This window comes from Acipenser ruthenus, chromosome 1, assembly GCF_902713425.1.
Source record: "Acipenser ruthenus chromosome 1, fAciRut3.2 maternal haplotype, whole genome shotgun sequence".
In the NCBI taxonomy this organism is placed as follows: domain Eukaryota; kingdom Metazoa; phylum Chordata; class Actinopteri; order Acipenseriformes; family Acipenseridae; genus Acipenser; species Acipenser ruthenus.
In genome coordinates this window covers 65,974,266-66,046,354 of record NC_081189.1, presented here as the reverse complement: position 1 = coordinate 66,046,354, position 72,089 = coordinate 65,974,266, and the positions used below count along the sequence as shown (strand labels likewise).

The 72,089-nt window shown below is 40.9% G+C and overlaps 1 protein-coding gene across 1 annotated transcript; it reads right to left on the bottom strand.

Moving 5' to 3' along the window:
- Nucleotides 1-41,244: 41,244 nt before the first annotated feature.
- LOC117420874 (15-hydroxyprostaglandin dehydrogenase [NAD(+)]-like) lies at nt 41,245-55,843 on the bottom strand. Its single transcript, XM_034034590.3, has 7 exons — nt 55,552-55,843; nt 55,122-55,245; nt 52,080-52,186; nt 51,329-51,425; nt 44,016-44,092; nt 42,899-43,062; nt 41,245-41,570 (listed from the first exon to the last, which is right to left on the bottom strand). The coding sequence occupies exons 1-7, from the start codon at nt 55,642-55,644 to the stop codon at nt 41,447-41,449; spliced, it is 786 nt and encodes a 261-aa protein (XP_033890481.1). The 5' UTR covers nt 55,645-55,843; the 3' UTR covers nt 41,245-41,446.
- Between the last annotated feature and the right edge of the window lie 16,246 nt (nt 55,844-72,089).

Genomic DNA, 72,089 nt, shown 5'->3' with positions numbered 1-72,089 from the left:
CGCTTCCTTTTGTTTGGCCTCTCAGTCACGCCTGGCGAGGCCAAACAGGCTGTCTTTAGAGTCTGGATGAAGGGCTACCCTTAGCCTTGGATTCCCTAAGGTTTCCTCCTACCAGCGAGCAGGGCTTTTTTTTTTCTTTACCTGAGTGCCGAGCGGTTCCTATTTAGTTTCTGTAGGGTGCGTGGCAGGCCGGAGAGGTTGGGTTCTCCATCAGTGCATTCCATGCGTGGGGGCGGGCCCATGTTTCGGCTGCTTACTTTTCACTCATCCTTTTCCTATTTTTGGGGATAGGTGGCACTGCGCCACTGCAGTTGTTGCATTAACCATTCATCATCATCTTTTTTCTAGTCATGGTTTGGCGGGGGGAGGTGGCCTTACGAGCCACTTTCTATCTGCGGCACTAGACTAGTCGGCCAACAAGTTGCTAGTCGGCCAACATTGTGGATAGTTGTCAGCACCCACGGACAAGGTCTCCGGCCAAATTCATTATTCGTCATTAATTTGTCTGTTCAATTGCAATTTAAATCATCCACATTGCAGATTCTCCATACTGAATGCTTCAGAAAGGTAAGCGCAATAGCCATCTTTACATTATTGTTTTTTCTCTGGGTGTATAAAGTGCCAGGACACTTGTGTATGGGGTACTATTCTGGGGAAAGGAGAATCCACTTTGATTTGCCACAAGTTAAGGTTGCATCTTTCTGTAGATAGTACATGAGAACACGAGAGCATAAGAAAATGTACAAATGACAGGAGACCACTTGGCCAGTTCCAAGTAACTGATTCTGTCTCAACAACATGACTAGGTAACCCATTCCATACCCCTACCACTGTTATTAGCCCTGAGATCAATCAGTCTAACTTTTAATAATCTGTATGTTGAATAGTGTGCAAGATTAAACCTGCCATTTCTGCTACAGGTGATTGGGAAATGCAGTACGTTTCAGGCTCCCTCTTGTGGTTTTTAGTTGACAACACATATAAAGCAGTCAGTGTTCTAAAGCTGCAGTTTTATTTATTTATTTATTTATTTATTTATTTATTTATTTTTGATGGTTTATCTGCAGATATGGCGGAAGGGGATGCATCTAAATGCAAACTAAACGAGGTTTCAATTGGTAAGTTATTATTATTATTATTATTATTATTATTATTATTATTATTATTATTAGCAGTTAAGCATATCTAGTAGAATATAATTTAATAATGGCTACTATTTTTTTACAGTATTTAAATGTACAGTCTGGTATTACAAAAAAGTTTACATTTATAGAAGCCTTATGTAAGTGACATTCACCCCTGGCCACAGCTGCAAAGTCAAAATTAGAGATATTAGAGGTATATAACCTAACTTTATGGACATACAGACAGACAGCTCCTTAAATCTCAAAATTGTACTGTAAAGAGTAGATGACAGCTTTCAGGTTACAGGTTCCATCATTTTAAATAACTCAAAGGTGTCATTTTTTATGCGCTTCTTAAATGTTGTCTAGTTCAGTTTTTTTGCTACATGATGGCTTTAGCAATTAATTGTTTAATGCATTCAGTAATGCATAAAAATAAGCACTGAACAAAAAACAAAACTATCCTCTGCACTTTCAACTGATAATTTTTTTTTTGTTGCTTAAACTATAAATCAATTTGTTTGTCCCTACAAATATAGCATAATGGAATAGAGCAGAAATTATAATTATTATTAGTAGTAGTCGTAGTAGTAGTAGTGTATGTGTGTGTGTGTGTGTGTGTGTGTGTGTGTGTATATATATATATATATATATATATATATATATATATATATATATATATATATATATATATATATATTGTTTTTTAAATACAGGGGCAAGATCTGAGACACCAGAGAGTCTTCATCATAACTCGTCTGCATATAGCTCAGCCCTATCCACAGACATCTCCTAACGCCACAAACTAATTAATTATCTTGTTTGGACAGAAGTTTCAAAGGTGAGTATAACTGGCAGCAGCTTAGCTACATTCCTCCGTGAGGTCAAGGGAACAAGCTGACATTACACTCAGTGATCTACACTGCTGGGAACTATTTAACAGCATGCTTAACAACTGTGTTCGCTACATAGATAACGGTTGGCTTCAGTTGACTTTTTGCTATTTATTTGTTGTTTTTTTCTATTAAATTATCTTTGTCTATATATATATATATATATATATATATATATATATATATATCATTTACAATTTACAACCATACAATAAGTACACTATTCTGTCCACTTCCCATACCATAGTTCAACCTACTGACAGAACTACAGTTAACAAGGTTAATAGTAGGTACTGGAACTTTAGATATTGGTACTTACATTGTGTTTATTCTTGTCTTTCTTTTGTAGTAGCCGGCAGTAAAATAAAAAGCACAAATTATTTACCAGAAAAATATATGTATATATAGTTAGATAATCATCCATGTTTGTTTATCTGCTGACAAGTGTAAAGAAGATCCTTCTTAGATCCATAATCAGCATTCTTGCTTTATGACTAATATGCAGTATTTTGGAATAAGGTTAGGATGGTTGGATGTACATAGTTAAATATTGTATAAAATATTATTGTCTAACATAAATAAACCCAATTTTTAAAGCTCATCCTTTGTTGTATGAGTTAAATATTTGTTTTCTTAATCTTAAACATGTATTACTGTCATTTGTTAGAAATTAAAATGATTGTGATTTACACTTTCATCAAAACAAACAACACATACATTTTCCAAGAAGAAATTCTAAGAAATGAAAGCGAAAAATACCCCTAGAGTCTGCGAGAGCAGGGTCGGAAGATGATTCAACGTTGGAGAACACGGTTAATGACTTAGGAACGGAAACAAATATGAGTATGGAGAGTACTTCACAAAAGACTAGTTCAAGATCTGCAGTTAGCAAAGACATGGTACTCCAGGTTTGTGTCTGCGGCTGGAGCAAGGCGGCAACGGTCAGGGGTTTGAAGATTCATCAAGGGAGATTGAACGCTTAGTTAGAGAAAAGAGACAGCTGAGGAAGCAATGGAGAAGAGCAGAACAAAGTCAGAAGGAAGGACTTAATCTGTTACAAAGGGTCATAAAAGACAAGCTTGCAACATTGCGCAGAGCTGAGCGCCTACGGAAACTCTACAAAAAGGAGCGTGCGAGAACTAACTTTTATAAAGACCCATTCAAATTTGTTAAGAAGTTATTCACCAGTGAGAAGAATGACACACTAAAATCATCTAAGTTTGAGCTGGAGAGATATTTGGAGGAAACACATACAGATTAAAAAAGGCAGGTGCGTATGTCAATTCCTTCAGATATCCCACCTATCAATCCACCAGAATACCAAATGGAAGACTGTGCATCTAAGTGGAAAGCTGTGAAAAAAGCAAGGGCTTCATCATCTCCAGGGCCTAATGGAGTTCCGTACAGAGTGTACAAGAGTGCTTCAGGAGTTCTACAAATCCTGTGGAAATTGATGAAAGTGGCATGGGAAAAACAGGTTGTACCAAGAGCATGGCGCCGAGCAGGTGGAGTCTTTATACCTAAAGAAAAAGATTCTACAAGCATCATTCAGTTTCGCCCTATTTCCCTATTAAACGTAGAAGGCAAGATTTTCTTCAGCATTATTGCTCAGAGATTGTCAACTAACTTATTAAATAACTGCTTCATTGACACTTCAGTACAAAAAGCAGGCATTCCAATTAACAAATTTAGTGAAAGCCTACTTTGGAGATTTGCAATTTAGTTTTTCAACTTCAGAATTCAGCACTACATGGCAATGCCTAGAAGTTGGAATAATGGCAGGATGCACCATTTCTCCACTGGCTTTTACCATGGCAATGGAAGTAATCATTATGGGATCAAAATGGGTAGTGGGAGGAGAGCACTTGGTTTCTGGAATGTGACTACCACCAATTTGAGCATACATGGATGACATGACAACCATGACTACAACAGTAGCCTGCACTAATCGGTTATTGGGTAAATTAACCAATGACATTGAATGGGCACGAATGCAATTCAAGTCCACTAAATCAAGGAGCATCTCTATAATTAAAGGTAAAGTAGTAGATAAAATGTTCTACATTAATGGTGAGGCAATACCAACAGTGTCTGAGAAGCCAGTGAAAAGTCTTGAGAGATGGTACGACGGGGCTCTAAAAGACACAGTACAGACGTGCTCAAATTTGTTGGTACCCCTCCACAAAAAACGAAGAATGCACAGTTTTCTCTGAAATAACTTGAAACTGACAAAAGTAATTGGCATCCACCATTGCTTATTCCATATTTAATAGAAATCAGACTTTGCTTTTGATTTTTTATTCAACATAATATTGTAAATAATAAAACAAATGAAAATGGCATGAACAAAAATGATGGGACCCCTAACCTAATATTTTGTTGCACAACCTTTAGAGGCAATCACTGCAATCAAACGTTTTCTGTAGCTCTCAATGAGACTTCTGCACCTGTTAACAGGTAGTTTGGCCCACTCTTCCTGAGCAAACTGCTCCAGCTGTCTCAGGTTTGATGGGTGCCTTCTCCAGACTGCAAGTTTCAGCTCTTTCCATAGATGTTCGATAGGATTCAGATCAGGACTCATAGAAGGCCACTTCAGAATAGTCCAATGTTTTGTTCTTATCCATTCTTGGGTGCTTTTAGCTGTGTGTTTTGGGTCATTATCCTGTTGGAGGACCCATGACCTGCGACTGAGACAGTACTTTCTGACACTGGGCAGTCCGTTTCGCTCCAGAATGCCTTGATAGTCTTGAGATTTCATTGTGCCCTGCACAGATTCAAGGCACCCTTGGAGTTCAGCTTGTATCTCTTTGGCAGTTATCCTTGGTTCTTTTTCTACCATTCGCACTGTCCTTCTCTTCAATCTGGGGTCGATTTTCCTCTTGCGGCCGCGCCCAGGGAGGTTGCCTACAGTTCCATGGACCTTAAACGTCTTAATAATATTTGCAACTGTTGTCACAGGAACATCAAGCTGCTTGGAGATGGTCTTGTAGCCTTTACCTTTACCATGCTTGTCTATTATTTTCTTTCTGATCTCCTCAGACAACTCTCTCCTTTGCTTTCTCTAGTCCATGTGCAGTGTGGTGCACACAATGATACCAAAAAGCACAGTGACTACTTTTCTCCATTTAAATAGGCTGAATGACTGATTACAAGATTGGAGACATGTGTGTTACTAATTAAAGAAACTAATTAGTTTGAAATATCACTATAATCCAATTATTTATTATCTTTTCTACTGGGTACCAACAAATGTGTCCAGGCCATTTTAGAATATCTTTGTAGAATAAGCAATAATTCATCTCTTTTCACAGCTTCTTTGCTTTATTCTATGACATACCAAAGGCATGCAAGTATACATGATAAAATAGCTTTTAATTTCTTCACTTTTCAGGAGGAATGAAGCATTATTTCAATGAGCTGTAAGGGTACCAACAAATTTGAGCACGTCTGTATGTGTGGGAGAAGTTAGACAACAAGCAGTGGAAGGGTTGAAGAGCATAGACAGCAGTGCTTTACCAGGCAAACTAAAACTCTGGTGCTTTCAGTTTGGTCTGTTATTTGTTTATTTAGCAGACACCTTTATCCAAAGCGACTTACAGAGTCTAGCGTGTGTGAACTATGCATCAGCTGTAGAGTCACTTACAATTACGTCTCACCCGAAAGACAAAGCACAAGGAGGTTAAGTGACTTGCTCAGGGTCACACAATGAGTCAGTGGCTGAGGTGGGATTTGAACCGGGGACCTCCTGGTTACAAGCCCTTTTCTTTAACCACTGGACCACACAGCCTCCTGTCTACTGCCAAGGCTGCTGTGGCCACTGACTGTGTACAAGGTTTCTTTGACAACAAGAGAAGCTGGAAGCTTTAATCTGTTCATACATCAGGAAATGGTTGGGAGTTCCAAGCTGCCACAGCAGAGTGGGATTTTATGGTAAAGAAATACTGCAGCTACCAGTCTCCGCTCTAACTGAGGAGTTTAAGTGCGCCAAGGTCCGACTGGAAATGACATTATTATTATTTATTTCTTAGCAGACGCCCTTATCCAGGGCGACTTACAATCGTAAGCAAAAACATTTCAAGCGTTACAATACAAGTAATACAATAAGAGCAAGAAATACAATAACTTTTGTTCAAGTAAAGTACAAGTTTGACAAACCACAATTCAATAATACAGCAGGTAATAGTGATAGTTACATCAAGATATGATTAAATAGTGATAGTTACATCAGGACATTAGTAGAGTCATGCGACAAACGCATAAAGATTCTGGTTGGGGATCTCAAGCACAATAAAAAGAAAGAAACGCTGATGTACAGGTAAGTAAGCTGGGCTGAGTTGAGTGGGGGACGGAGGGGGGTGATGCTGGGACGCCAGAATCACCGTCGAGCCCTCTTGAGGTGTCGTGGGCTAGTCGACGAAACACAGAGGAAGGTGCCCACTTGAAGACCCCAGAGATGTACGCTACTTAGCTCAATCCAGACGGTTGTCATGCTGATGCGCTAGGAAGGCAAAATAAGCTGATGGAGCCAGCATTACACTTTAGCCATCAACACCAGGCAGAAAGATATCTACATCATCATATGGAAGGAAACGCAAATGGATGGAGACACAGATGGATTACATTAGTTTACTGTAAAGCTACGTCTCAGTTGGTGCTTATCGTGGCTAGAGCCGAGTTCAAATCAGCATGAAGTTTTAACATCTACTCTCATGTAATGGAAATCATGAGAAAGATTAATACAAATTTAAAACCTTGCATATACATTGCAGGTCAGCTCTATAAAGACCCAAATATTACGCCCTGGCTATACATCGAATAAGATGCCTTAAAGGTTACCTGACTTTGTTTGAATCCTCTTGGTGAACTAAGCTGTTGTTAGCTGTTGATAAGTATTATGTCAAAAATATATAGCACAAAGATGAAGCACTCTATAAGTTGCTGTACAAATGTGTATACATTTCTCTATCTGCATTCCGCTTAATTTGTGCATATTTAAGGATATGGACCTGGTTTGATAGGTATATGTGTTTAAATGTAGGCCTATGTGTGTTGGTGCATATATGTGTGATGGAATTCATGTACGTATATTTAGGTATAGATAGTTCCCTTTCAAGTCGAAAATAACCATCAAGGTATGGGATATTGCCGTCAGGCAGTAGCGATTGGCTGAGCTTTTATAGCAAAGCTGCCGATAGGCCTCTGCGCGAGCTGCCACGTAAGCCCGCCCCCTTGGGAGCTTACTATACGCAGCGCGCAGAGACTCACTTCCTCTTTTGTCTTCAGCATTGGTAGCGGTAGGTATTAGAGCCCGTAGCTGATTGTACTCAATAAGCTTAAAGCTTGAGAAGCTGGTTTTTGCCCCTTCTCGGAGTTTATTTCAGTTACACTCTTCGGAGTCGTTATTATTATTTAAGGATTTTATATATTGTGTATATTTTTATATATTTTATATATTTCCTTCACGCTTTGCTTGCATCGCGTTGTCTCGTGGTCTCCCGTCTTTCCTTTATTAATTAATTTTGATTATTGTGTTGTGTTTTGGGTTGTATTAAAATATATATTTTTCTGTGTGTATTTGTGTATATTTGTGACGCACGTTGCGTTGGCCTTGGCCGCGCGCGTGTCTGCAGCCCCGGTCTTGCCTTGGCTAGACCGCGTGTGTTTGGAGCCTGCTCTGCTGTCTCCCACGTACTGCCTGCGGTGAAAAAAAAAAAAAAAAAAAAACGCGTGGTAGTTGTACTGTGCCCACATATACTGTGTCCCAGTCACATAATCACCACCAGCAGTACTGCTGCAGCAAAAAAAAAAAAAAAAAAAAAAAAAAAAAATCCCATTCACTACACAGAGGAAGACGACCACTAAGCCTCAATCCCCAGCACCAACAGGTAAGTAGTGCACAGCATCAGACACTGTACCAGCACATAGCGTCTCCGCTCTGCGGGTCAGCTGACGCTTAGGCGTCTGTGCTAGCGTTCTACGCTCGGTACTCACGCTCCGGCGTGCTGCGCTTAGGCGCTTGGTGTCGGCACTTTGCCACTTGGTGCAGCGCTTCGGCGCTTTGTGCAGCGCATCAGCGCTTGGTGCTAGCGCGTCTGCGCTTGGGGACTTCGGCGCATCGACGCTCGGTGCACGCACCTCGACGCTTCGGCGCTCGACGCTCGGTGCACGCACCTCGACGCTCGACGCTTCGGCGCTCGACGCTCGGTGCACGCACCTCGACGCTTCGGCGCTCGGCGCGTCGACGCCTCGACGCTCGGTGCACGCACCTCGACGCTCGACGCTTCAGCGCTCGACGCTCGGTGCACGCACCTCGACGCTTCGGCGCTCGACGCTCGGCGCGTGGGCGCCTCGACGCTCGGTGCACGCACCTCGAAGCTCGGTGCACGCACCTCGACGCTTCGGCGCTCGATGCTCGGCGCATCGACGCCTTGACGCTCGGTGCACGCACCTCGACGCTCGGCGCGTCGACGCTCGGTGCACGCACCTCGACGCTCGACGCTCGACGCTCGGTGCACGCACCTCGACGCTCGACGCTCGGTGCACGCACCTCGACGCTCGACGCTCGGTGCACGCACCTCGACGCTCGGCGCTTCGACGCCTTGACGCTCGGTGCACGCACGTCGACGCTCGGTGCACGCACTTCCGCGCTCGCTCGGTGCACGCACCTCGACGCTCGGCGCTTCGACGCCTTGACGCTCGGTGCACGCACCTCAACGCTCGACGCTTCGGCGCTCGACGCTTGGCGCATCGACGCCTTTACGATCAGTGCACGTCCACGCTTCGGCAACCATGTCCGGGTTCCACCGTTGCGTCACCTGCCAGGCAAAATTGCCAGCGAGCGATCCCCATGAGGACTGTGTGGCGTGTCTGGGGCCAGAGCACGCCGCATCCGCGTTGGCGGATAGGGCTTTTTGCCATCTTTGTGCTGGTTTCCAGACACGCACCCTCCGCCAAAGGGCGAAGAAAGCAGTGGGTGGGCGCTCTCCTTCCACTGGATCGTCCCACACCATTTCTGCCCCGCCGTCATCTACGGCGACGCCGCCAGGGCGGCTGCAGCTCTCCAGGAGCCCGTCCTCCCAGCTAACGGCTGGTCAGAGGTCCCCCACCAGACGCGCTCGGGAGCGCAGCCCCTCCCCTCGTAGGGTACGCCCCCGTCGGGAGTCTAGGTCGCACTCCAGATCGCCTCGACGGAGAGCACGCTCTCGTTCCCCTCGTCGGGACAGGCGATACAGAGACAGGTCGGGGGTGGCAGAGCTAACCTCCAAAATGTCTCAATTCATGGAGGTTATGATGGGGCAGCAGTCCATCCTCATGTCCCTAGCAAATGTGGTGCCTCCAGTCCCAGGACAACCGACTGGGCCCATTGCTAGTCAGCCAGTGGCCCCTCCACAACCTGCACCGGTCGTCGCTCCTCCAGTGCAGTCTCAAGGGGAGTGGGATATCGATGCGCTGTCTAGAGACGCATCTGACATCCTAGAGGGGGACAGTACAGAGGCTGAGGTAGCCTCCCAGCACTCTGAGGACGAGCTCCACGTGCTGGACACCAATGACCCTACGTGGTCTGTGGTGGACAGAGCAACCCGCCACTTGGGCGTCGAGTGGCCGATGGCGGAACCACCTCGGCGCTCCTTGTTTGAGTCGCCTTCAGCCCAGTCCAGTCAGTCCAGGATGCTTCCGGCATTCCCAGACTTTATTAAGGAGGTACAGTCCACCTGGGGGGCTCCGGCCTCTGCCCCGGCGACTTCTCGCAAGGCCTCGGCCTTTAACATGCAAGGGGCAAGTGAGGCTGGGTTGGCGTCCTTCCCACCTGTGGACGCTGCGTTCGCCGCGTTGGTGAAGACGCCAACATTATCGGGGCTGACGAAAGATCCTGCATGCCCCAATAAGCAGTGCAGGACCACTGAGGTACACCTCAAGAAGGGGTACGCTGCGGCCACAGAGGCGGTCAAGCTCTCTAATGTGGCCAGCTTGCTGACGGTCTACCAAGCGGCACTAATCAAAGACCTGCCTGAGTGCCCTTCGGCGGCCCTCAGAAGCGAGTTGGGGACCGTCAGTCAACTGCTGGTGAAGCTGGCCCAGCTCAACGCGCGGGCTCAGGGCAGGAGCATCGCGTCTCTGGTGGTGGCCAGAAGGCAGCTCTGGCTCTTGCAGGCGAGAGTGCAGGAACCTGATAAGGCCCCGTTGCTGGATGCCCCAATTACACCGGGACACACATTTGGTCCAGCGGTGGAGGAGATGCTGCAACGCTCCGCCAAGGCGCGGGAGGCGTCACAGCAAATGGCGAAAATGTGGCCAAAACCGTCGTTCCAGCCGAAGCGGCCTCAGGAACATCAGTGGCGCAGGGCACCACCGCAGCACCAGCCACGGCCAGGGGGTACTAAGACCTCTCCCTCAAGCACAGCAGCGCGCGGTCAACCTCCTTTTTCAAGACTGCAGCGTGGAGGGTGGCGCCCTAGAAGTGGTGCCAAGCCACGCCCTCGGGGCTCTGGCCAGGCCCCTCGCGAACGAGCCCAGCCCAAACAGCCCTGAGAACACCAGGCAGCTGTTAATCCTCCCCTACACTGTCTCCCAGCTCCAGTTCTGGCAACAATGCACCAACGACATCTGGGTGCACAAAACTATATCCACCGGGTACACCCTTCAGTTCCAGTTAAAACCTCCCCCCTTTCGGGGAGTGGTCGTAACTGCAGTGAAGGACTCGGTTCAGTCCTCAGCTCTGAATGTGGAAATACAAGCATTGCTCAGCAAGCGTGCCATTCAACAAGTAGACCCTGCTCTGATCGACCAGGGGTTCTATTCCAAATACTTCCTGGTGCCCAAGAAGGACGGCGGGCTCCGTCCTATTTTAGATCTGCGAGTACTGAACAAATACCTGCGGGTGTTATCGTTCAGGATGCTTACGCACAGGCACATCATCCAGTCAGTCCGACACGGCGACTGGTTCACCACCGTGGACCTGACAGATGCGTACTTTCACGTTCCCATCTGCCCGGGTCACAGGAAGTATCTGCGTTTCGCATTCCAGAGCAGGGTATACGAGTTTTGTGTCCTTCCATTCGGCCTGTCACTAGCTCCTCGAACCTTTTCGAAATGTATGGATGCCATTCTAGCTCCCTTGCGGGCTCAAGGTGTCCGACTGCTGAATTATCTGGACGACTGGCTCGTCTGCGCGCAGTCGAAGGAGCAGGTGGCACAGCACACAGTGATGGTTACAGACCATCTTCGGCGGCTAGGTCTGAAGATCAATTCAGAAAAGAGCCGCCTAGTGCCGAGCCAACAGACCGAATTCTTGGGTCTACATCTGGACTCAGTGTCCATGGAAGCGACCTTGTCGACACAAAGAGTTGCCTCAATAGAGCGGTGTCTTTCCCTATTCAGGTTGAGACAAACAGTCAGCATGGAGCTGTGTCAGCGCATGCTGGGGTTGATGGCTGCCGCCTCACAAGCCCTTCCTTTGGGCTTACTACACCAGAGACCTCTGCAGGCCTGGTTCAATGCCTTCGCGTTGCATCCGCGGAGAGACAAACACCGCAGGCTAAGGGTATCCCAAGCCTGCTGGGAAGCGCTACGCTGGTGGAGAGTTCCGTCAAACCTCCGCCAAGGCGTACGCTTGGGTCCCATTTTCAGAAGGCAGGTCATCACGACCGACGCTTCCAACCACGGTTGGGGAGCAGTCTGGAACGGGACAGGGACCCGTGGAGTGTGGTCAGGACCCTGGAGGTCAGCCCACATCAACGCTCTGGAGCTCAGAGCGGTGGACCTCGCCCTCCGGCACTTCTTGCCAGTGCTTCTAGACAAGCACGTGTTAGTGCGGTCAGACAACACCACAGTAGTGGCGTATATCAATCGCCAGGGCGGATTGCGGTCCCCCAGTCTTCACCAGATGGTAACGCGGCTGTTGCTCTGGGCTCAACCGCGTTTAGCCTCTCTGCGTGCAGTTCATCTGCCGGGCAGAGTCAATTACGCAGCGGATCTCCTGTCCAGAGGAGGTCCTCTTGCGGGCGAATGGCGTCTCCACCCTCAAGTGGTGGAGCGCATCTGGGAATGGTTCGGCACAGCGCAGGTCGATCTCTTCGCTTCGCGAGAGACCACGCACTGTCCCCTATGGTTCTCGGTGAAGGACCTCGACAGCCCCCTGGGGGTGGATGCACTGGCTCACGAATGGCCGCCAGGGCTCCTGTATGCCTTTCCACCGATTCCGATGCTCCCCGCCTTCTTGGAGAAGGTCAGGGTAGAGCGAGCGACAGTGATTCTGATCGCTCCTCGGTGGCCTCGGAGAATATGGTTCCCGAGTCTAGTGCAATTACTGCACGGTCGCCCGAGGGAGCTCCCTCTGCGAGCGGACTTGTTGTCCCAAGCTCAAGGAGAGCTTTGGCATCCGAACCCCAAACTCATGCAGTTGTGGGCTTGGCCCCTGAGCGGGAGCGCCTGTCAGCCTTAGGGCTTTCGACTGCAGTTATATCGACCATCCAGAGTGCGAGAGCGCCCTCTACTAGGTCGCAGTATGCGTATAAGTGGCAGTTGTTTCAGAGTTGGTGTCTGGCTGAGAGCCATGACCCAGTCTCCTGTCCTATGGCAGTAATATTACAGTTTCTGCAGAAACTGCTGGATGAAGGGAAATCTCCTTCTACACTTAAAGTGTATTTAGCCGCCATTTCGGCTTGTCATGTACGCATTGACGGTTTATCACCTGGTTGCCATTTTTTGGCATCTCAGTTTCTGAAAGGCGCAAGACGCTTGCGGCCTCCAAGAACGACCAGTTTACCGTCGTGGAGCCTTGATGTGGTGCTAGAAGCCCTTACCAAGGCACCGTTTGAGCCTCTCCACAGCGTGGATATGAAGCTCATATCTATTAAGACTGCATTTTTGCTGGCTGTGGTATCAGCAAAACGCGTGAGCGAGTTACATGCACTTTCAGTGCATCCTTCTTGTACTCGTTTTGCAGGAGACGGTTCTAAGGTCTCCATGCGCCCTAATCCGGCCTTTTTACCAAAGGTTATATCCCCGTTCCACATGAACCAGTCAGTCGAGTTGATGGCATTCCATCCTCCTCCTTTTTCTTCCCCAGAGGAAGAGCGGTTACACATGCTCTGCCCCGTGAGGGCATTGAGGTGTTATATTGACCGTACAAGGACTGTGAGGCAGACAGAACAGTTGTTCATATGCCATGGTTCTAGATCTTTGGGTCAGCCGCTGTCTAAACAGCGCCTTTCCCACTGGATAGTGGATGCTATTAGATTAGCGTATGAATCTGCAGGCCTTCCACCACCAGGGCAGTTGAAGGCGCATTCTACCAGGGGTATGGCGACATCCTGGGCCCTCTTTCGAGGGGTGCCGGTGTCTGATATTTGCGCGGCAGCCAGTTGGGCTACGCCGCATACTTTCATGAGGTTTTACAGGTTAAATGTACTGGATTCCTCTGCTCCACTTTTTGGAGCATCTGTTTTGCACTCTATGACGCCTCAGGATGCGGACGTATAGAGTGGTTGATAGCATGGTGTTGACTGTTCCACCTTTAAGACAGGTGTCATTACGAGCATAGACGCTGAGGCGCAGCTCCGCATATGCCTAGATGTACTGCCTACGCAGTTGCGTTATGACGTCTGTCCTACTGCCGAGAATCCTCCCTCTCGACGGCTTGGGTACACTGTTCCCATACCTTGATGGTTATTTTCGACTTGAAAGGGAACGATAGGTTGCGGATGCAACCCCGGTTCCCTGAAAGAGAAAATAACCATCAAGCCGCGTGGTCGCTTCAGAAGCCTTCACGGCCTGAAGAGCAAAAGAGGAAGTGAGTCTCTGCGCGCTGCGTATAGTAAGCTCCCAAGGGGGCGGGCTTACGTGGCAGCTCGCGCAGAGGCCTATCGGCAGCTTTGCTATAAAAGCTCAGCCAATCGCTACTACCTGACGGCAATATCCCATACCTTGATGGTTATTTTCTCTTTCAGGGAACCGGGGTTGCATCCGCAACCTATCGATTTTAGATATGGAGATTTATATTTGTAATTGATTCGTAAAGGATTTCGCCACCACTGCAGTGCTATGCTATTGTGATAATCTCTTCGAGTACCCCTAGATGTTGATATTGGCACATATATAAACATCTGTGTGATGTTTATGTATGCCCCAATAGATGCTGTATATGTATATGCACAATCCTTTTTGGTGTGAGTAGATAGGCAGCAGGTGAATACGATAATATATGCACACAATGCTGCAGTGGGCTTGGTCTGTTTATGCATAGTTGTGTATATGGGCCTGCGTGAGTATGTAGACATGGGAATATATGTGTGTGTGTATATATATATATATATATATATATATATATACAGTATATGCACTCCTATGTGTAGGGGTATGTACTGTACATGGATGTATGCGTATGTATGTGTTTGTGCAGGCCTGTACAGTATGTGTGTTTATACGAGTACATATGTGTGAGTATATGTGCAACTTATTTTTTTATTTGATTTTTTTGTCCATAGTGATACATGAAACACTTATACATGCTATAATGTAATAAGTCACTTCAGGTAAACCTAATGTATTCCATGCGGTCTCTGGTAATTAGCATGCTGTGTTCACTCACCTTTCATTCATTTTGGTGCAGTAGATCCCCTCTGCCCACGTAGAAATGGACAGTGAACTACCCCCTCTCGCTTTTTACGTGGTATATGTTTGTTTATACTCTTCTTTTTGTTCTTTTTTATATTTGTAGCAATGTATTGTTTTTTTCAGACTTAGGTTTTCTCTCTCTCTCTTGTCTTTCATTTTCCCTGTTTAATCTGGGTTGTTAAACTGTGCTAAGGCTACAACCATTAACCATGGCGTGTCACCTAAACCTCACTTCAAATATATGTTACACTTAGTAAAATATATATTTTATAAGGATCTCATCTCTAATGCAGGCTTGTATTTTTTCTAAAGAAGATACCATGACTGTAGCTATAATGCTCTCTCTGTCTATATATCTGTTACATGGTCAATGAGGTGCATTTTTTTTTAAAAAAATTAACATAAGTGATTTCTGATTGACAGGGGTGCTGTTAAAGGCAATATCATGTGAACTGCATCCCATAATCTGATTTGTCAAAGGAATTTTCTATTTTTTAAAATTTTTATTAAAACTCATGCAGATAATTTTTTTTCAGCCATTGGCTGTTGTATTAAGTATGATTAAGCCTTCTTTATCTGATGCATTTTTAAGAAAGACAAATCTAAAAAAAAAAATACTGTGACTTTGGGAAGATTATGAAGGATTGTGCCTACTTAAAAACAAACAAACAAAAAAAATGTAGAAAATAAACATATCTGGTATTTCAAGAACTTTGTACTCCGAACATTAATAGATTGAGAATTCAGGAACAATCTTTATAAAAAATATTTTAGCAAAGGTGTCATTAGTTCCTCTTGAATAGGAGGGAAATACTGAAAATAAAGTTACCTGATCTTACATTTGTTCTACATTTCCCAAATTTCCAACTAGAAAGTCCCATTAATCATAACTGCTTCAGGGCTCACAGAAAAATAGACAAAGGAAGCAAACCTCTAATATTTGAAGGCCCTGGCACTGTGCTTTCCTCATGCCCCTTTGTTCAGCTCAATGCATGCAAGCTCAGCTATGTTCCAAAGGTATTAAAGCTAATTTTCACCCTAATTAGCAGGACCTGAAGCATGTCATTGAACTCTTTAACTTCCTGGGATGCCGAGCTATAACATTATAGGTATTTCTGTTTCACTTGTTCAGATACTAATTGAGGCAATCAGTCAAGATAATGAGTGGAGGGTTTTTTGGTGGATGACAAAAAATTCAGTGAGCCTTCTTGAAAATAGGAGCTTAGTTGTGGTGAGGACCACATTTTTGTTGCAGATTTGACAAAAAAAAGATTTAAAGTCAGCTCTCTCTCAGCTATTAACAAACTGAGCTGCCTTTCTAATGGCAAATGAAAAAAGAACCGAACATTACATACAAACACGCACACACACACACACACACACACACACGCACACACACACATACATATATATGGGTCAGAATATATTATCACATATTATGTCTTGAGCTGGTTTTGGGCAGCAGCACCCAACACCAACAAGTATTTCTAGTGAAGCTTTGGTCAATTCAATGCATGCTAACTCAGCTATGCTTGTAATTGATCAGTACCCTGTTGGATACTGATTCTCCTTTGGATATATCTATATACAGTGCTACCCCATTATAACGCAACCTATAGTGCAGAATCGGTTATAACACAGTAAGGTCATGGCTCCCATTTTCCCCATAATGCAGTTTGACTCGCAAACATTGTGTGAATGTTCCAGATATACAGTACGAAGCATGGCAGACAGCAAAAAATGAAAATCTTTCTCTGTTAAAATGAAAATCGATGTGGTGGACAGAGTAAGAAAAGATGAAACTCAAGCAGCAATTTCAAAAGATATAAATGTTGCATAATCTACATTGCGTGGATGGCTAAAAGACAAAGAAAACAAAGAGGTTTTCTTGATAGGATTGACTCCAAAGAGGGCTGCACTAAGAGTGAATAATCGTCCTTGAATAAACCATGGATTTGAGTACCTGCAAAGTGTGTGTCTCCTTCCTTCATTTTCCACAGTACGCTGCAGTATTAATTTGGCTTATGGGCATTGTAAATCAGTTCAGGAACAAAATTGCCAATATTCATTATAAGGCAAAACACAAATAATGCAGTCTCCTAATTATGGACCCCTACAACCATATTATAACGCGGTAGCACTGTATCTATATTGTGAGAATATCTTTCTGTGTGTGTGTCAGGTCTATTTTATTAGTTCTGGTTAGTTATCTGTGACAAACAGGTGGCCTACAGGAAGGGTATGAGGAACTAGGCTCTGGTTGTTTTTGCCTTACCACATGCTAATAAAATTTGCATCCTGAAATACTGTAAAAGTACCATACAATATACAGTATCTGCCTCACTTGGGATATTCATCATCACATGGCTTAAAAAAATTAAACGTCTCCTCCTTGCTGTTTTAACCTTGTTTTTGTTTAACATACAAACTGTGCTCGATGTATAGTATTTATGATAAGGATTTGTTTTACCTAGAATTTCTTGAGGTTTCTTGGAATTTTAGTAAAAGTACTGAATTATGCTTTGCCTAAGGTGCTAATGCTGACATCAAGAAAACAGGACCATTATTGTTTTACTACACTGCAACTACAGCTGTTTTCAGACAGCACAAGAACAAGTCTTTCTGTTATTCTTGGAAGTTATCAGTTATAATTTGTATCTTATTATTTATTTTAATATGTAAAAGGATAGGAAAGTTTTGCTCACAACACCTCTGAATGCTTGCTGTTTTGTTTTTATTTCCAACATAGATGGAAAGAATTGATTTCCTTGCCAAATTCTCAGTTTTGTTTAAGGAAACTTTTTTTATGTGAAGTTATTCTTGGCTACACTCCAAGTGGTCTTTTCTTGCCAATTCCAGCAACATTGTGTTAGTCAATAGGAAGTTATACAACAACATTACCAGTATATCAATGGACATACTACACAAAATGAAATAATTTACAGATAACTAAAATAGATTAGTCTCTTTAAATCTACTTACTATTCAAACTAGACCTGTCAGCCTTTCCAAGGCCAGCAGCCCCAACTTATAGGTATAAAAAGGCATAGTTTGACATACAAAATTGATGTTAGGGGCTATTCGTGTTGCACAAACTGAACTTTTCAATATATGTAGGCATCTCTGAACCACAGACTTTCCACTCTAACCTGCGTTAATGGGAATACCAACTGTTTTTCTCTGTTTTGGACCTTGGTTAATGATTATATGGCTGCAGATTATATGTATTTTCTAGAGCTACTGTTATAAAACACAATGTTGCTTTCCCACCATCACCACCCCTCCCACCCCCAAAATTTGTTGATTCTTTTCTTCATTTTTTTTACTTCTTTTTAAACAATTGTTGACTGTTTGTGCACTTCCTCTGTTCACCGTCGCATTGGCTCAAGAGCTCCCATGGGTTGGTGAGGTAAAACCAGTGGGGACTGTTTCTCCTCATCACTCTGCAGCGAGCCCTACTGGCCAGACGCCCAGTGAGCTCAGAGCGGACATCTGCAGGGCTGGCTCTTGACCTCCAGAGGTCGGTAGCTCACTGACATCCGCTGTCAAGTTCTTAGGTGAAAAAGGAAGCTGGCTGGTTCGTGGAATCAGAGGACACCCACTGAATCTTCAGGTCTCCTGAACCATGTGGGGAATTGCTGCGGTGAGGAGAAAAGCGTCCAGGCATTCCAAATTGGGAGAAAATCGGGGGCCCTATTTTGAAGTACCAAGGGAAATTTTATGAGAGGAACTGTTACAATATTTATTCCTGTTGCTGGAATGTTTATTTTTTCTCTGTTCTTAACTGTATTACTGTTTTAATGTAGCGTCTGCTGTGAACTATAGCATGTTGTACTTGTATTGTATGTACTGCTACTTGCTAATTCCCAGGAACTCCTTGGAAATGATGTGACTTCATCTCAAGGGCACATCCTGGTTAAATAATGTAATAAATAAAAACATTAAATGTATACAGAGACCAAATTAAAGGAAAACATTCCTGTTGTAAGAAAAAAAACAAGTTATACCTCCATCCCTCCAAACACAGACTACCCAAAATGTATAAATATCACAGAAAGGTAAGTACATTCAAAAATAAGATTTCCGGGCTACTAACTAATTTTATACCATGAAAGCATAGGCCTATATATTATAGCAGAGAGCTGAACATGTTTAAAGGGACAGTTGAATGGTTTCTAATTCAAGAGCTGCCATGCCCCATTAAAAGTAATGGAACTGAATGTAATGAGGAAAATAACTGGTCTAAGACTTTAAAAGTTAATGAGGGGTGTATATGTTTGACAATAATCATTTCAGTTTCACTTACATATGTTTACCATGAGAATTATTTAAAAATAGATACAATATTATTATTGTTATAATAATTTTTTGACAACAATAACAGATTTGATATTTACTACACCTAAAATACCAAGGTAAATCCAAAGCAATTTACAAGTAAAGGGCAGGCTTTTCAAAAACCAATGTTATTGTATCGAACTCGTGATATAGTAATGAGAGCTTTAGTAGCAAGTGATATTCAAACGAAATTTTCTAATTAAATCAATCCGTTAGTGCTTTGAAATTGAGTTGATGAGGACGTTAATGAACTCATTTCTTGTTAAAAAGCTTAATTGTCGCAGGTCACCTACATCACTTCCTGTCTCAACAACTAGGTAAGGGGAGCTCGTTAATCAAAATGCATGTTAACGAGATCAAGAAAAATGAATGAAAGCAGAATTCGCTGTTATGGAAACTACTAGCGTACAGGGAGGTGGCTCTCCCACCAGCGAGCAGCAGCCAAATGGAAATAAAAAATAATGAGAATATCTATTTTGTGTATAATTTGTATGTAAATTTCATTTAAAACTGTGCATTTTGTCATGCAGAATGTACACTTATTTAGAACACTTCACATATAAAATGCTGACTTTATGATTATCTGACATTATCTGTATATGCATACAAACGTGTGAAGGTGAAAGTGTACATTGTACATAAAGTGTAGGGGCAGTCTGACAATATTACAAATACGTCTAGGCAAAACCCATGTCAATGATCTCAATCACATTCCTAGTGCATCACTGTGTGTCCTTGACACCTGTTCTTTGACTTTGTTCTTGTGTGGATAAGGCACAGCTGTTAAAAGCCAAGGACGCATTGCAAATCCGCAATCACCTAAGGAAGCTTTATTGTAATATCTAATATGCCGTTTTCTATACCAAGATTTCAGTTGTATAATTCAAATAACAAATACAGTAGAGGTCAACTGTCATATAATGTACATGTGCATGTCACAGAATGACAATTTAGCGTTTCCAGCCCAGTCTCTAATTTTGTATTGTTTGTATTTTTAAATAACGTTTTATTATTATTATTATTGGTTTATCACATATTTAATTTGTTTTTGTTGTGAGAACACTTTATTACTTTGTTTAGGAAGCACGTTTATTTATTTTATGTAAGTTAAGTTACTCACCTCGTTTTTTTGTTTGTATTACACGGAGCACTGACTGAGGAGAAGCAGGAGTGTGACGTCATCAACCCGCGCCTTATATAGACATTTCCTGTTCGATTTTGGGAAATGTAGTTTTTGGGCCAGTGCTAGTGCCAGTTAAATATTGGGGGTGTCTGATTGGTTTTGAGCAGGAATAGGAGTGGCCAACTGGGTTTATAAGCAGCACAGCATGAACTGGGAGAGACAGACAAACCAGGATACAGAAGGGTACGCACCAGGATACAGATTTCAGGATACACAGGATGAGAACTGGGGAGGAGAATTATGGTGCACCTTGGGATTGTTGATTGAAGTACTGGAGTACCGGAACTGGAACTGGAACTGGAACTGGGATTATTGTTTGAGGCTGCATTGGATTATGGCTGCTACCTAGATAACTAGGTGTATTAAGCAAATCGCTGGGTGATGGAAATTGCGGTATGATTTTATAATTGTCAGCAACCCTAGTTGTTACAGTGGACCCTGGTGTACCCTTTCTTCCTATTTGTATTGATTCTGTTTGGAAGTGTTTCTATTTGTTGTGGGATTTTAGATATGTTTTTTTATTGACCTCCTTTATATTGCCATTGTTTTACTCTACCTAGCAAGGTGCGATTGAGAAGAACTAAGTGCTGTTGGAACAGATCATTGCTGCTGTGTTTTCTTTCATTCTCTTTTCTCCAGGAGATGGGGGACCGTCCTGGTTGTGGTACGGAAGACAGGGATTTTGTGGAGCTGGGAAGACGCTGTTTACCTGCCCCTGGGGACTCGAGTGGAGATTGAGCAAATTGAAGCGATAGCTCTTTAGTTACTACTGGAGGGCTTCATTAATTTATTTTATTACTTTGCTCCCTAGTCATTGTAGTGGGGGTTTTTATTTTGTTACTTTACGCCCTAGCCATTGATGCGGGTGTTATGTTTTGGGTTTTTATTTTGTGATTTTTACTTATTGGTTTATTGTTTTTTAATAAACCATTTTATACCGTGCAATTTGTGTCTGCCTCTTGGTGTGGTTAGCGTTTGTGGTGGTTCCCAACTAATCGCATTTTAAAACTAACTTGTGTTAACTTGTTTAAAATCCAGGTCCTGGTGCCTGACCATCACCATGTGGCGTAGTTGGCTACTAGTAAACCAAAAGTTTACTATAAATAACATATTAGATTAAGCAACCCCGTGCTTTGAGGACTGGTGACATGCATGTGACGGAAATATAATGAGTTCTGGTTGTAAATCTCCCTCTCGACCTGTGAGGATACAAAGTAGCGAAAGGGAAAGGCTTTGGACAGGTTGTCCTGACAGTTCATTCCCTGGGTCGGGAAGTCAATCAGCCTGGAAAAAGACGAGACTCCAGTGCGAGAATGTATTGACCTGGAATGTAAACGAGGTAGCAGCTGCAGGCAATAGAGTCAGCTGTAATCGTTTACCAAGGGGTCATGCATAATCGCATAAAAGGGGCTGGAGAATTGTGAATCTTTTCCTTTGCTTGGGTTTTTGTTACGTGGAAACTGGAAGGACCGGGAGATTGCCCAAAATAAATAAACGAAAGGAGTTCGTGAGTGTTTTGTTTGTTTCTTTGTCTGTTTAGTAATTGTCTGTGTTTGTAATCACTAGACTGCTAAACACAGATCCGGAGCTGTCGCCAAGGGCCAGCACGAAACCGGATCACCACTGCACTACCGTCACGAATAAACATTGTTATCAGCACTTGTTTCACTAATAGCACGTAGTATATTGTACTTCACCACAAGCACTGAGAGCACTCACTTTGGAACAGTGATCATGTTTGTCTAATTGTGTGTGTTTTGTACAGTGTCTATTTGCGGGACTGCAACCCTTCGTTTTGTTACTGTCAGACCATTGGATTATAAACCATTAAAACAATCATTTTCACCCATACTTTGTTGTCTGTGTGTTCTTGGAATTACTGTATCCGCACTGCACCTGCTATACACCTGTTACCACTTACCACTTTGCCACACGTGGTGTTAGACACGGGATGGATCGCAGTGCACTAGCGGAGCTGCTGGAGGCACTGGAGAGCAGACGGGACGCAGAGGAGAGAAGGAGAGAGGAGCGCTACACCGCGCTCATTGAACGGGTAGGGCTAGCATTGTCCACAGTGCAAGCCCCTACCGCAGCACCAGTGATGTCGGCACCAAAGGCTCGGGCGATGAAGATGTCGGCGGAGGACGACCCGGAGGCGTACTTGGTGGCGTTTGAAAGGATGGCTACCACTGCGTCATGGCCACGGGAGTTCTGGGCAACCCAGCTGGCACCCTGCCTGATCGGGGAGGCTCAGGCAGCCTACCAGGCCATGAGCGACCTCAACGCCGCCAGCTAAGACCTGGTCAAACAGGCCATTCTCCGCCGCCTCTGCAGAGACCCACCTGGTTCGGTTTCGGGAGTACCGAAGATCCCCGGAGACACGCCCCAGGGTGGTTGCAGAGCGGTTATGTGACCACATGGTGCACTGGCTGACCACCGAGACCAAAATCAACGTGCAAATGGGGGAAGCAATAGCAGTGGAGCAGTTCTGCCATGTGGTCGGCGCCGATACCCAGGCTTGGATACGACGCCACAACCCCGATACCCTGGAGGGCGCTGTGAAACTGGCCGAGGACTACGAGGACTCCCTAGTTTCTGCCCGGACCGGGATACTGTCGGCTCCCGCCCTTCGGAACAGCCGACCCTCATCTCTCTCTCCTCCAACACCACCACCTCCATCAGTCCCAGGACCCAGACCTCTGAGACCACCAACCCCAATGGGCCACCTTGCCTCCCCTCCATGGAGACCAAGGTTGGCCCCCAGCTGGGGTAGAGGTGCTGTCCCTGCCCCGTTGCCATACCAGCAGCGGGACAGACACTTAACCACTGTTTCCTCTGTCCCCCCAATTTGTTTTAGGTGCAACCAACAGGGACATCTGGCCAGGTCATGCCCCGCTGCCATGGAGTGTGACATGGCCGCATGTAATTGGGCACCTGAGATAGGTAAGCGTGGGGAAAACGGTCAGGAGGGGCCTTGTATGATTGATGTAGTTTTAGGCAATCTGAAAACCCACGCATTAGTGGACACAGGATGTGAGCAAACCATGATTAGAACAGCTCTCTTGGGCGGTGTGTCGTGGCGGCCACGAGGTCAGGTGGCCATCTCCTGTATCCATGGAGACACGGCGGCATACCCCACACTAAAAGTATATTTATCGGTAGGACCGATAAAATGTCACCTGGTAGTAGGGGTGGCGGAAAGGTTGCCACACCCAGTTATTCTGGGCCGAGACTGGCCAAAATTTAAAGAACTAATGCAAATAATGGCAGTCTCGGCCGCACATGTAAACGTGGCAGAAGAAAAAAAAGGGAACGGATTGGTGATGTGTTTCCTTTTCAAGCTGAAATGTTTTCTCCTATTTTCCGTCCTAGAAAAACAAATAAGGAGAGACGGACCGCAAAATGGGAGGGAGCATCCCTGAGACAAGGCTGGGGTCTGGTGGGAGAGTGCTTGAATGGTAACAAACGCCAGTCAAAAGGAGTCGGAACGCAGTGTGACAGAGAGGGAGAGGTTACTGGGCCATCCAGGGCAGATGTTACTCCGGCCCCTCTCAATATACCGGACATATAGCACTCAAGCACGGACATAGTGTGGGGCCAACATAATGACCCATCACTAGTGCACACTTGGGGGCAGGTCCGGTCTATTGAAGGTAAGGATGCTGATGGCGCTGGGGCACTAGTATATCCACACTTCAGTATCAAGGGGCGATTACTATATAGGGTAAATCAAGCCGAGGGCACAGGACAGCCTGTAACACAATTATTGGTTCCCCCGTCTTGTCGGACCGAGGTCATGAGGCTGGTGCATGATATCCCTTTTGCGGGGCACCTCGGAGCTGACAAGACAAGGGAGCGGATATTGGCTCGATTCTATTGGGTAGGTCTTCATACTGATGTGTCGAAATATGTAGCCACATGCCCAGACTACCAGCGAGTAGCGCCTGGTCTAGTGCGCCCCGCCCCTTTGGTTCCACTGCCGATTATTTCCACTCCTTTTGAACGCATTGCAATGGACATAGTGGGCCCTCTGCTACCTTCTGACTCTGGGTATACGCATATATTAGTAGCTGTAGATTATGCAACGCGATATCCAGAGGCAGTTCCATTGAAGTCCACTAGTGCTGCTGCAATAGCCACCGAGTTAGTACAGATTACGGCGAGAGTAGGGATCCCCAAAGAGATCTTGACTGATCATGGAACCAATTTTCTGTCTAACACGTTACAGCAGGTATATAAAATATTAAAAATACGTCCCATCAGGACGTCTGTTTATCATCCACAGACGGATGGTTTGGTGGAATGTTTTAATCAGACCTTGAAGTCGATGCTGAGACGGTTTGTAACGCAAAAGCAAAAACATTGGGCATCGCTCCTTCCCTACCTCCTTTTTGCAGTGAGAGAGGTGCCGCAGAGTTCGACAGGGTTCTCCCCCTTCAAGCTCTTGTATGGCCGACAGCTGCGCAGCATCCTCGATTTGTTGAGAGAGGGGTGGGAAGAGCACAAAGGCTCCTCCAAAAATGTAGTGAAGCATGTGCTCCTACTAAGAGATCGCCTAGATTTGGTCGGTTGTTTGGCCCAGGACAACCTCAGATCTGCTCAGCACCGACAACAGCAGCATTACAACAACAATGCACAAATTCGAACCTTTCGACCAGGAGACAAGGTAATGCTGCTGCTTCCCTCCTCAGAATCCAAGTTATGTGCTAAATGGCAGGGGCCATATGAAGTGATTCGGGCTATAGGAAAGGTGAATTATGAAATTAGACAGCCCGATCGCAGTAATTAACGTGAAATTTATCATGTAAATTTATTAAAGACCTGGCAGGCAAGGGAGGTCTTATTTATAGCCCCAGGCAACATAGAGGATGATTTAGGCCCCTGTCCAGAGACTCCTAGCACAAAAATCATTCCGATGGGGGAACAATTGGTTCCAGACCAGCAACGGGAGCTGCGTAAGGTTATTGAGGAATTCAGCGATGTTTTTTCTGACTTGAACGACAGAACTAATTTGGTTGAATATGACATTATCTCTCCACCAGGTGTCATCGTGCGGGAGAGACCTTACCGGATCCCAGAAAGTCGACGAAGTGGCGTTCGCAAAGAGGTATGGGACATGCTCGAACTTGGAATGATTGAACCTTCCAGGAGCGAGTGGTGCAGTCCTATTGTCATAGTGGCTAAAAAAGAAGGCACCAACCGCTTCTGCGTGGATTTCAGGAAGGTAAAAACTATTGCCAAGTTCGATGCGTACCCTATGCCTCGGGTCGACGAACTTTTCGACAGACTGGGTAAGGCGAGGTTTATCTCCACTTTGGACCTGACGAAGGGATACTGGCAGATCCCTTTAACCCGCAGTTCTAGAGAGAAAACCGCATTTTCAACACCGAGAGGGGCTGTTTCACTTTAAAACCATGCCGTTTGGGCTACATGGTGCGCCCGCTGCCTTTCAGAGACTGATGGATTAGGTTTTACGCCCACATCATGAATATGCAGCAGCGTATATTGATGATGTGGTCATTTACAGCTCCACCTGGCGAGAGCATTTGGCTAGGATTGCAGCCGCCCTTCAGTCTCTAAGGGTAGCCCGGCTGACAGCTAACTTGAGAAAATGTGCGTTTGCCAAGATAGAGACTCAATATTTGGGATTTTTAATGGGGAATGGAAGGGTGAGACCTGTAGTCACTAAAATCCAGGCTTTGGTTGATGCAGGTCACTACTGGGATTAGCCGGTTATTACAGCCGCTTTATCCCCGAGTATGCCACAGTGGTTAACCCTTTAGTTGACCTCACCAAAAAGAGTGCTCCAAATTTAATTAAGTGGTCAGCTGAGTGTCAGGGGGCGTTTGATACTATTAAGCGTAGACTTTGCCAGGCCCCCACTCTTATCACCCCAGATTTCACCAAAAGATTCATCCTCCACACCGACGCCTCGGATGTGGGTTTGGGTGCTGTCTTGTCTCAAAAGGTAGAACACCCAATACTGTACATCAGTAAAAAATGCTACCTTGGGAACGCAACTACTCCGTAGTCGAAAAGGAGTGTTTGGCCATCAAATGGGCTACTCACTCTTTACGATACTACCTGCTGGGACACTCATTTGATCTTGTCACAGACCACGCCCCACTCAAGTGGTTGAGTACAATGAAGGACAGCAATGCCCGGATAACTCGGTGGTATCTGGCATTGCAGCCCTTCATGTACCATATGGTACACCGTGCAGGGAAAGACCATCAAAATGCGGATTATTTTTCCCGGGAGGGGGGAGTAATGGGAAAGATAGATTCAGCCGAGTGTTCCTCCGGCTCCACTGAGCGGTGGGATATGTGACGGAAATATAATGAGTTCTGGTTGTAAATCTCCCTTTCGACCTGTGAGGATACAAAGTAGCATAAGGGAAAGGCTTTGGACAGGTTGTCCTGACAGTTCATTCCCTGGGTCGGGAAGTCAATCAGCCTGGAAAAAGATGAGACTCCAGTGCGAGAATGTATTGACCTGGAAGGTAAACGAGGTAGCAGCTGCAGGCAATAGAGTCAGCTGTAATCGTTTACCAAGGGGTCATGCATAATCGCATAAAAGGGGCTGGAGAATTGTAAATCTTTTCCTTTGCTTGGGTTTTTGTTACGTGGAAACTGGAAGGACCGGGAGATTGCCCAAAATAAATAAACGAAAGGAGTTCGTGAGCGTTTTGTTTGTTTCTTTGTCTGTTTAGTAATTGTCTGTGTTTGTAATCACTAGACTGCTAAACACAGATCCGGAGCTGTCGCCAAGGGCCAGCACGAAACCGGATCATCACTGCACTACCGTCACGAATAAACATTGTTATCAGCACTTGTTTCACTAATAGCACGTATTATATTGTACTTCACCACAAGCACTGAGAGCACTCACTGTGGAACAGTGATCATGTTTGTCTAATTGTGTGTGTTTTGTACTGTGTCTATCATTTGCGGGACTGCAACCCTTCATTTTGTTACTGTGCAATACACATTGTTCTCTTTATTATTTACTGGTGGGTCATCAGACCATTGGATTATAAACCATTAAAACAATCATTTTCACCCATACTTTGTTGTTTGTGCGTTCTTGGAATTACTGTATCCGTACTGCACCTGCTATACATCTGTTACCACTTACCACTTTGCCACAGTGTAGAATTCAAATAGGCTACAGCTGCATTGATAATTTCTTGGTAGTAACATTAGACTGGGTGCAAATAATGGTATATCAGTTTAGCAATACAATAAACATTCTGTAAGGTTACAAATGGTTAAAATAAGACAATAAATCTAATTTATAACCACAAGTATAGAAAAGGCTTAAATATTTTCATAACTACAAATATTGAATTATCAAGGTAGTCTGTAAGAAATTAACCCTGGTTCTGTACACACTCTCTCTCTCTCTCTGTATTGTCAGCGTCACAGACATGGTCTGTAAATTGTCTGTTTCAAGGTGAGCTATATATAGCTACATTAATTAAAACTCTCTTTTTCCAAGTGCAAATTAACTCCAGATAAATGACAACACGGATTTGCTTTTAAATTATCACGCAAACAAAAGAAATAGTTGCAAGCACTGCTCATTAAGATATTAACATTATTTCGTAAATCAACATAATTTCGTAATTTCGTGTGACGATTATTTAATAACGAAATAGGCACAACGACTGTTTGAAAATGCCAAAATCAATGCTACATACAGATTTCTTGATTAACACTGGAGTTATCATTTACAAACTTTTGAAAATCCTGCCGAAAGAGTCTTAGCATGACCAGCAACATTCATGATATTCTAATTTGAAACAATATGTCTTCAATCTGGACTTGCTAGATTTTGAAACAGAATTCCAAAGTGGTGGTGCATCAAGGCCCAAAGTCCCAAAGCTGCATAATTTTGAGGATGGTAAGCAACCAGTGCACTAATTGTCATTGAGGAATCTTAAAATCAGTCTAATATTTAACCAGTGTACGGATGCATGGACAGGTGTTATTTACTATGAAAGATTTGTTTGGGTCAGCATTCTGGTTACCAGTGAAGACAGCATCACAGTAGTCTATTCTAGAGGAAACCAATATGTGAATCAACTTATTGGAGTTAAGTTATAAGATTTGTAGGCACATTTAAACTTTTATATCCCAGAATAATTGTCCAGCACTTTCTTTACACACTAAAATCTACAGGAACAGCACAAGATGATAGTTAATAACCTTGACAATGTCAGAATAAATGACTGCTAAGCATGTTCTAAGAATTTGCAATGGGACAGGATCTACAGTAGGGAACATGTGGCAAGACGCAGTGGTTTACCCTCTGTCTCAGTGACTGAAAAAGGTACCACAATAACAGTGTTTACTTGCAAGTGATGAGGATATGCTGAGGTTGTTAATCTCCTGATAGTCTCAACTTTAGACTTACACTTTTAAACATCCAGCATCTGATGTTAGGGGTGCATGAACTGAATCCACATTTAAATATAGAAGTTCCTGGGATTTCTTTGGCCAGCCTGAGAAAGAGCCTGTAGTGGAGAGGATGGTGTTTCCAGGCAGCACATAAGACATCCAGACCTTATTTCCTCAATTTTAATTTTTTCTTCGGAGTGAAGTTCAATGATGTACCAATCTGCTTTGAGGGCATAGGAGCCTGTGCTTACTGTTAGAGGTGCCAACGCATTTATAAACAAGGTATAGCAGAACTTTTGCAAAAATTAATGAATGGGATTTCAGGGGGGAACTTTGAGATTTAGGATAGAAAGTGCATAAGTCAGTACTAAATTACAAGTGTGCCATTTGCTATGAGTGGAAGCAGTACCATGCTGGGTGACATCAAACAGTGTGTAGTTACTGGGATTTATCTTCTGTCCATCTTTAGATTGCAATACAAATTAAAGAGAACCGGTTGGAACAAAAATCTGCACTGTTGGGGATTGAAAATCAATGCTTTAATTTATCCAATATACCATACACAAATATGAAAAGAAATTAGAAACATAAACAAAATGTTTGGTAATGGTGTTTCATTGGAATCAAGAGGCAGATTTCAGTGTGTAAAGAAAGTGCTGGAAAACTATCTTGGGATTATTGTCTGTTTTGTTTGTTACAGTATCATGAGTAATTCCCAATATGTAATGTAAATCCAAGTGGTCCATCTAATATGTATCTATTTATTGGAAAAAGATACCTGTGAATGGGAGAGAAGGAGCTGCAAATCTACCTCCCGACCAGGAAGGGAGCTAAGTAAGGTTGGTGGTACGCCTTCACAGGGATGGGCCGACTCAATGGTAGAACAGAACCGGAAGTCGGAATGTACCAGATACCGAAAAGTCGACGGGATGCAGTCTGCAAGGAGGTGGGGGCAATGCTCAAGCTGGGAGTCATTCAGCCTTCTGGAGCATTCTCATTTCTCTGTGGATTTTTGCAAGGTGAATGCGATCTCCAAGTTTGATGCATACCCTATGCCCCGAGTGAATGAACTCCTCGACAAACTGGGGAAGGCTCGGTTTATCTCGACTGGAAATGACGAAGGGATACTGGCAGATTCCACTAACTTATAGCTCACGAGAGAAAACTGCTTTCTTTACCCCGGATAGATGGTTCCATTTCCAGACCATGCCGTTCGGATTGCATGGAGCCCCAGCAAGCTTCCAGAGACTGATGGACCAGGTCCTATACCCCCATCGGAAATATGCAGCCACCTATATTGATGATGTGGTGGTTTTTAGCTCTACCTGGAAAGAGCATCTTGCTAGACTTTCGGCCATCCTACAATCTCTGAGGGAAGCAATGCTAACAGCTAATCTGAGTAAGTGCGTATTTGGCAAGAAAGAGACCCAATATCTGGGCTATATTATTGGTAACAGGTGGGTAAAGCCGGCAGCCTCTTAGGTCCGGGCTTTAGTAGAGGCGATGATCTCAAAAATCAAGTCTCAGGTGAGATCACTCCTGGGGTTAGCAGGCTATTACCGTTGCTTTATCCACAAGTATTCCACCACAGTTAACCCCCTGCTCGATTTCATCAGGAAGAATGCACCAAATATGAAGTGAAGTGAAGTGCGCAGGTGAGTTTCAGGGGTCCTTGATATGATAAAGAGGAGGTATGATACGATGAAGTGTCATGCGGGCAAAGAGCATCAAAATGCTGATTTTTTTCCCTTGCACCAGGACTCAGGGAAATACTGAAGACAAGTTGCAGTTGACCTTAAAAGGCAAGCTTTCCTTGCTGTTGCCTATGTATGTGCCTAATGAGTGTACATATATAATTATTGTGTATGGCCCACACCCCTATTTTCCAGTTTTTTTTTACTAATATGTACTACCTAACATATGTTTAAAGTTGTGTGCGGAACACAACCAGGTGAGGCTACTCACATGCTTAACCAGCTGATATTGTGTGAAATAGGGACAGTAACATAGAAAGCTGTTGGTGTCATATGATGTTCAAATAACCCCAAAAGAATCAAACACACTAACTTGTATACTCTAACTACAATAAGGAACTCAAAATATGTATTCAGAACTATTGAATTATACAGTTAATTTGTCTAAAACACTCCATTATACAATTATTTATTTCATCAGTACAACTATATATTTCATATTACAGTGAGAGTGTCTTTGGGGGTGATATAAAAATCACTATAAAGCTCCACTGCTAGTTCTGCAGACTTTGGTTCTAAATTACTAAAGTCATGTGTTATCTCAGTTTTAAGATCATCCAAAATTGTGCCCTTGGATCCCAATCATCATGACTAATGACATCCTTTCATTAACCAAATCAGACATGCTTATCACATTCATTTTGTGGCCGTACAGCAATGTTCAAGTAAGCAAGCCGGAGCGCTGCTTTTGTTTTGCTGTTGTTGTGTGTTAGTCGAGTACTACGAGTCCAGGAGCTGAAGCAACTGAGCCAGCAAGACCCCCCCCCCCCCTGGAGAATCTACACTGCCACAGCACAGTCACCTGCACTTCCCCTGGAACACCTGCACTTCCCCATCACCTCAACCCGTGTGTGCACTGGTGAACTGCAGGTTGTAGATTTTGTGTTTGTTTGGGACTGCAAACTCACCGTCTGTCTTCCCTAATACCATTGTTGGTAGCAGGGATAATCCATTTCTAAATAAAAAGACGATAAATTGTGGAAAATAAAAAGACGATAATTTGTGGAAATGTAACAGTTGTTTGGTCAGTCAATCCTTCCCCACACCACTCACATCCTGCCAATATTCAACAGCTGTTTTTTTTTCTTAATTTAAGGATAGAGCGGAAAATTACTTGATGAAAGCTGTGAGCAACAATTACAACATATTATATTTAATTATATGTGTCCTTGATCCACAACACAGTACTGTAGAATTTCTTTCCCAAGTCTGGCTTTCCCAATTCTTCTTTCTTCCTCAAATATCGTAAATTAGGCACTGAAACCACAACTTATATATATAAACAAAAAAGAAATTCCTTTAGTCTTCAGATTTTCACATTCTGTCAGTCATTAAGGAGTTTAAGTATTTTTCAAAAAAATAAAGTAAATTCTAACAGGCATAGGCATGTATGGAGTTGCCTATGTTGTCCAGAAGATGGCATACTTTTGCTATATTTAAATTGCTTTTTTTTCTTCTTTTTAAAAATTGTCTTTAAAATACTGTAGCTTAATAGCACTGTAGTGTGCAAGGTATATTTGTATTTGGACTAGTTTAAATTGTAATAATAAAATAATTTGAATTCAAGTCATGTAGAACCCAACTATCGGAATAATCAGACTAGACAACGTTTCTAGTGAATACAAAGGAACAGTTTTATTAGAAATAAAACTAAATAAAGGAAAGGTGCAACAACTAAACTAAAATAATACAAAAATGAAGAATTAACTAAACTAAACAGTACAGAAAATAAAGTTTAAACAACAACAGCCCACTCCCGCTGGTTGATCAGCGATCCAACACAATCTATGGGAGATATCCTGACAGCTATTTAAGACAAAGGTTAGTCTTAACAGGGGTATCGTTAGTAACACAAATATTTACTTTTGTTAATATTTGATAATCAAACCATCGGTAAATCAGTCTCATATATATAGTTTAAGCAATTCTCACTCTTGCGAGATAAAGACGCTCTTTGCGTCCAGACAACCTACCGAGAATGATGTATTATCAAGACAGCTAAATTTGGATTCTAGCCTTTAATGCAGAATGATAATTGACTTGTAAAACCCTCATCAATTTGTATAAATCACATACAAACAGTTACTATAGTGTTCATTAACTTCAAAGCATGAATTGAAAGCAATAATAATTGTATTATATTCTACATAAAACAAAATGTAAATTTTACTTTAAGGTCTGCTTATTCTTGAGTTCATAAGAGGATTAAAACACTACTCATTGAATACTTAACGGATGTTCGCTGCCTCCTCCAGCTGATCCGTGTCTTCAACAATACAGGCATTCGAAGGCTCTCCTACTGGCAAGGACAGGTCAAGGTTCTGGGGTCTGAAAGAAATGTATTTGTAAAGAACAAGAGTCATTAACTATTTAGGTATTCCACTGAAACAGCAATTCCTCCACCAACATGTGCACTCTTCGTCCGTTTATGTCTGGGATATTTCACCGCAAAGCTCTGGCACTGCTAGCTCAGTAAATTGAATATATTTCAATGTTCATCCAACTCTTTCTCAGGTGATCAGTCGGGGCTGTTAGAGATTTAGTTACAAGTACTTTAGGATTTTAGATGTCTTGCGCAGAGGACTCCCACACCAAGACAAACACTGGAATAGTTATCTTGTATTAGAGTGTCCGAAAACGGTATCTCTGTTCCAGCTGGTCGCAGGCTGGATCTCCAGATTGTCACAGTTCAAAGACTGGTTTGTGTATCAGAACCTTGGATTTCATGTCCGGAGCACTGTTTGAGTGTCGCACTCATACTTTTGTAATATTCTCTTTACCCCTTGTGATTGGATAGTTTGGTTATTTTAGGCGGTGCCAGAGTCCACGTGAAGTTTTTCCCATTGGTTGTTCTCGTTTCGATGCGGCCCCTTGTTCTCAATTGGTCTGCTATTCCGCCCCATGTCGGCTGGATTTATGAGTTTTCTATCCTAGGTGTCAAAGCACCCAGAACTGTCTGGCTTGCGACTCTTTTTTAAATAATTATTTGTCAGTGGGGGAGTTTGTGACCAGAAACCAAGTAGACACAGAGAATGGCTTAAAATCCCCCTCTGTATATTTCAATTATGTTACTTTCATACACAGAATGATATTATGACCCACTCTGATGCTACAGCACTGTCATGAAGCATGTTATTTTAGATTACTACACATACTAATAACACATGGCAACGTGACATTAATACACCCAAAGAACAGAACAGCCTACTGTAACAGGGGAGGTCTGTGCTGACTGTCTGGTGCATGCTGGGTACTGCAGGAAGGGGGAAATAGTCTTGTATATCCGCCTGTCAGTCATGGCAGTGACACGGAGAGGTGGGGAAGAGGGTGTGTTGGCTTTCCCTCTCTCTGAGTGGCTGAGAGGCGGGCCTTGGGGGATTGCTCGCCCTATAAGATAACACTCTGGTGTTCCTCAGGCTGCCCTCTAAGACGAAACCAGCCAGCTGGCGGAAGCTCTGCTGCCGGACCGATTACAACAACAAATTAATTAAAAAGAAAAGAAAAGGAATTATTAGTAGCGGGGAAAAACTTGGTCAGACCCCCGAACAGTACAGTCAGGTTGAGGGGATGGGTGAGCGCAGGACAGAGACCTGGGCCGTTAGCGGCGGCCGGGGTAACGCTACCGAGTGCAGCACCTTTATTTTGTAGTTTTATTACTGTGTTTTATTTTCCCTTTTTCTTTTGCCTTTTGTTTTCATTATTCTTTTGAACACCTGTGAGTGTAAAACATTGGTCTGTACCTGTATCGGTATTACTGTGGACCTGACTACCGTTGTCGGTATTCAGGCCACAGACAACAGCGTCCTCAGCGGGCTAACGAGAAAATTAAGCCAAAAGAAAATAATAAAACTGGGCACCAGTGCGGTGTTGCAAATAAAACTTCTGTCTCGCGTGTGTGTCAGTGAATTGACCACCACCCTTCCACACCTACATTTACAACTAAAGGAGGAGTGCCTTCACTATTTTTACATCTGTGGGGCATAATATGCATAACAACATTCTAAAACTTTTATTGTTTTTTCAAGTTGGCACACTATTTAAGAGCAAAATGCTCCTTTTGTATCGGGTACTATCGGTTAGGGATTTCAATAGTCTATGTTTAATTAACATAATTTATTTGATCTTTGATTGTTCAGCGTTTGTTTGTGCTGCAACACAAACACTGTCCTTCTGGTGTGTATTTATGTTTCAATATTTGACAAGACAGTGATAAAGCATCTGGGAATTGTGAAATTATATTTAATTGGCATGCAGTCATAATCAATCAAAGCACATAAACTTATTTGTATTAACATGAAGAAATTGTGATACTTTTTCATGAGATGTCTGCAGTTACATTTTTGTGCAGTCTTGGACTTTGATAGCATGCAAAGCAGCTGAGCTAAGAATCAACTTCGTAAATCAGACCACATCTCTTTTCAATACATTTTAACAAAATGTTTAGGTTCCTCATTCAAAAAAATGGGAACCCTATAGGCTGATGATGATACCCTTCACATCCTGTGTGTTTATTATGCAATATCTCTGTATGTGATTGCACTGTTTTTTCTTTGATCAATTTTATGGGGCTTAACACCAAAAAAAATCTCACTTTAATGTTAATCTGTTTTTTGGAGCACAACTGAGCTCATCCATGAAATTAATATGACCTACTTACAGTATAGGAATTCACTTTGTCTAATACCCCCCAGACAGATCTGCCATGCAAAAGTATTGAATTAGCTCTTTACAGGCAAATACACACACACACACACAAAAGTACATTTATGGTTATAAATTCCAAAAACTCGTCATTGATCAGGAAACCATTTAATAGTTTTGATACTTCCTGGAGGGAGCTGGCTCAGTGTTTCAGCATCTTATCTTGATTGTTACATCATTCCATTGTGCTTACCCGGTAACACTATCCATCTCTTCTACTGCCTCAAACTTGCTAAATTACATTACAATTCATATTTTATGTTTTCCCAATAGGCTCCTTTCCATCTAATTTTGTATTTTATTAAAGATACTCACAAATCATGTTGTCAAACAAATAAAATGACAAGATAGTTTGTGATTCCCTGCTGAAAATTCCAGGAACTGCTTGTGAGCTGGTGATCAGCAAAAGTTGGTGATTGCCCAGTTGGTGTGTAAGCCCCTGTCACAAAGACGGCCGGAGTGGGTGGCGTCAGACCAGAAACAGGAACACAAACGACAGAGAGATGTGGAGTTTGGTGGAGCTGAGCGAATGCTTTCGCTCAGCATTTAATGAATAAACAGACAGAAAATAAACGTTTGTAACAAAACACAAAAACAGGACACAGCACTTGCGCCAAAATAAATAGACACACAAAACGGACTAGACAGTGCACAACACACAGACGAACAAACACGGTGAGTGAAAACACTTTAACTATTATTATTATTCTTCTTCTTCTTATTATTATTACCTCCGTCTCCAATCCCGTTCTCCACTCACCGAACACCTAACCACGAGTGACTAAACGTGCATCTATTTATACTGTTGTGCTGGGATTCAATTACTAATTAATTACTCACTTGAATCCCAGCACGTGAATTCATTACGTGAAACCCCGTGTTCACATATTATATTTTAAATGCACGTGCGTGATGTGCAATCCCGTGCCTAAATACAAATATACACTTTTTAAATACACGTGAAACACAGACCCGTTTATATCCCGTGTACCAATGACTATACACCAACATTTACACACGCAACATACAACACATAACACACAATTGCACACAGGGGCGGGGCACATTGCCACATATACCCCCCCTTGTGCGCAGCACACATGGCCTCAACGGCCACCTCCCCCCTTAAAAACCCAGCAGTCCAGGACAAAGTCTCGGGCTGGGAAGGGAGGCTTCAGTGGGCCCATGGCTGGCCATGCTGTCAGCACCCCTGCCGGTAGTGGCACGGCTGACAGCCTGTTGGTCCCGTCCTGCAGCGAAAAAGCTGCGGGGGCAGGTGGTCCCCCGACCTCCCCCTTCTTTGTAGCCGGCAGCTCCCTCCTGTGGGGCTCCGGCCACAAGAACTCCTGCAGCGAAACTGCTGCTGGGGAAAGTGGTCTCCAGACCTCGTCCCCCTTCTTTGTAGCCGGTAGCTCCCTTTGGTGGGGCTCCGACCACAGTACTGCCGGCAGCGAAGAAGCTGCAGTGGGAGCAGGTCTCCAGACCTCCCCCACGATCTCCGGCAGCGAAACTGCTGCAGTGGGAGCAGGTCTCCAGACCTCCCCCACGATCTCCGGCAGCGAAACTGCTGCAGTGGGAGCAGGTCTCCTGACCTCCCCCACGATCTCCGGCAGCGAAACTGCTGCTGGGGTTGGTGGTCTCCAGACCTCCTCCCCCTTCTTTGTGGCCGGCAGCTCCCCTTTCTGGGGCTCCGGCCACTGTACTCCCTGCGGAGGTACGGGCAGCAGAGGCAGCTCCTGCTCCTCTGCTCCGGGCGGTGGTGGAGGCAGAGGCAGCTCCAGCTCCTCTGCTCCTGGCGGTGGTGGAGGCAGAGGCAGCTCCAGCTCCTCTGCTCCTGGCGGTGGTGGAGGCAGAGGCAGCTCCAGCTCCTCTGCTCCTGGCAGTGGTGGAGGCAGAGGCAGCTCCAGCTCCTCTGCTCCTGGCGGTGGTGGAACCAGCAGGTATTCACCCTCTGCTGGTGGAGTTGGGAGGGGCCAGCAGTCCTCCCACTGCGGTGAAGGTGGAACCAGCAGGTATTCACCCTCTGCTGGTGGAGGTGGGAGGGGCAAGCAGTCCTCCCACTGCGGTGGAGGTGGAACCAGCAGGCATTCACCCTCTGCTGGTGGAGGTGGGACCAGCAGGTATTCACCCTCTGCTGGCAGCTTGGGTCCTAGGGCTGTGGAAGCCCCGACTTCCCTCTCTTCGGGCTGTGGACGCACCGACTCCTCCCTTTTGGGCTGTGGACGCCCCGACTCCTCCCTGTTGGGCTGTGGACGCACCGACTCCTCCCTGTTGGGCTGTGGACGCACCGACTCCTCCCTGTTGGGCTGTGGACGCACCGACTCCTCCCTTTTGGGCTGTGGACGTTCGGGCTCCCCCCACTCAGGCGTAGGACGTTCGGGCTCCTCCCACTCAGGCGTAGGACGTTCGGGCTCCTCCCACTCAGGCGTAGGACGTTCGGGCTCCTCCCACTCAGGCGTAGGACGTTCGGGCTCCTCCCGCTTGGGCTGTGGAGGCAAAACCAGCAGGCATTCTTCCTCTGCTGGTGGAGACGGGGACAGCAGGCATTCTTCCTCTGCTGGTGGACCTGCTACCTGGGCTGCTGTTCCACTTATAACTGCCTCCAGGTAGCTGAGGACCAACCCCACACCTTCCTCCCAGGTGCTTACGGTCTGTTCCCTCGCATATGCCTCCCATCGCTCTCTGTCCATAAACTGCAGGAACTGGACGACTACTGGTATAGACTGGGCCTCCAGCCCAGCATTTTCCAGCATCCAGTCCCGCACTTTGATGGCGTCTTCTGCCATTTTTTTTTATTTTTTATTTATTTTTTTTTAAATCCAAAACTGCGGTTCCTGCTCTGGCCTGAGTCCTGGAGGCGCTGTCGATCCCACGCAGGACACCACGTGTCACAAAGACGGCCGGAGTGGGTGGCGTCAGACCAGAAACAGGAACACAAACGACAGAGAGATGTGGAGTTTGGTGGAGCTGAGCGAATGCTTTCGCTCAGCATTTAATGAATAAACAGACAGAAAATAAACGTTTGTAACAAAACACAAAAACAGGACACGGCACTTGCGCCAAAATAAATAGACACACAAAACGGACTAGACAGTGCACAACACACAGACGAACAAACACGGTGAGTGAAAACACTTTAACTATTATTATTATTCTTCTTCTTATTATTATTATTACCTCCGTCTCCAATCCCGTTCTCCACTCACCGAACACCTAACCACGAGTGACTAAACGTGCATCTATTTATACTGTTGTGCTGGGATTCAATTACTAATTAATTACTCACTTGAATCCCAGCACGTGAATTCATTACGTGAAACCCCGTGTTCACATATTATATTTTAAATGCACGTGCGTGATGTGCAATCCCGTGCCTAAATACAAATATACACTTTTTAAATACACGTGAAACACAGACCCGTTTATATCCCGTGTACCAATGACTATACACCAACATTTACACACGCAACATACAACACATAACACACAATTGCACACAGGGGCGGGGCACATTGCCACAGCCCCCCACACAGGTTTACAGCAAGTAGGCCCGCTGTATATTCATTTAACCATTATGGTGCCTGTTGATTAAATAGCTCTGTAATGTTGATGATATTTGTTGACAATCCCTTGCCAGGGATCCTATAATTTATTGATGTTCCCTTAACTTTTTTTTAGTTCAGAAAATACTGTGAGATACTGTATGTACAGGAGTTTTCTTTTTTTTTTTGTGATTGATTTAAGAACAAAAAGCCTTGCCATTTCACTGTCCTATGTTCAAATTTCAAGAGATAGGTCACCAAATCGGGTTATACAGTGGCAAGTTTAAAATTCAGATGCCCAAAGAGAACTGAGTTGCCTAATCTGAGGATGATTTTTCAGTGATATTCGACATGTCAATCACAGTGGACTGTGCTTGTTTATAAGAATTGAATGCTATTCAGCAATGACACACTGCTGTCTATACAGCGATACTGTGATATTTTGGTCTTTGAAAGTCTGAAATAAACACCTTTTATATTCTGATCGAGATAGCAAACTTAATATTTTCTATTTTCCTATGTCTTTATTTATTTTAAATAATGACAATTTCATGAAATGATGCCTGTTATGGTTCTTAATATAAAATAATGTGATTTGTGAAGTTGCTCAATCCCTTACATTTTAAATCTAATCAAATTGTTCTGTACTAAATCTAAGACACTGATAAGTGCATTTGTCTTGTGTTCTCAAATTTTAAATAAAGCCTCCCACCTATAATACTGTCTTTTTGTGGTAATCTGCAAATAAGCGATTATCAGACTTTCAAAGAACTGATATAATGAAAAGCACAAAGTCAGGGCCAAGTGCCCTGCTCAAAATTATCCTTAACTCCTTTAATTGTGCAACATGTTTTTCTTAGTCTGAGGTATTATTGTAAATTCACAAGTCCATGCTTACTGTGTTAATGTGTCTTGCGTCAGTAATTGAACTATGAATAAACACAACTGTTCCTGTTTCTTAATAAAGATACCTACTTCGTGTTCCCGAGTTTGGTCCTTTTAAAAGGAAACCCAAGTTCTCAAGTACCCTACCTAAAGTACAATGTAAACACCCACAAAACGTTTTAAAAGAATTGGAGTCATTTGGTCAACGGCTGCTGCTATGTGTTTCTGATAGGGGCACCACTCTGGCTAAATTACTTTATTTCTGTTGCTACCATCAACATGTTTTCAATGATCAAATGATAGTATGACAGATTAACACAAAATCTGCCAACCATGAAAGTGGATTTGTTAGAAATGTTTCATTTACTCACACTGGGGTCAATTCAAATGTGGTTAATCTAAATACTGACATTCTTCTCTTGTTGAATTTGACTTGATCCATTGCTTAATAAACTGAATCCACCCTCCTTTTCATTACATGTAATGCCTGATTTTGGTTTGGGAAGGACAGGTGCACAGGGTGCATTTTCCCAAAATGAACCAGTGAGTATCATTGATTTTGACTCATCTTGACTTTTCAAATGTAATACCATATTAGGAAAAAAAGACAACAGATTCATTACATGTATTTCTCTAACCTGATTAGTTGAGATTTGTATAATTGTGTTGTTTTAATTGGAATTTCTGAACTAAAACATTTTCACTGTCAATGTTATTCTAGGAGACTTGGTATGTTCTGAGAATAAAATGATGAAATTAGATATTTCAACAGTATTTGTTTCTTTCCTTGTCTGTCTGAACATTTGAGGTCCGTTTTCCTGTTGTGCTACTGTATAACAAGATGAGTAAATGTTTCTAAATCATTTGTCTGTACAACCCAAATACAGTGTGCTGGTTTATAGTGGTAGCTACTGTAAAATCTGATACTGTACCTAGAAAAAAGGCATAAATGGCAAACTATAAGAAGGAATTGGTCGGCCTTGTGAATTTTCCTTTTCATACCAACATTTAGAATTTAGATTTCATCTACCCCCATGTTAAAGGAATCATAAAGCTATTTTACCTATACTAAGAGTGTTATTAATTACTATATTAATTATAGCTTTTTAAAGTCTACCATTTAAGTTACAACAATGACAAATCCATGCAATGAGTTTCTTAGTCGGCAGGAGGCTTTCATTAAATGCCTGTTATTAATGCTTGTGTAATATCTCCCATGAATCTTGTGATTTCAAAGTTTCCCAGACTCTCTCCAGCTAGAGAAAGGGTCAAAACATTGTATTTAAAATACTTGGGTGACAGCCAGTTGCCTTCATTTTTGTTACAATAAACAAATGCTGATTCTTTGGTTACAGGCTATTTTAAAGTGTTTTAAATGGCACAGTTTCTGATTTCACACCACAAATAATTACCAATTTCATGAAACAGATGTTGTTGCTGCTGACATAAATTAAACAGAATGTTTTGTATAAATCTCGAATAGCTAGTTTCATAAAGTATTTTGTAATCGAGTCGGGCCTGGGAAAGAGAAGCCATTTCTTTCTCATATAGGTTGTAACAGAATAACATTGAGTTACTCTCACCTTCAATGATTGGTCAACAATTCCTGGGTTTCTTAACTCGTCTAATGATTTTCTATTTTCTATGTTCTTTTAAAATGCTGTTTAAAATCAGCAAATACTGAAAAAAGGACATATTCAAATAATGTAATTCTCTAACTTTTCAATATTGATTCAAAATGTGGCATATAAAACATACTCACAGTTAACATAAGAAATAATAAGAAATAATTAAAATAATAACTAAAAATATCTAAACTGTTTATTCTAAAAACTACAGATTTTGACAATTCCAGTTAAGAAAATAATTTAAAAGTATACATTTTGAAATCTCCTACAGAATTTTCAATACAAATAGATCTTAATCACAGACCAAACAGTAATTTAGTTTTAACTATACAAGTTCCATAGCCTGTATTTATGTATAGTGGTCAAAGTGCACTGCATTGTTCATGCAGACATTGGTTCATAATTCTGAAAATGAATCCCTTTGGATGTGGTAATTTTCATAACTGCTCCATTCAGGCTATTATCAGTAATGATCTTCAGCATGCCTTCAGCAATTAATGATGGCCTGAAACACAGAAAAACACAACAGTTTGAGTGTTGCAATGGTACTTTTAGAACACTACATTAATATTGCTCCTCTGAGAACTGTGAATATTACATAAGAACATAAGAAAGTTTACAAACGAGAGGAGGCCATTCGGCCCATCTTGCTCGTTTGGTTGTTAGTACCTTATTAATCCCAGAATCTCATCAAGCAGCTTCTTGAAGGATCCCAGGGTGTCAGTTTCAACCAAATTACTGGGGAGCTGGTTCCAGACCCTCACAATTCTCTGTGTAAAAAAGTGCCTCCTATTTTCTGTTCTGAATGCCCCTTTATCTAATCTCCATTTGTCACTCCTGGTCCTTGTTTCTTTTTTCAGGTTGAAAAGGTCCCCTGGGTCGACGTTGTCAATACCTTTTAGAATTTTGAGTGCTTGAATCAGGTCACCACGTAGTCTTCTTTGTTCAAGACCGAATAGATTCAATTATTTTATCCTGTCTGCACACAACATGCCTTTTAAACCCGGGATAATTCTGGTCACTCTTCTTTGCACTCTTTCTAGAGCAGCAATATCCTTTTTGTAACGAGGTGACCAAAACTGAACACAAGATTCTAGATTAGGTCTTATTAATGCATTGTACAGTTTTAACATTATTTCCCTTGATTTAAATTCAACACTTTTCACAATATATCCGAGCATCTTGTTGGCCTTTTTTAAAGCTTCCCCACATTGTCTTGGTGAAGACATTTCTGAGTCAACATAAACTCCTAGGTCTTTTTCATAGATTCCTTCTTCAATTTCAGTATCTCGCATATGATATTTATAATGCACATTTGTATTGCCTGTGTGCAGTACCTTACACTTTTCTCTATTAAAAAGTAATTTCTCTATTTGCCATGTGTCTGCCCAGTTCTGAATGCTGTCTAGATCATTTTGAATGACCTTTGCTGCTACAACAGTGTTTGCCAGTCCTCCTATTTTTGTGTCATCTGCAAATTTAACAAGTTTGCTTACTATACCAGAATCTAAATCATTAATGTAGATTAGGCATAGCAGGAATTACACAAACATTGACTGGAGTTGAGGTTAAAAGTCCCCTAAAGAAGGTCACTTTTTAACCCTTGTGATGAGTTTTCATTGTTCCATGAACTCTCCAGTAAATGCATTTTATTAAACTTGAAATGTCTATAATATACACAACTATAATATGTCTATAATATACACTGTATATATTATACCTAATAAAAATGTGGCATCTCTACAAACAAGACTAATATTTTATATCACTAATTAAGGACAAGAAAGGTAATGTTTTGTGAATAGGGTTCATATATTCTAATCGATTACTTACTTTAAAACCCCATAAATACTCATTCTGTGTTTGATCTCATCCTTGTGTTTGTAGAATTTCCCCATCTTCTCTTCCTGATCAATTGACTGGAGGAGTGGTGTATCCACAAAAGCAGGGCAAAGCACATTTATCCGCACCCCATAGTTTTCTATTTCGGATGCTTCCTGCAATAAATAAACACAAACAAATAAATCAAATGGTGTACACCTGATTGACAGGTATTTTGTGTTTGGAAAATGATAGCACAGGGTTAGTAAAGTTAGGGGGTGGGGAGAGGATAAAGACATATCTTTTCATGACATTGTCTCGCTCGCTTGGTTGGTGATGCCGTTGGTGGAAGATGATTGTAAATCTTCACAGACAGATTTGCTGAAAGTGCCTAAAAAACCACAAATTGTTCCACAATCATACTCACAGCCATCCCATTTGTTTACACAAAAGATGAAGTTTGCCAGATGTCAGTCCAAGTCATTGACAGGAATGTCTTTCATTTCACGTTCCTCTACAGTTTCTCTGAGATACGAATGTACCAGCACTACATCAAATTTCATCAAAAAAGCTTTTTTCAAGGTATTCTCATTTTGTTGTTCATAAATAAACATTTCTCTACTATTGCGGGTGTTGTCGAGTGATTGAAAACGAGACAGTTTGTGTTTGAAAGTGGTCCCGGGGTGCACAGGAGTCAAATATGGGTCAAAGGTCAAGTATAATCTTTTACAGGAATATGCAATTTTGACGTCACTACTGCGCTATTATCATTTTTTTTCAAATGGCTCAGGATGCAAATATAGCCTTCATCGATGTATTATATATATAAAACCAGTGCAACAACGCCTTTCACTCACCACTCTGTGTCCTGCATTTCTACCCAAGCCATCTTGTGACAAGGCATCACAGAGCACTTATATATATATATATATATATATATATATATATATATATATATATATATATATATATTCAAGTCTCGTCTCTCCAGAATGCATTAAATTACTGACAAATACAAACAGTTCTAAAAAAAATAAAATCTTCATATGCAATACATTATCTGTAGATCTTGAGTTAATACAGATGGGATAAGGATATCTTGTAAAGCAAGTTTGGAATATGTACTTACAGCTATGGCTCTTGTGAATCCAACAACACCATATTTTGTGGCTGTGTATACTGGTTGGTGTGGGGAATGCAAAAATGCTAAAATGAAAGAAAAAGAACATAGATTACCAAGGCACTGAGTTTGATGCAGAATGCAAGTTGTTATTCACATATCAAATCACTTAAACTACAGGGTTTTTAAATTACAGTGAAACTACAGTAAGTGCTTGAACTTGGACTGAACAATCTGATTAATATGACCACCCCCTCCCCCCACCCCCACCCCCACCCCCCCAAAAAAGAAAAGGTTGTATCTGTTTAATGCCGTTTTTGGTGGGGGGAAAAAAAACAAAAAACTTTTTCAACTAGCTCTGTTAGAAAAAGAATAATACCACATCAAGTAATTGTAGGTGTCAGCAGAGAAGTACTGTTTGTTTGAACAATTGTGCAACATGTGGTGCAAAAATTCTAAACCAACTAAGTATATCCTTGTGCACAAGGAAAACTAATATGACTTTGATTCATACCAAACCTGACACTCCTCTGACATCTTTAACAATATTCTTATTTCTAAGTATGACAGCTAGTTTCCCTTTATTGGTTTACCCTCAATTTTTAAAGCATCAGTATAATTTGTCATTAGTATTACATTCTATATGAGAGCCTTTCATTTATTTTTAAAAAGACTATACAACTACAATGTACAACATTTGTCTACATTGATTTAGGGGTTGACTTGATCAACCTTTAACCTGGCAGGATAAACCATAGATCGATGTTCCTTATGCAAGGAAATAGCCCTGGATTGCATTAAACACCTACAGCATCAGTGGTTTAGTTCTAATAATCGGTGGTTGATGAAATCCAAGGTGATTAACCAATGTTGTAAAATGCTCCAAAATAATTCAGCTGTGGTTTATCTTGAAGGGGTACAAGTTGATCAAATCGACCACCTAGGTTGTTTCAAGTTGTAACTCTTTGATTGGATGTTTTTGAAGCTGGATGGACTATGAATAAGGCCCAAACATTTAATATGCAGCTTGCTGACTTGACTTAATTATATCCTGAGGCCTACAGTACATATGTATTAATTTAACTTGCACCTTTTATCATTAAATATACTGACCCTATGCCAACTATATACCTATAAGACTATGGGCCTCCTTTATTATTTCTTTATTTAGCAGACGCCTTTATCCAAGGCGATTTACAGAGACTAGGGTGTGTGAACTATGCATCAGCTGTAGAGTCACTTACAACTACGTCTCACCCGAAAGAAGAAGCACATGGAGGTTAAGTGACTTGCTCAGGGTCACGCAATGAGTCAGTGGCTGAGGTGGGATTTCAACCAGGGACCTCCTAGTTACAAGCCCTTTTCTTTAACCACTGGACCACACAGCCTCCTATACTAAGCGGGCTAATTTGGCCAGAATTGCAGGAGGAAAACTGAGATGACTGCGAATGGTATTTTCCAAAGTGTCACACCCAATTTACTAACTAATTAGAAGAAAAAATACCGGTCAGAAAAATTCTAATTCGCATACAAACTGTGGGTGGCAACAGGTCTGAAGTTGCGCATGGTATTTATTCTATTGACAACAGGTGAAGGAACTTACTTACTGGTGGCAGCAGGGATAAACATATGAGAGACAGATAAAAGAAAATATGCTGAAATAATTTAGTTTCAATTTAAAATAATATTTTATTACCTACGTGAAGCCTACAACACATCAGCATGGTTTGTTATGTACTGTATTAGATGTAGGAAAGACTAAAAATGTAGTAAAATCAAATGAATACCTAGCAGGCTCTTGTTTTGCATTACATACATGCTGATGCGTTGTAGGCTTCACATTGTTGTAGGACGTGTAGATAATAAAATATTACTTAAATTGACACTAAATCATGTCAGCATATTTTCTTTTTATCTCAGTCTACTTACAATTAGCCCAGAATAAATAACAGTGTCGCATTAACACGTTATGGTTATACAGAACCGTAAATATCTGCCATTTCAAATCTGTATTTTTATTAAATAAGACAATGAAAAGCCATTTCTTGAATGTCTTATTTTTTTGGCAGGGCCTTAATGATGTCCTGTATTAACTCAATACATTTGTTTTTGTTGGAATACCAAAAAAAAAAAAAAAAAACCACTGACGAAACCCCCCAAATCGTACATAGCTTCCATCACCTATGCTCCTTTTCGCGGCAGAATTCAGTCGGCAGAATCTTTGGGTCATTTTTTTTTTTAATTTTTTTTTTTTATAAATTTAGTCGTTGCCAATTATTTTTATTATTTTCTCCCAATTTAGAATGGCCAATTATTTTTAAGCTCAGCTCACCGCTACCACCCCTGCGCTGACTTGGGAGGGTGAAGACGAACACACACTGTCCTCCGAAGCGTGTGCCGTCAGCCGACCGCTTTTTTTCACACTACGGACTCACCATGCAGCCACCCAAGAGCTACAGCATCAGAGGACAACGCAGCTCTCGGGCAGCTTACAGGCAAGCCCGCAGGCGCCCGGCCAGACTACAGGGGTCGCTGGTGCGCGGTGAGCCGAGGACACCCTGGCCGACCTAACTCTCCCTCCCCCCGGGCGGTGCTCGGTCAATTGTGCGCCGCCCCCTGGGAGCTCATGAACACGGTCGGCTGTGGAATAGCCTGGACTCGAACCGGCGACGTTCAGGCTATAGAGCACATCCTGCACTCAACGCGGAGCGTCTTTACCGGATGCGCCACTCGGGAGCCACCCTTTGGGTCATTTTTGCCGGCGCAAAATCCTTGTCAGACCTTTGTGAATAGCTCAAGAATGTATGGCAGCTCATTATCTGTGTTTAACATGCTGCTTTGCATAAGTAAAATGAGGCAGCGGCGCTATTCTGCCCCTTTCATTTTGCATCCGCTAAATCCTTGTTTTCCGCACTGAAATGGGAATAGTAAATAGGCCGGGGACAGAACTGCACACGGTAATCATGTTTTGTGTACGGTAAACGCTTTGCAAATGAGGCCCTATATATTGTAAATATACATGGGTTAAACATCTGTATGCTTACTGTTTAAGATACTTGCGTTGTATATCAATATGGCATCGCAATCAAATATGAATGTAGATTGAATTGTAGTATAAAATATGAAACTCACTGACAGATCCGTGTAGCATTATATGGAAATTCAAGCAAAACTTTCTTCGGGACAGGAAGTGAAAGTTGTTGTTGATGATAGCCATATCCCTGTGAATTTATGTTGTCGAAAGGCTTGGGTAGGCTGAATATAACTTGTTGATAAACAGTACAATTAAGCTCCAGTCAGGGTAAGTTTCACGTAAGTGGTAATGAGTGAATAAACTATTTTGAAATAGAGCCAGACATGTTGGGATAAGCCACAGCTAGATTTTATTGGCACAATTTAAAGCACTGAGGAATCCCCCTGGATCAACCACCCACCTTGGTTATTCAGGGATTACCCCTAAACAGTGTTTAACTCTGGGGTGATTCCCCAGAGGTATTCAATTACAGGCATGGTTTTAACCTCCAGCTATATTCATGATATAGACCACTCACTTTCAGATAGTGTATTCTAAGATTCTCTTAATAATGTCCCATGGGGTCCAGTAGAAATGAACCATTTCACTTCCACATTGTTTTAACCCCTGGACATTTACACACTCACATATCTGACCCTATAAAATGTTGACTTCAGTGACAGTTAAACGAGTGTGACGCATATCTGATTATTTCATCTGATTTGATGTGTATGTAGGTTAGCACGTTGTACCCTGCCCCCTGCCACCCAAACAACCCCCTGCCCTGCACACACACACACACACACACACACACATTTGTTAGCGCACGAGTTGGGGGAATAACACAGCAGTAAAAGACAACAACTTGTCTGATTTTTCAGGGAACACAAAAAAGATACAATGTCAAAAATCCTGAAAGGACTGTGTTTTAAAATAAATAAGCTTCCATGTCCATGTACTGTAGTTGGTTTTGTTGGTACAGTACTATATTTTTAACAGAAGTAGTATTTTAATTCAGAACAATATGATTCTGAAAATGTCATGTAATTTACCAAAAGAGACAACACGTGGACTGTAATACAGTATATACTTTTAAATCCGGAACATATTGTAGCAGTATGTAAAATTCCCCATTAACGACCCAACAGCAAAATTAAATCTAAATGTTAACCATGTACAGAACTGCTTATAACATAAATGCAATTTAGCAAAAGATAAAAAAAATAGTTTCCACAATTAAAACAGTATCCAAAGTCAGTATTCAAAATTGCAGAATATAGTGCTTGATAAGGCCCTAATCTCACCGTTCACTTGCAAATGAAAATTCACAAAAGCAACTAAAGATGACAGATTATTAAAAAATGCATCACAGTATCTAAAACTGTTTAACTTTATATTAACACTTATATTACCATGCCTTGTCTCATTTGCTTTGTTTTTGGGGATTGATTTTATTCTTAATACAAGGACGGTAAAATGCGACTGATGTGTATCTGGGTAACAAATATTCAAGTGCTGAATATTTTACTTCATGTTTACAAACCATTCGATCTAAAATGACCATCCCCTTAGATTATTCCCCCGTGGAGGATTTGTTTATGTTCACAAAAATGCCCATTTCTATTTGCAGTTGCTTCAATATGCCTGCTGTTTTGGCACATAATTGCTTCATAAGTTTTCAATCAGCTAAAATGTTCTAAAATAATTGGCAAGGACTCCTGGATATTATGTTGACGGATTCAAGCTGTCTCTGAAGTAAAATGTACTAATAGTACAGTAAAAGGTTGTGGGTTAGATTTCCCTTATACAAGTTTACTGTGGTATTTTTGCACTTTTAACATTATTTTTCCATGGTAATACCATGTATTAATCACAATTTACCCTGGTTTACCATGTTTATTAATATGCTTTACCATACCTCACTGTTCTGTAAATTGCTTTCCTATGCTTTACCATGCTTTCACTATGCTTTATTATGCTTTGCTATGGTAAACTTTTATAAGGGTTCTCACTTAACTTTCAAGTAATCATTAATTTAAGTCTAGCTACAGATTGATAATTTGGTAGATCATCTAACAAAGCAGTGCCAGTTTATAAATCATACACTATTATGTGACAGCAGTTCAAATCAAGGAATATCTTCAGTGGATAAAAACTACTATGTCAGACAATCTTTATACAGTATGTAAAGATTAAGGCTCATCCATAACTATAAAACACACAATGGTGTTTGTAGTTACATTTTGTAGTTACAGTAAGGTAAACTTAGTAAAATTCCTATACAAGATTGGACCCCTCCCCCAAGCATTTTTAAGGAAACAGAAACAAAAGAAAAAGTGATATTGATAGTAATATACCTACCATTTCCACGAAACTGCCTACAACCATCAATTAAAAGAAATAGCTTGAACTGCCAAATGTCTGTTGACAAGAAGCTGAGCCACACCCAGTTCCAATGGCATTCAACCTTGGACCCACCTTCCTATGCGCATACCCTAAACTAGTGTAGCCAAATGTATACAACCCCCCACCCCCACCCCCACCCCCACCCCCCGCCGCCCCTTTCCCAGCTGGAATGTTCATTTCTTTGTTTTTCTACAGTAATTTTTACTGGATATATTTATGGAGATGCAACATCAAGTTCATACAATAATAACTTTAGGAGCCCTTAAATTAAATGTACTTTAGACAAACCGTTCAATGAGAAGTGCTTCTCAATTATAACACAAAAACACTTTTACTGATTGACTGTTTGTGGATAGAAAACCCCATCTTAGCTCAATGTTTCCAGACAGCTACAAAAAAAGCAAGGGAGGAGTGATTTTAAAGCTGCTGTCCCACAATCATTGTCAGTTACGTGAAACTATGATTCATTGGGGCCTGTTTAATACATTCTTCCCAGTTTAGCCTTCTGTGCACCCAACGGTACTTTATCAGTAAACAGACTTTGTTTACTCAATTCTCCAAATGCCACTTTAGTTTCTGGGCCTCCTCCCACATGAAAACCTGCCATACATGTAAAACAGCCAAAAAGTGAGGCTTCTGCAACCCATATAATCAGAAACAAGCTCCAGTACAACTTATTAAAGAAAAGACAAATTCATATCTTATGGTAGTGATAATTTCTCAGGAAATACCAAAATAAATATATATATATATATATATAAATATATATATATATATATATATATATATATATATATATATATATATATATATATATTAAACTAGCTGGCACACTGCATCTTTAAATCTAAGTTGGTTTAAAATTGCTATTTAAAAATATTGGTGGTTAAAAATGAATAATTCTAAATTATATTAAATCAACAAAATATTTTGCTCCTTGAAATAAGAATTCTACTTCCATAAGATTTATTATATGAAAATTGTAACTTGCTGCTGATTTGTTTTGCAAATGAATGTTTTGCATACGGAATCAGCAATATTTTTATTCACATTTGTAACAGATTGCATGACACCTACAGCAACATGCTCCAACAAAATACGATAATTCTTTCAAAGAAAATATGATAAAGAATGTTTCAATGCATACTGGCCTACCTAATACAAGGCTTATACTGATTACCATGATAAATAAAAGATAAGCAAGGTTATAAAGCCAGTTATAAAACTTCACAGTCTGATGCTATCTGTCCCTTTCACTTCCCCTGTACTTGAAAGAAGTTCAGTAGTGCAGACTTGCACAGTTTGTTATGCAATCCCTGACATGTATTTTGTAATATACAGTAAGAACTGCATGTTCCTGCTTCAAGTCGATTTCAGTCACAGCTAATGGGCTGAGAGTAAGTGCTCTGTTATTATTCAAGACCACACAATTGCTTCACATGGAACACAAGTGGAGAGCACGCTTTTTGAGAAGAGGTTAATAAAATCCGGTAAGTTTGCCAGGTCAATAAAAATAATGAACCTATATATTTCTTCACAAAACCCCAAAACTTGACTGCTGAGAAGTCTAAACAGGAAACACTGATGGATCAGATACTGTTACAACTAATTGTAAGAAAAAAACATCATTGGTTTGAAGATTACATTTCCAGATACTGTTATCAGTTTCTGCAAACATGAAAGCATGACATTTTTAGCATTATCTTCTTCTAATTGGGAAATGTTGCATTTCACTAGATAATTCTGTTTAAAATGTCAGATTCAAAATAATGTAGACTTATTCTTCTAAGAATTTTCCATTTCTTGTCAATGATTTTTGCACATCTCTTGAAAAACATTATACAATATGTACTTTAACAAACACAATACTTTCAATACTCTTATTGCAATTAACCCAATTTACCTGCCATTGATGAAACATTAATGATCACACCTCCTTGTTTGCCATGTTCTTTGCTCATGTGTTCTAGACCAAGGTATGTCCCTTTTACCACAGCACTCTGTTCTCATACGAAACAAATACAAAAAAAATGTACATAGTCTTCATAAAATGTTTCAAAGCTCTTTTCAAAATGTCCACTCTCGTGCACTGGGGTTTGAGATCTGTCCTCTAATCACTGCATGAAAAACTATAACAAGTGCTCTGGCTTTTCTGTTCTGTACCACATCATGGATCATTATTGCTGTGTTTCATTAGAGTGGCCATTTTGAACCACGCTACTTACTCTTTGAAGTGCTTTAACCTGAGTAACAACTGCTTCTTAGTTTTAGTTGTCAGATTTGCTTTCACTTTGGCCTAACAGAATAAATAGATCAACCAAAGTTCTGTATAGCAGTACTATCAAGTGAAGAGATACTGTCGATGCCATTAATACAAAAAGAAACTAGTTCATAGTATTTTTTCACTAGATGTTGCTGCTTCTTAAAATCACCTTAGCAGACTACAGTATGTCAAAAAGTTTTAAAAAAACACATTGTTTGAATAACTGCAATAAAAAGCACACACTTAAAAAATATCAATCTTCAAAGCACAGACTGCTATTATAGGGAAATGCCCTTCTGGCTAGCTTAAAATCAATTACTGACATTTCTAATGTGTATTTTTTCTAAAAAGTTACATTTTAATGAAGAATGTAATCAAATTAAATGTTTACCAAATTAACTTCAATTGTCTTCACCCAATTTTTCTCATTATTGATGCCAGCATTGTTAATAACAATGTCCAACTTTCCAAAGTGTTCAACGGTCCTCTTGAAGGCATCTACAAGCAATTAACAAACAACAATCTTACTGTAAAAAATACAAAGCTGTTATACATGCTCGATCACAGTGTAAAGTTAGTAAAGCAGTATTTATATTTGGCCAAAAAAATGAATTGTACACAATAAATAAATACATAAATAAATAGCCACCTGTATACATGTGATAAATGGAAAGAGTCAAGTTAGACAAGCAACTGTTTGGCCCAATCTAATATAAATGACCTGGTAAAGAAGACACAGTGAGGCATCACTGCCGCAAAGGATGAAGGACATATCTAGGTTTATAAATGGGTGGGGGGCAAGTAAGCACATTCATTAGAGGATTTAAAACAGAATTGCAAATTGTGGCGAAATGTAAAAAAATGCCTACACACAAAAACACCAGAATGCCCGTGACCATAAGGATTTTGTTGTGGAAGACAACAAAGGAAAGAAGGTACAACTTAAGTGTGCAAGTACTGTCGAGTAACTACACATATTTTGACAGAAAAAAAAAAATTCCCAAGCATTTTGGAAAGTAACCGAAAACAATAATTTCATACAGTATATAGAAATCGAAAGCCGAAGAAAAAAAATTGCATAAAACTAAAAAAGAATAAGCACCGAAAAATGTAATTGATAAAAACCGAAAAACAGAAGCCCTAGTTATAATGAAATGTCATTTTTATAGGAGGCTAAGAGTGTAAAATAAAAGTTTGTTGTAGATTGGTGCAAAGTCAGTGCAGTTATGGTTTTCCAATCTAGAGTGTGACAGAGAGACCTACATGTGTGTCAGTGAAATACTTTCATGAAATGTATAATTAAAATGTTTGTAATATTTAACATACTAGATACTATACTTTAAAGAACACGATCCATGTGTAGATTTGGCCGTGGAACACCACATGGGGGTCTGTAATAATAATAATGATGATAATAAAAAAAGACAAAAAATCGAAATGTGACTAGCAGCCCGGGTAATTTTCAGAAACATAAAAATAGAATACAATCTATTAAATCATGACAGGATAATCCAGCAAAAAGTGTAACAGATCACCTACAATGAGACTAAAATAAGATTTCAAACATAGCAGGCAGGCCATTCAAAACACCAACATGAATGATAAGTTTAACTTTTATTTTAGATCCATTAATAACATTATAACATGGTTTCAAGTATGATCATAATAATAGCGTTATGCAATTATTTTTCAGACTCGCATGTTATCATAACACTGCAATTGTCTTGGGCATTTTCAAGAACGAGGACTAACTTTGACCAGAGCAATTTAATACTGCAATATCGCAGTGTCGCTGAGCTGTGCCGCTCAAATCAAATCCAGAACTTTTTTTTTTCCAGTTGCCACACAGTACCGTCGGTGAATTATCCAATCACAGCCAAGTGATGACAACACTTGTTGACAGAAAAGATGATGAATGACAAACTGTTGTCTACGAAGATGTCCAAGCACCTTGAATTGTTTGATCTTCACATAATTCCTACAAGAATGCTGACATGAAGGCAAACATCTGGGAAGCCATAGATGCTACAATTGGACTAGGAGGTCCGTATTTTATACATTGCTCCTGATAAGCATCCTTCACGTAGCCTAAGTAAACGGTCACCAAAAATCGCTATTCCCTCATAGTATCAAATGATACTATCACTTTTTGCCTTTTTTATCATTTCACTACTATTTTTACCAAGTAACTGGCTGAAATCTAACATGAAAAACCTACTATCATGGCTTCCAGTAGACTTTTGCGATATCATTTTGTAGTTTCTTTGATTACATGATGTTAAATAAAAGATCGTAATTATGTTCATATAGTTTTTTTTTTCTTTTTTTTAAATGATGTCTCAGTCCTAAAATTCTAGGTGATGGAAAACCTTTGTCCATAGCTGAATATTATATTCGAGTACATAGCCAACTGTGTGGTACTGACAACTACCATTACATTTTTCTACAATATTGTAGCAGAAAGTCAGTCATGTAGTGCATGCTGCTCATGTGTACCTGGTTCGGTTAAGGACAAGCACTATTGCAATGTAAAAATGCCCAGCAGTGCCACGCCTCGTTTGTGTGTTCCGGCCTTTAGGAGGATGCATTTGGACTGCTTAAGGTAAGAAAGTGAATGAGTACATGTAGAGTCTAAAGATATTCATAGAAAATTGAAAGTTTATGGGATTATAGCCAAATGTCTATCGAAGCCTAGGAGTATATGACACAAGTTTGGTGAATTCTGGTGCAAAATGAAGGCAGTTGTCATGCTAACTCACATGTTATCTTAACGTTGCAATTGTGTAACAGACTGATGGACAGACGGACACAATCAACGTATGCCTATTTTTTCAAAGATAACCCTTAAAACTAGTGATGTCCACAAGCAGGATAGGCTAGGGTCAAAAGGGCATGTCTTTCAAGAATTACATTTGGTAACTACTTATTTATACTCAGAATATATATATATATATATATATATATATATATATATATATATATATAACTGTGTCCATTCAATAATTTCAAAAGAACACATGTAGGTTGCACATATAACTAATTGCTTTCAGGTTAAACGAGTTCCTCTTATTTCTCACCAGACTTGTAATTATTTTCTGGTGTTGGTAAAAATACCTGAGCAGAAGGAACATACTTGGAAATACTGTATGTTCTCAGAATGAAACTACTTGTGTTTGGTGGGTGTACAATGGGAACTTCACATGTGATACATGTGGAACAGACTTTGCAGAAGCCATTAGCAAGGTAGTCTAAAAAAATGAGTTTTGTTTCTCCTGAACACAAGTATTCATGACAAAAACGTTGCATCAATATATGTTGTTCCGGTATTTTTTATTATTATTATTATTATTATTATTATTATTATTATTATTATTATTATTATTATTATATCAAACATCCCAACATCCAGTCAAAGGTTCTTAATTGTTCTTACCTTGCAGCTTCTCTCTGTCAGTAACGTCACACTGAACAAACAAACTGTTGTCAGATCCAAACTCTTGGTTAAAGCAGGTAATGCATTGTTCTCCCGCCTCTTGATTAAAATCTACAAGAGAAACCTGAACAGACACAACAAAACAGTCCTTAATATAATAATTATAACAGCATATTATATTGCACTAGTAAAATCTAAATCTGTAATAACACGGTAAAACAAACCAAGAAAGAAAAATAGGCAACAAAACAAGTCAACAAACAACCACAAGTTAAAACAAAACTAATAGCACAGCTGTTACCTGTGATTAATATCTTAGTAAAATTAACTTTTTATACTCAACAATACTTTCTTATAAATACGCTTGTCTCAGCAGCAAAGTGATTACAGAACTTAGGGCGTGCATTAATGTAAACGAGTTTAAATGTACCTTTGCAGCATTTTGTAGCAGAGCCTCGGCAACAGCTCTTCCGATTCCTTGAGCTCCCCCCGTCACAAGCGCAACTTTTCCAGCTACTGCCATGTTCTGTGGGTTAATGTGTTGTGTCTCGTTTAGTCTGTCACTGTACTTTATTCACGGAACACTGAGGGCGGTAACTAAACCTAGAGTCACCTGTCTTCTGTATTCTGGTTGCTGTAATATTTGCATAAACCTTGTTTATTGTCTCCGTGTTCTACACAGGACTACTGGATTACTGTGGCAATCGCAAAGCTTTATAGTGCAACATTTGTATTCTGCATTTTCTGATTGTAGCCCGAAGCGATGCCTTGTACAGAGGAACACACAGCTTTGGTAGGTTTAGCAATATTTATTTTCGACTTGTCTGCCGTTTTCTTTTGTGTTTACTGAGTTCCCTAGCATATTTCTCATATTTTCGCAAACGCGCTTGCGTTTGCTTCATTCGGTATTCGTCAGGCAAGTGTTGCAGCTTGTTCTTTAATAAGTACTGCCAAAGTACTACTTTGTTAAATAAATACATAAATAAATAAATAAATAAATAACAGACCCACATATGAGCACTACAAAGTAAATCTGTATTTAAGGTTCCCTACACCCACCCCACCTCCCACTGAAAAAAAGTTTACAGACCGAGGTTGTAAGTGTTTTGTGACCGAGGCAGAATTTAAATTTGAGTCTTGCCAGGCATACACAGCTGGGAAAGAATAATAATAATAATAATAATAATAATAATAATAATAATAATAATAATAATAATAATAATAATAATAATAGCACACTAACTTTCTGTAATACAGCATTCTCTCACTCTGTCCATGCTGCTGACAGTTTATATGGGGCAAGATGACTCATACATAAACGCAGGTATTACTTTAAACATCCTGAACCACAGCCAATTTCCGTTGCTATGGTAATGATACGCTGCTGGAGAATGTTTGTGTCATGAACTAAAGAAAACTTGTTCAGCGTTTCATAAAGTCCCCACAGAGAACATCTACTAAGGCAATTTACTTACATTCCACATACCAAAAAAACCCCAAAACCATCCATATTTAAATAGGGCAGGGTGTGTTTAAGGTCGATTGATTCAGCCTCCAGCAGATGCTGCGTGTTATGATTGGAATGCGGTGCTGCAGGTAACTGTATGCTTTTGTTATTTAGATTTGGTGTTGCAGCTGATACTTACTGTTTAGCAATTCACTTTTTTTCCACAGTTGAAAGCCATTCATAAGCAGCCTCATGCAGGGGCATCCTCAATGCAAAGCAAGCAGTATTTCTGCACTTGTGAAGACATTATGCCTCCCTGCAGTCCATACATGCTGTATTCATTTTTGCTAATATTTATTTGGAGGTGTAACAGGGGAGATCTTTGCTGACTGTCTGATGTATGCATGGTGCTGCTGGAAGAGGGCAGCAGTCTCGTAAGACCCACCTGTCAGTCATGGCAGTGACACGGAGAGGTGGGGAAGAGGGTGTGTTGGCTTTCCCTCTCTCTGAGTGGTTGAGAGGTGGGCCTTGGGGGGATTGCTGGGCCTATAAAATAATGCTGTTATTCCCTCAGCCCTGCCCCTTTAAGACGAAAAACGTGACCGGACCAAGCACAGCTGGAGAGGAATCAGAACAAAACAAAAGAAAATGAAAGAAAAATGATAGTTTTTTTAGTAGCGGGGCAAACCCCCAGAAAGTATAACAGGTTGAGGGAATGTGTGAGTGTAGGATGGAGACCCGGGCCGTGCGGATAGCGACGGGGTAACGCTGCAGAGTGCAGCACATTTATTTTATAGTTTTAGTGTTTTATTTTCTCTTTTTCTTTGTACCTTCTGTTTTTGATTATTATTTTATGCACCTGCGTGTGCACTGAAGGTGATCTGTTAGTCGCTTATACCATTGCTGGTAACAACTGTGCAACAGTGACACCTTGTGGCCGCAATAAATCGTGCACCCGCGTGGTGTTTAGAAACTCCATCCTGTGTCAGTGAATTCCTCAGCCTTCCATAGGAGGTTACAAAGGCACAGTAGTACAATTGTTTCTTTTTTCCCCTCAATAAAGATTTGTGTAATAATAAGTGTAACTAGAAGTTGCAGGCAACTTTATGGCTTCCAAGCATTTACAGCACAACAAAGTATGGTTTTATAAAAATGGAAATCATATGAACATGTTGTTAATTGGAAAGCATAATTTTAGAGTATGCTTACTATCAGTAGCTTACAACTATTCAAACACAGTAAATAAAATTTCTTATTTATAACAATTAATGTACATTAGTATATGACTTTATCCACCAAGTTTCACATCTAGGTTTCTGAGAAAAAGATCTTTGAATATTGTTAAAAACGGATGAAAATCCAATATGGCGGCCATACCATGTGACATGTCCGCACCATTTTCACTGAGGTTCATGTCCTCATAGGCTTTTACCCATGTATGACGTTTCGTGAAATTATGAGCAACGTTTTCGATGCTGGATTTTGTTTGGTCCATGTCGGCCATCTTGGATTGACGAAAACTTAACAATTAGAAACATAAATACTCTAATCACATGTATGGCACAAGTTTCACATTATTATATACTTGAAAAAGAATGCATATTGAATGCAGCTGAAATTTGATTGGCTTGTGGCAGCCATGTTGTTTTATGCAGCAACATGCCAAAAGCAACAATGATACAGGTGTTACTAATTTTATGATTCCAAAGTTTCACAACAATTGGTCAAACTGTGTCTAAGAACGAGACATTGGCACATTTTGGAAAAATGCACTATGGCCACCAAATCATGTGACCTATTGCCCTCATTTTCACAGACTTAACATTCCAAAAGCCTCTAACAAAATATAAGAATATAACACTCTACCACAGAAAAATAGAGCCAAAAAGGCCATTGTATGCACATTTAGAAAAGCTACAATTTGATTGGCTCATGGCAACCATGTTTTTTTTATGTAGCAACTTTTCCTAGGTAGACAAAGTTTCACAGCTGTACTATTTTCCATTCATGAGAAGAACAGTTTTGAAAATCTTCTAAAAATTATGCACAATCCAATATGGCAGCCATATCATGTGACCCAATAGCACCATTTCCATTCAAGTACAAGTCCGCATAGGTCTTTACCAATAAAATTCAGAGTCGGATTTTGAATGGTCCACATCGGCCATCTTGGATTGACAAAAACTCACCAAATGAATAACTTCTGATGCTCTTTTAATAAGATACCATTCTGGCTTGGAAGCCTAATAATAATAATAATCTTTACAAGAACAATATGCTTCCAGCCATTCTGGCTTGGAAGCCTAATAAGATTAGACATAGTACAATATTTTATGTATATTTAACTGAAGTCGTTATATATTTGTAATTGTTCATTGTAAGCTATTTATTCTTTTTTATAAACTGAGTCGAATATGAAATGTTGATCTGTTTGACATCCTGCTGTTTATACTATATAATTGTTATAATTTATATATTTTTTATAGATTTTATGTATATCACTTTGATTAATGTGTGATTGTTTATCCCTAATTATGCTCTACAGCATTTAGAAAACTAAAAGTTTCAGACTTGTGTGGTGCGTTGGGCTCCCGCTCTCTCTGCTGATTCTGATTCATTGGCTGCAGAGGCTAGAGCAGCAAGTCTGCAGCGCCGAGACGGCCAGTTAGACTTCAATGTACTGTGACGGGAACCACTGCCACACGGATTCGTTGCCCCTTTAAAAACACGACCCAACACACACAGGAATGGATTTTGTATGCGCTGACGCGCTATATTTTTAATAAACAACAAAATAAAACAAACACAAAATAAACACCTAGCTCTTTCGGAGCACTAAATAAACCTTCGGGAACACCCTGACTACAAGTGGGACGGCTAAGCCGTTTCCCCACAAAACAAAACACCAACAAACAAAATTACACAAGTTTACACAGCTTACGTTTCCCTCTTGACTGCTCGGAAGCAGAGCACCACTTCTACTCAGCAGCCCCGAATAACCTGACTGCTATCTTTAAATACCCTGCACCTGGTTCTAATTTAACAATAGCTACCAGGTGCAGGGGAGGCATGTCTTCCTAATATATACCATTAACCAATTTTGAATGATTGATAGGTGTTTCTGGCTTTTTTGTTTTCATGTTCATTGGGCAGATTTGCTGTCATTTGAGTCTGTAGAAAGCTTGCAATTATTATTTCACAGGGCGAGAGCCAGGGCTGAAAGGTTGTTATTTGGAGAGGTAGTTTGAGGAGCGGTCTCAGGGGATAGGATAGGAAACGAAAGAGGTTCCCAATTGATGGGAGCCTTCTTGACCAGGAGAGATAGAGCGGGAACCAGAAAACACGTAAGATAGATTGGCTCAGCGGAGCCCACGACAGGCTCTGCGGAGCGGCAGTCGTGTAGGAGGAATAGGCTGTTGCGCTGAAGAAACTGGAAAAGGAATGACAGAGGTCTGGGAAGTGACAGAATGGGTAGAGTGAAATTATGTGTTTACCTGCCACACTCCAGACATGCTAACAATTTTTTGGTGAGTTGCAGCTATATTGGAAACAGATGTGCGTATGTATGATTCTACTACTGCTGAGGAGGACCAGCGCCCTAGGCTCTTAATTAGATACTGATTGATGTTGGCTTTTGCTGCTGAGATGGCTGCCCCAATTCTAAAGGAGTGAGGCATGTAGAACTGAGGAGAAAGGCCTGCTTTGGAGATGAGAGAGAACTGCTGCACAGGAGGAGCTGGTGAACAGTGGATCCGTCATGAGGAAAGGCTTCCTGCTGTAGATGTATTTGGACATGGAGGTGTAGGGACAAAATGGAGAATTAATCTTCAACAGCGTATAAATTGACCCTGACGAAGTTGATCTGTCTTAGAGATGCGGAGCATAATTAGAAAATGAGAATCTGGAACTAAGGAGATGTTGTTGCCGCGTTGAAACCAAATTAATGTCCTAACCCATTATATATATAGATTTATATACTTTTTTTTTTTGTCGGCTGCTGAACGTAAGTAGCAGTTAATTACTAAACCAGGAACGACTGACAGATCTACTGCGGAGGCGGGCGTTGAGGGAGCAGAGGCTGCAATGGCGTCTGCAAGGAGACGAGAGAGAGATTATGCGATTCTGTTATCGAATGACCAGGTGGGGAGGGACACGACTGCTGCTTCAACACTGAACTGCTACAGAGGAGAACATACCTTTACGAAAATAGCTTGTTTATGTACCAATCTTGTAGTTGTTTGCAGTTGGAGGAAAAGACAAACAAAGCTTTGCAATAGATGTTAACGGCAAGGCGATTGCTGCAGACGGGAATGTTGATGCCGTTGTCGAACAGAGCTTTAAAAAGATTGGCGGAGGGCCGATCTTTATAATGGAGACACAGCAGAGGTTGAATAATGGAGCAGCGCTTTGAACGGTGTGGCTGGAGATTAGATAGTTGCAGGCTTAACTGGCGATGCTGCAGCAAGAAAAAAAAGAGAAAGAAGGATGAGAAAAATCTTCGGAGCAGGTAGGAAAATTGCTCTAAATCATCTGAGTTGGACATGAGAACGAGAAGATGAAGTCTGGACCTTAGTAAAGAGAGAAAGTTTAAGCACATTTGACGGAGTCTGAACGATTGCTAGAAAGTGAAAACACTAGATGAGAAAAAGAACTGACAGACAGCGAGCTGTGTGAGATTCAGACTTAAATAGGGAATAGGAGAAGATTGACAGGGAAAGCAGGGTGGAGCCCCTGATCTCATCCACTGAAATATGTCTATAGGCTATCACTTTTGTAAATTAAAAAAATAATAAATCTTGTAATTTATGAGGCACCCCTGAGTACAGGACTGGATATTGCCACTTACTGGGTGGTTGAAGGCACTTGGCTTCATCAAATGCCTCACAACACATCTAGAGTTGAGGCAATATGCCACAACAACACACACCCTATTTTGCTATATTGTTTAATGATACCAAGTCATAGCTGTGTTTAAAAAGGGGAGGTAGTAGGTTGCAAATGTAAGTGAAACTAAGGAAGATTATGCATCAGTGTTCTTTTTATAATTATCTAGTTTAGTGGGAAAAGGACTTGTCATGTGTTGAGACAGGCCGTCACTCCTCCCAAACTCAGATTTCAAAACTCCGTTCATTGAAAAATGAGTGAGACAGAAGAGGAACACAACGAAGCAGAAAAAATGTAAATTTTAGAGAAATGTAAATGTTTCCAAAAGAGAGCTTACAATAATATGCCTCCTTTATTTATATAAATCATGTAAAGAGAGTAGGAAACAGTTTTGCTGGAAAGATGGTTTTCAGATGTTTTTTTTTTCTTTTTGATAATTCTCCCTCGCTCACAGTTATTGTGTTGTTGGATGAGACACGTTTTCACTCAGGAAGCTTGTGATAATGTGGTTCCTAGACATTTAAGGTCCAATTTTTCATTTCAGTTACAGACTTAAAATATCTTAAGTGTTTTTTTTTTTTGAGAGACAGAGAGGGGGAGGGATCAAGAGTAACAGAATGTATGCTAAACAGAGTATTGAAATTATTTGGCTTTCAGTAACTGCTTATGGTTAAGAAATGCTAAATCAAGTATGTTTACAGTAAAAAAAAGAAGGCAAGATATCAGGCTTGCATTATTCTATTGAATCACGTCAGCCACAGCTTTTACAGTGTTGCAGCTATGGGTGTTGATTACAGGTTGTACTAGCATTTTAAATTAAAAATGACAGGATATCTTAAAACAGTTAATTTGGTTCTTAGATAATGAGAGGAACAGTAGAGCAAGTACTGTCTGTGAACTAAGAACTGTGATATGCATGTCTGCAAAGCTAGTCTTTTTTTATGCAAAGAACATTTTTTTTTTTCTCAGGTGCTTGTAGTCAATAAAGTAGAATGGGGGTTATGTAAAGTATGTGCAGTTCTCCCCATGTATATCCCCATGCATATAAAGCTCTCAATTATCCTTTATGATTCCTGGTGTTCAACAACAGAGTATTTATGTATTATTTTTATTATTTATCGATCACAGTACCTAAAACATTATAGTTTGCTCTTTTCTTATTTTAAATCCAATTTATGGATTGCTAATGTATTTTAATGACCACCAAACAAGTATAAACAGAAAAACAGAAAAAAAGAAATGCTTTTAGAGTATAGAGAGTGACACAAAAAACATTTTATATTCACATCAAAATAACAGATTTTTAATCTAATCTGGGAGAGGGTGGTTCTTTGGTAGATACTAAATTAATGTTCACCAGATAAGACAGTCAAACCAAAAAAACAAACAAAAAAAAAAAAACGCACTGAAGGCAGTTTTTTTCCTTATCAGATTGTTTTATCTGCTTGTTATGAAGCATATTGAATTTATGCACTAAGTTGGATGTAGAAAATGTCTCTTATCTTGATCATCTTGATTTTCTAGCGGTTACACCAATACAGACTGCTATAGTGAACACTAAAGTGGGTCACTTAACTCCTTCACCTTAGTCAATATTGTAAAGCATGCACTGGACAAAATCAATCTTAAGGACATGAACATAATAAATTAATGTATTTCAAACTTAGCTGAATCATATCTGTAAAAAAAAACACTTCCTGCTAAAAAAATGTGCCTGAAAAATATACATCTTTCCCATAAAGTGCTGTCATTTCATAACCAAAAATTAAAGTAAGGTTTACTAATGTTCTATAGTAATAACAAAGTGAATGTTGCCAGATTCTGGTTTGTCTCAAGTCAGATAATTCTACTATTTGGTTTACATAGTGTGGCGGAGTGTCCCGCCCCTATATATATTTGTATTATTATTCTATTCTTGTTTGAGGCGCACATCAAAGCGCCGCTGTGACAGGGTGGACGAGTGGTGACGTCACGGCAGAAGCAGGCACGAAAATAAACTGACACCAATACTGCAGTTGCAACAAAAAGGACACGGCGGTGCCGTTTTATTTAAATAATACAAAAATATTCAAACACAAAACACTGTGCTCACAGAGCAAAATAAAAAGGTTTAACAAAAACAGATCACGCACACAAAATAAATAAAACACAGGTCAGGCTGGGCAGATTGCCTTCACTGTTCCTATGTTAATTTTACACTTGTTTTCTCTGTCACTCCTCTCACTCTCTCTCCGCTCCTAAAACACCCCACCCCGAGCTGGAGAGCTGCAGGCTTTTTATATTCAGGTGACCATCTCCCGATTAGCAACAAAATTAATCACTTAATTAATTCGGGAGATGGCCACCTTCTGCACAAGTTTTTTTCATTACTCCTGGCAGAGGACGAGCACCGATCTCGCCTCTGCCAGGACACGTTTTAAAAATAAACAAGACAATAACACGGCGGTACGCCGTCACAAATTACAATAAATAAATCATAATACAAAACAAATACAAAATACACTGCACAGGGGCGGAGGGGGAGACCCCGATCTAAAATAAAATAAAACAAAACAATGTACAGGTCACCTCGCCCTGTTACAGCCGCATATTTGTTATTGTTTTGTTTTTTAAAAACCTCGTGAGGATGCGTGACTGATCAGCTGGTGATTTATTTAACTAGCTGACAGTCACGCATCCTTATTAAGCTCGTGCAGACGGTGAGTGACCATCTCCCGAGTTAATTCATTTACTAATCGGGAGATGGTCACTGTATATAAACCTGCAGCTCTCTACCCTCAGGGAGAGTGTATTAGGAGTGAGAGCGGAGAGAGCAAGGAGAGGGAAAACGAAACTTAAACATTTTTATTTGTTTGGCCCTTGTGCCTTTTTGTATGTTGTTTGTTTAAATATTTTGCTTGTTTTATTTATTTAATAAAACGCTGAGCGCCATTGCGTTCGTTTCCTCCACCACCATTTCATCCGTTGTTTGCCTTTGTTTACTACTCCTTCCTGGTCCGTGACGTCATCACAGCAACAGCTCGGCCACAATAGCCACTTGGAATCTACCTTCAGTGGGAGACTGAAGACCCAGCGTACTGTGTATCAAAAATGGGAAGTAAGTAGCAGTGCTGTCACCTAGGAAAAAAAAAATCAAACTAAAGTACCTATAATGCACTGAAAATGTAATTTATCATGTGTAGTGTTAAATAATGTTAGGGCAGCAGTGTGGAGTAATGGTTAGGGCTCTGGACTCTTGACCGGAGGGTTGTGGGTTCAATCCCAGGTGGGGGATACTGCTGCTGTACCCTTCAGCAAGGTACTTTACCTAGATTGTTCCAGTAAAAACCCAACTGTATAAATGGGTCATTGTATGTAAAAATATTGTGATATCTTGTAACAATTGTAAGTTGCCCTGGATAAGGGCATTGGCTAAGAACTGAATAATAATAATAAGGCAGTGGTTTCCAAACTTTCTTTAAAAACTGTACCCTTTCTGTCTGGAGGTTTAAGCTCAAGTACCCCCTTACAATTGAATTGAATACAATAAAAGGCAGGTATTTTTTCCTGTTTATTTAATATATAATTTATGTGACAACAGTTTAGGACAGAATACCAAACAGTTGACCTGATTCTTAAAACTTTTAATTACAGGTCTTTGTATGCCCAGAATCAAAAGACAGTGTTTGGAAATCTCTTTGGAAACACACATATTTGAAAATTGGTCCTAAACTGTTTTGAAAGTTTCGCACCGGAGAGCCTACTGGTGCTAAATTATCAAACCATGCCCTGCTCAAGCCCTCTCCCCTCTCCCCTCTCCCCTCTCTTCAATTAGTTTTTAGTGTTTTGTGGATGGGTGTGGGTGGGTCCAGACCCAATGAGAAACTATCAACATCTATTGTTGCTAAGAAATTATAAAAAAAAAGAATGAAAATTAAACATGTAGTGCCAGCACTTTATTGTTGCTGGCACTATATGAGGTACCCTTAGTGCCAAATTTGCACCCCTGTGTTACCATTTAAAATGTTTACAACATCAAAAACATTAACCTTAAGAAAAAACCTATACTAATTAACAATGACAAACTTTTTATGAAATCCAATATAAAAATGATCTAGATGTAATCTACAAAAACAAATTCAACCAGCTGCTATTACTGTTACTAAACAAAAATGAAGTATTGTGATTTTTATTTACATTTACCAGAGCATTTATACTTCTAAAAAATGCGGAAAGATTTGCTTCACTGATTAGTATTTCATTATACGACGCGTTGAAAACTGCAAAGTTCATGAGCAGCACAAAGCGTTCTCCATAAGTAGAATCGACTCCTGCTTCACCCGATATCAAAAGTGGAAATACACTCAATCAAAATCACGCTTGTGTACAAGTACAGTGCCTTGCATAAGTATTCACCCACCCTTGGACTTTTCCACATTTTCTAGTGTTACAACCTGGAATTAAAATGGATTTAATTAGGATTTTTTGTCACTGATCTACAAAAAATAGTCCATAATGTCAAAGTGCGGAAAAAAATCTACATATTTTTCAAAATTATTTACAAATAAAAAACTGAAAAGTCTTGATTGCATAAGTATTCACCCCCTTTGCTGTGACACCCCTAAATAAGCTCTGGTGCAACCAATTGCCTTCAGAAGCCACATAATTAGTTGAATGGAGTCCACCTGTGTGCAATTAAAGTGTCACATGATCTCAGATTAAATACACCTGTTTCTGGAAGGCCCCAGAGTTTGTTAGAGAGCATATCTAAACAAACAGCATCATGAAGACCAAGGAGCTATCAAAACAAGTCTGGGATAAAGTTATGGAGAAGCACCAATCAGGGTTGGGTTATAAAAAAATATCCCAAACTTTGAACATTAACCCAGAGCACTGTTAAATCCATTATTAAAAAATGGAAAGAATATGGCACAACCGAGACTGCCTAGAGAAGGCCGTCCACCAAAACTCAGTGACCAGGTAAGGAGAGCATTAGTCAGAGAAGCAACCAAGAGGCCAATGGTAACTCTGAAGGAGCTGGAGAGATCCACAGCTGAGATGGGAGAAACCGTCCATGGGACAACTATAACCCGGGCGCTCCACAAAGCTGGGCTTTATGGAAGAGTGGTGAGAAGAAAGCCATTGCTGAAAAAAACCCATATCAAATCCAGTTTGGATTTTGCCAAAAGGCATGTGGGAGACACAGCAAACATGTGGAAAAAGGTTCTCTGGTCTGATGAGACCAAAATTGAAATTAAATCCATTTTAATTCCAGGTTGTAACACTACAAAATATGGAAAAGTCCAAGGGGGGTGAATACTTATGCAAGGCACTGTAGACGACCATTTTTTTTAACTATAACTGCTAAACAAAAATGTAACATTTATGCACAGTGGTTTAGAGATACTATAAAAAAACGTTAAAAAAATCAATTAAAGATCATTATTTTCTTTTACTTTTATTTTTTGCATTTCTGAGTCGTCCTGCGTACTCCCTATCACCCTTGGAAGTACCCCCAAGGGTACGTGTACCCCCGGTTTAAAACCCCTGAAATAAGGTAACAGGATGAATATGATCAGTGAAAAGTGGTCACATGTGACTGTTGATAGGGGCGGCTCCAGAAATAATTCCTAGGCAGGGCTTAGCATCTGGGGAGTGGTGCCAAGGAGAACATTTGGGGTTAATAAGCTCTGACAACCCAGAGCAACCTCTTTTTTGCTTCTGTATAGCAGTTGTTATCTCTGAAGTCATCATCATGACTGAGCAATAATATAAATACATACATTGCTAAAATCTGGCCATCCTCCCGGCAGTTGTTTTCCTTGGTGCCATTCAACAATGTATGTTTCTTTTTCGTCACATTCAGAAAAATCATTCAGATCTAAATTCCTTATCTCTGAGGTTTTTACAATGCTGTAAGCACCCTTATCTTGCCCACACATCCACTTTACAAGGGGAAACATTTTGAAATTCACACACTCACTCCTGCCAACCGCCAAATCTGCATCTACCTACCCAATTGAAGAGGAAAAAGAAGAAAGAAAAAAAAAACGGAATGTCATCACGTGGTTTCTCCATGGCTACGTTCAATTCTGGGTACGGAAATGTGAACATGAGTGAGCCCCTGAAAAGAACCTCGAAATATAAACAATATATTGTCGACAACGAAGAGGAAATCCCCCAAAGGACATTAAGAAGATGGAAAAAGAGGTGGGTAGTTTACAGTGATATATAAAGCCATTATTCAAAATGCATTATACAATTGATCCCAAACATTTGTGCTAGGCCTTAAGCTGCGTTACAAACCACCTTACGATTTACTTAGTTATTATTACTTAAGTATTTTTTATCCTTATTATTATTATTTAGATGCTCTTGAAGATATCATGAAGGTTGTAAATGTAATTGGTGGAAAGCAAAATGTGTCTTCCTCAAAGTATCTGTTTTACAAGGATTTTGCAGATGTTAAAGAACATATACAATTTCACCATGTTTGTGGAAAGTGTGATCTTTCCATGGGATTAGCATGTGAAGGGGAAGTGTCCTATAAGAAATGTGACATAACTTAGAATGCAAAAGAGAACCTGAAAAACAGCAATTTTTTTATATACCTTCCACCTGAAGAGCAGTTAAGAAATTTGATGGAATATCACAATGTTAATAAACAGCTTCTTTACAGATTTAACAGACATAAACCGTATATTCTAAAACAGTAGATATTTGTGATGGTCAGATGTATGAGAACATGGCCGAGTTTTAGTTGTGATGGGGTGCCCTTGTTTAAATCATCCTCATTTAGTATTTGGCCTGTTCTTTGCACTGTGAATGAGCTACCCCCAGACATGAGAGCAAAGCATGTATTGCTTGCTGCATTGAAACCCAATATGAATACATACTTGGCACCCTTTGTTGACAAATGTACTAAACTTCAAGAGCATGGGTTTAAATGGAAGAACCCAGGAAACAATGCCACCATAGCAAGCAAAGTTTTTCCCTTGGTTTTGCTCAGTGATTCTCTTGCCAGACCTCTTTTACAGAACTTTAAACAGTTCAATGGTAAATTTGGCTGTTTCTATTGCCTGCATAGTAGTTCAGAAGGGACATGTACGAGTTTATCCTTGACAGCGTGAACTCAGAAGTCAGTGTCAGACAAATGATCACATTGAAAATGCTCTTGAATCAGGCAATCCTGTAATGGGAGTTAAAGGGCCCTCAGTTTTATCACTTATGCCATGTTTTGATATCATTGAAGGATGCATTCCAGATTACATGCACTTGGGTGTAGCTCGAAGTCTGGCTGCATTGTGGTTTGGTAGTGAAGACATTGACAAGGATTTACTCAGCGTAAAACCTTCATGCAGTGCCTCTAGAGTTCCTAGATCAGTAACACAAAGGAAGTACTGGAAAGCCCATGAATGGTATATGTGGCTGCTGTACCACAGTATACCAGTATTAAAAGGAGTTTTGCATGACAAATACTTGATTCACTGAGTCAAACTTGTTAAAGGTGTGTCACTCTTATTAGGTGATAGCAAAACTCCAAATCAGATTGTAGAGGCAGAGGAAGCACTGACCCAATTTGTATCTGAAATGGAACCATTCTATGGATTGTGTCATGTAACCTACAATATTCACCTGTGCCTCCATTTGGCAAGAAGTGTTCGTAATTGGGGCCCTCTATTGGCACACTCAGCCTTTGTATTTGAGGCATACAATTCAGAACTGATTAACATGGTCAGAAGCACTCAGGGTGTTGCTTTACAAATATGTAAAACATTTTGGGTGCAGAGAGCTTTACCATATTAACCACTTCAACACCATGGCGTATGCACGTACGTCAAATGAAAATCCACTTACAGTACCATGCCGTACCTGCGTAAGTCAAGTTTCCCATTCTATTCTATGATCGGTTTCTCAGTCTAGCGTTTCACGTTTCATTCTCTAAGGCAGTGCTAGTACTGTGGAATGTGCAATGAAAGTCGGGGGAGGGTCAGGTGACATTTGTATCCAATTGCATGTCATGTAGCGATTCCAATCTACCTGTGGGCGTTTAGAAGACTGAGATACACTGCGGGAAGCCATTCAACTTTTACAAGTATACAGTGCCTATAGAAAGTCTACACCCCCTTTCAAAATTTTCACCTTTTGTTGACTTATAGCCTGGAATTAAAATGCATTAAAATATATATTTTTTCATTGATCTACACATCCTACCCCACAACTTCCAAGTTAAATTGTAGTGATTCACATGATTTCAGGATAAATTCAGCAGTTCCTGTAGGTTGCCTCTGCTGGGTAGTGCATTTCAAAGCAAAGACTCAACCATGAGCACCAAGGAGCTTTCAAAAGAACTCTGGGACAAAGTTGTTGAAAGGCACAGATCAGGGGATGGGTATAAAAAAATATCAAAGGCCTTGAATATCCCTTGGAGCACAGTCAAAACAATTATTAAGAAGTGGAAGGTGTATGGCACCACCAAGACCCTGCCTAGATCAGGCCGTCCCTCCAAACTGGATGACCGAGCAAGGAGACTGATCAGAGAGGCTACCAAGAGGTAAATGGCAACTTTGCAAGAGCTACAGACCTTTATGGCCAAGACTGGTCAAAGTGTGCATGTGACAATAATATCCCAAGAACTCTGGCCTGTATTTTACTCAAGAAAGACCACCTTGAATCCCGTTTGAAGTATGAAAAAAAAAAACACTCAGGAGATTCTGTAGCCATGTGGCAAAAAGTTTTGTGGTCTGACAAAACTAAAATGGAACTTTTTGGCCTAAATTCAAAGCGTTATGTTTGGCACAAACCCAACACAGCGCATCACCCAAAGAACACCACCCCTTCTGTGAAGCATGGTGGTGGCAGCATCATGTTATGGGGATGTTTCTCATTGGCAGGGACTGGGGCACTTGCCAGGATAGAAGGGAAAATGAATGGAGCAAAGTACAGAAAAGTCGTTGAAGAAAACCAGCTGCCCTCTACAAGAAAGCTGAAACTGCAAGAAAGCTGAACACTGGAGTGGCTAAGGAACAAAAAGGTAAATGACCTTGAGTTGCCCAGTCAGAGCCCTGACCTAAATCCAATCCAAGATTTGTGGCATTACTTGAAGACTGCTGTCCATCAACGCTCCCCAAGGAACTTGACAGAGCTTGAACAGTTTTGTAAAGAAGAATGGTCAAATATTGCCAAATTTAGGTGTGCAAAGTTAGTAGAGACCTAGCCCAACAGACTCACAGCTTTAATTGCTGCCAAAGGTGCTTCCACCAAGTATTAACTCAGGGGTTTGAGACTTATCCAATTATGATCTTTCAGTTTTGTATTTTTAATATATAATCTTTTTCTCAATAAAACCTTTTCCCCCAGAATAGTGTGGAGTATGGTGTGTAGATAAGTGGAAAAAATCCTCATTTAAATGCACGAAACTCTGAGGCACTGACACAACAAAATGTGAAAAAAAGTTCAAGGGAGTGTAGACTTTCTATAGGCGCTGTATATATAGTGTTTTAAATTATTATTTTTTGTTTAATTATTAGTTTTACTTGTTTAGTTGTAGTTTATATAGTTTTTAGTGAAAGCTAAACATGGCAATGTACGTGGTCTTTCTATATTGAGCAACGGGAGTGAAGTTGGTTCGGAGGATTTCGATACCAGTGACAGTGATGCTGACTTATCACTCAGCAATGATAATGAAGAGCCAAGAACAGTACAAACTGTACAAACAGAAGAGCATGCAGCTACTTTACAGGTAAGCCAGCTGCAAACGGGAAGCTGCTTGGTTTGAAATGGCAGTGCTGTGACGAAATACTATCAAAACACAGCACTGGGTACAGGCAGTGCGGCAGGCAGATCCATCACAATGCCTGTGCAAAGTAGCTATGTACATGCATTTGTGACGATCCCTCCAACACAAGCAAAGCAGACACCGTAAAAAAGGTACAGGGTCTACTACGAAAATGAAAACAAAAGAAAAGGCACAAGAAAAATGTGCAGTGGTTGCGAAGGCAACCCCGGGTTGTATTGAACATTTCAATAAATGGCACAGAGCAAGTTGATAATGGCACACGTTTTGATGTTGTTTAATTTTTATTTGATAATTACTGTTTACTGGTTATTATTGTTATTATCGTTATTAGCAGCATTTTTGTTTTCATTAAAAAAAGAAAAAAACTTTTTTTTTATCTCTATTGAATATGGATATGTAGTACACAGGAGCATAAAGGGTTAATGAAAAACACAGTTTAGGTCATTTATTTGTGTTTTATTCATCATATGTTAACATTTTATAGCAATTACAGGTTTGAAAACATTATTATTATTATTTTCAAAATCTGGTACCTGGGAAGGGGTTTCATTTTTACATCTGGAGTTTAAGTGGTTAAGCAAAAGACATGATGGCCAATGCATCTCTCGAGTGTAGAGACCTGTTTGAATTACTTGCCAAACCCAAGAGAACAGTGAGAAACGTTGTACAGTCTGAGGACATTACAGCTCTTGGTAGACCAGTAAGGCACATGATGAGGCATGAAGACTATTTGGCGTTGCACAGTGTTGTGAATACTGTAAAGAAAAAAACATCAGTTAGCTACTACAACAGAATACTGTAGTTGTTAATGGAGAGGTTGTTCATTCTGGAAATTACTCCCAGGAATGTAAGTGAAATT

Coding starts and splice junctions, on each gene's coding strand:
- LOC117420874 (XM_034034590.3), bottom strand. CDS start 55,644: ATGGCAGTAGCTGGAAAAGTTGCGCTTGTGACGGGGGGAGCTCAAGGA. Junction 52,187..55,121: donor TGACAGAGAGAAGCTGCAAG/GTAAGAACAATT, acceptor AATTGCTTGTAG/ATGCCTTCAAGAGGACCGTT. Junction 43,063..44,015: donor GATTCACAAGAGCCATAGCT/GTAAGTACATAT, acceptor TATTTATTGCAG/GAAGCATCCGAAATAGAAAA.